General features: G+C 34.2%; 3 protein-coding genes and 1 non-coding gene across 10 annotated transcripts; 2 read left to right on the top strand and 2 right to left on the bottom strand.

Moving 5' to 3' along the window:
- Positions 1-4,309: 4,309 nt before the first annotated feature.
- Positions 4,310-5,998, bottom strand: LOC114163482 (aldehyde oxidase GLOX-like). The gene has a single exon (XM_028047792.1). The coding sequence runs from the start codon at positions 5,996-5,998 to the stop codon at positions 4,310-4,312; it is 1,689 nt and encodes a 562-aa protein (XP_027903593.1).
- An 18,649-nt stretch (positions 5,999-24,647) lies between these two features.
- Positions 24,648-28,027, bottom strand: LOC114162118 (E3 ubiquitin-protein ligase RGLG2-like). 2 transcript variants are annotated; one of them, XM_028045896.1, is made up of 12 exons: positions 27,797-28,027; positions 27,292-27,530; positions 26,845-26,929; positions 26,618-26,758; positions 26,413-26,526; positions 26,226-26,323; positions 25,925-26,004; positions 25,740-25,845; positions 25,495-25,622; positions 25,224-25,395; positions 25,073-25,129; positions 24,648-24,952 (listed from the first exon to the last, which is right to left on the bottom strand). In XM_028045896.1, the coding sequence occupies exons 2-12, from the start codon at positions 27,514-27,516 to the stop codon at positions 24,872-24,874; spliced, it is 1,287 nt and encodes a 428-aa protein (XP_027901697.1). In that variant the 5' UTR covers positions 27,517-27,530; positions 27,797-28,027; the 3' UTR covers positions 24,648-24,871. The 2 variants fall into 2 exon arrangements, with proteins under 2 accessions (XP_027901697.1, XP_027901698.1); XM_028045897.1 differs by having other exon boundaries at positions 27,292-27,525; positions 27,797-28,015.
- Positions 28,028-30,304: 2,277 nt separating this feature from the next.
- Positions 30,305-42,179, top strand: LOC114163000. 6 transcript variants are annotated; one of them, XM_028047040.1, is made up of 13 exons: positions 30,337-30,679; positions 30,802-30,850; positions 36,474-36,588; positions 36,737-36,783; positions 39,423-39,546; positions 39,810-39,891; positions 40,094-40,327; positions 40,404-40,654; positions 40,748-40,960; positions 41,049-41,141; positions 41,218-41,319; positions 41,403-41,753; positions 41,985-42,179. In XM_028047040.1, the coding sequence occupies exons 7-12, from the start codon at positions 40,096-40,098 to the stop codon at positions 41,562-41,564; spliced, it is 1,053 nt and encodes a 350-aa protein (XP_027902841.1). In that variant the 5' UTR covers positions 30,337-30,679; positions 30,802-30,850; positions 36,474-36,588; positions 36,737-36,783; positions 39,423-39,546; positions 39,810-39,891; positions 40,094-40,095; the 3' UTR covers positions 41,565-41,753; positions 41,985-42,179. The 6 variants fall into 6 exon arrangements, with proteins under 6 accessions (XP_027902839.1, XP_027902841.1, XP_027902840.1 ...); XM_028047039.1 differs by having other exon boundaries at positions 36,194-36,588; XM_028047042.1 differs by lacking the exon at positions 36,737-36,783.
- A 14,271-nt stretch (positions 42,180-56,450) lies between these two features.
- Positions 56,451-56,557, top strand: LOC114164913. Its single transcript, XR_003599648.1, has one exon. It is a non-coding gene; the product is annotated as a small nucleolar RNA R71 (small nucleolar RNA).
- Positions 56,558-72,089: the final 15,532 nt, after the last annotated feature.

The raw sequence follows: 72,089 nt of genomic DNA, 5'->3' as shown, positions 1-72,089 counted from the left end.
GGATTAATTTATTAAGTGATATGAATAACTCATATCATGATTTCTGCAAAATATAGTTATTGTCACTAATAGATATTAGCATAATTACATGCATATGTACTTCCTAGTAAATATTCTCACAAGTTGACAAGCAACCCCATCAACATAGATTGAATATGAAACTAAATATAAACAAGTTGTGCAAGTAATTATGAAACTATAAACATAAACATTAATAGCATTATGGTTTCATATAATTTTCAAGCTAGGTGAATTGGATGGTGAAAATATGAAAATAAAATAGAGGAAGATCAATTTAACCTTTTTAGTTCCATCATAGAAACCCTATAATAAACACTTTGCCCAAATAATAACTACTAAAAAGAACGAAACCCAAAAACCAAAAACATGAAGGAAACCTTAAAAACAAAAATGTCATACATCCAAAACTAATGAATCAAGAAAATAGGAAACTAAAATAAATTAAAATAAAAAAAGGCCACAAAAATAATAAATGAATCAACACTTAAATAGGGAAAAGTTGGAGACATAACCATTGTTGTAAATAACTGACCAAACACAAACAAAAGGGTACTTCCTGAGGTATGTAAACTCATTACCCTTAAGGACTTATCCACAGTGTGTTGCGCAAGCCCTCTAGGACACAACAGGAACTTCTCGTATCTTTTGTGGATCCCAAAACTAGCAAGAAAGTAAGAAAGTACTCTGAAAGAGTATTCAACCCAAGATAATAGAAGAAAATAGAAGGGAGAAGAGAGCTTGAGAAAGAAGAGAAAGAATGAGAGATGTTGTGTGTTTTGGTAAGCACTAAAGCCACCTATTTATAGGTGTGAATGAAGAATGAAGAAGGCTAAAAAACCTATGACCCGCATGGAGAGAATCAATGCTCAACAACGGTCAAAATTTTTTCTTTATCATGTAATATACATAAAATTGAAACCATGCCTTAAAGATGAAATATAAACTGAAGCAAATCCTTGCATTAAAAAAAGGTTAACTGTTGCAGCGAGAATCATGGCCTGCAACGTTTAGAATATTTTGCAATAAAAATGATTATTTTATATCAACCACGATAACGATAGCAGAAAATCAAGGAGGTGTAAGAGAACTGGTTTACCTATTTCGTAAGTAGTGGAAGTCACAAGATAAACTAGAAATGCCTCAAACGAAATGACCATTGAGAAGAAGGGAGAAGGGCATAATAAATGAAACTTTGTTTAGTATAGATTCACAGACATAGAGCGGTTGCAACAGTAGTGGAAGAGAAAAATCGAGAAAGCAGAAGGGTGGAAAAAAAGCACTGAGGAGCGGAGATTCAAATGAAACCTAACACTCTTTCAATATCAAATTAGGACCGCCTTTCTCCCTTGCCAATGCCAGCGTGGATTTTATAGAAATAAAATAAAAATGTGAATGCTCTGTCACGTAGGATGCCAAGTCAGGGAGTATGGAACTAGTCAAAAAACAGTAATCATTATATCACTTTCCTTTAAAATAAGGGGTTTTGTAACCTTCCATATGGAACGAATCAAAACATGTCGTATAAAATAATCTAAAAGGAAAACGATTCATTGACACCCAAATCTTACTACCTTTTTTACCACTTTAAATGACAGCACGCATGGCTTTTCATTTCCAATTTTTATTTCTTTTTAAATCATCCACGTTGGTAGAGTGAATCCAAATGAATTGTGCACGTTTTCGAACAAAAACATTTCTCCCCTTCTCTTCTTCACTTTGCAACCCAGAACGCTGGACCAAAAACCCTTCTTCCCTCCTATTCTTTTATATGAACTTTGAAAGTGAAAGAGGAAACACAATTCACTCCCTAACAAAAATGGTGGACCCCACCCGTGCACACCAATATCAGACCCCCATCCCACTTGGGTCCACTAGCTCTAGGTGCATTTGGGAAAAAAACTTGCCTAACACATTTTTAAACATAACTTACAACTAAAGAGCAATTAACTTGTAACCCACGAAAGAGTTTTTGCACAAAATAAAATTGACAGATTTTGAAAGTGCATGAGGAAACACAATTCCCTCCCTAACTAAAATGGTGGACCCCACCTGTGCACACCAATAACACATCCCATCCCACTTCTTCTAAACCAGGTCTAGGTGCACTTGGGGAAAAACTTGTTTGACACATTTTTAAAGTTAACTTGCAACTATATACCAATTAACTTGTAGCCTACGAAGGAGTTTTTGCACGAATTAAAATTGACATATTTGGAAAGTGTAGGAGGAAACACAATTCCCTCCCTAACCAAAATGGTGGACCTCACCTATGTGCACCAATACCACTAAAATGGTGCACCCCATCCCACTTGGGTCCACCAATTCTAGGTGCATATTGAAAAAAACTCGCCTGGACATTTTTATACTTAACTTGCAACTAAAGACCAATTAACTTGTAACCCACGAAGGAGTTTTTGCATAAAATAAAATTGACAAATTTCGAAAGTGTAGGAGGAAACATAATTCCCTCACTAACTAATGTGCTAGGAAAGTTTTTCCTCTACACTTTCAAAATTTGTTAATTTTATTTTGTTTAGAAACTCCTTCGTGGATTACACCTTAAAAATGTGTCAAGCAAGTTTTTCCCCAACTGCACCTAGACTTAGTTTAGAATAAGTGGAATGGGGTGTGGTATTGGTGTGCACAAGTGGGGTCTGCCATTTTAGTTAGGGAGGAAATTTTGTTTCCTCCTCCACTTTCAAAATCTGTCAATTTTATTTTATGCAAAAACTCTTTCGTGGGTTACAAGTTAATTGCTCTTCAGTTGCAAGTTAAGTTTAAAAATGTATCAGAAATTTTTTTTTCTCCAAATGCACCTAGAGTTGGTGGACCTAAGTGGGATGGGATTTGCTATTAGTGTGCACAAGTGGGGTCCACCATTTTAGTTAGTGAGTGAATTGTGTTTCCTCCTTCACTTTCGATATCTGTCAATTTTATTTTGTGCAAAAACTCCATCATGAGTTACAAGTTAATTTGTCTATAGTTACAAGTTAAGGTTAAAAATGTATCAGACAAGTTTTCCCTAAATGCACCTAGACCTGATTTACAAACCCTAAACATTGACAATAGAAAAAACCCCAAACTTTGGAGAGGAAGAACAACGAATGTCAACGGAGAAGATGAAAGTACACGTAATGGCACAAAAGCCCCAATCTCTCGCAAAGAAGAAGATCAATTTCAACTTTCATCTCCATAAAAACCCACAATGGCACGTGCAAAGTATGGAAAAAAAAATGAAGAACAAAAACTTGGGTTATTGCTTCCATAGTTCAGACTAAAGAAAAGGAGAGGGGATGGGTTTTTGGTCCAATGTTCTAGGTTGCAAAGTGAAAAGGAAGAGGGGAGAAATGTTTCTGTTCGAAAATGCGCACAATTCATTTGGATTCACTTTGCCAACGTGGATGATTTAAAAAAAAAATTGCAAACGAAAAGCCACGCGTGCTGCCATTTAAAGTGGTAAAAAAATGGTAAAATTCAAGTGTCAATGAATTGTTTTCCTAATCTAAAATTATGTTGCACTACTTTATTATACAGTGTGATCAGCCATTCAACTTACTATCGGTCACTTAGTCCTCATCGGCAACGGCTTTACCTTCAACCCCTTCACCAACCTTTCCATTCTCTTCCCTACATCCGCTAATAAAGCTGAGTTTAGACCTATACCGGTTGCACATACTCCAACACTACATTCTCTTGGGGTGTCTGCAATGTGGTGCCAATGGTGCTACTCTCACCTTCATACCCCAAGTGAGGTCTACCATGGAAACAATGACATTGCTTCTATGACGTGAGTCTCGTTGATGGTTTCAACGTATTTTGTGTTGTCTAAGACAACCTCCTCCTACATCGATTTACCACGCTCGCGCTCACTATAGACGGGTTTGAAAGTTCTCTAGGATGTGTTCTATCTACTTGAAGATCACTAAGGATATATATGTTTCTATTTGACACTACGAGTTGAAAGGAAATTTGATCTTTTGTTCTTGACTATTTTTATGAAGGTGTGTTTCTTATTAATTACATTAATTTTTTAATTCAAATTAAGTTTTGTTCTTTTACTAATGTTGTGTTTGGATTGGGGTGTGGATTTGAGGGAGTGAATTTGCATTGATTTGAGTTGATTTGTAGGTAAAGATGGAGATGTTTGGATTAAGGGACCTTCTAATTCATGCAGAATTTAAGTATAGTTTTTTCGTTACATAAATTAACATTTCTTTCTGGTTTCTCCCTTAAGAAAGTTTCTTCTTTAATCACTACTCTGGAACTGAATTATTGAACAAAGAAAGGCTTAGGCGTGTCCAAACCGAACCCACTGAGACATGCTCGGAATTCCACCGTTGAGAACCGTGAGCATGTAGTAACCAGAAGGTGCAACAAGGGATGATGGTGGGGCTTCCAACACTGCAACCACCCATCCATGACCACTTCTCTTCAAGCTCCTGCACCTCAGCTTCAGCATCCTCTGATTCATGGCAAAGGAATGAGTGGTAAACGGTGGTGCATAGGCACTGAACCCCATCTCATTGCTAGGCCTCCTCTTCAGGAAGAACCTAACTCTAAACTCGTTCCCATACTCAATTGCATGGCTGGTACCACTATATTCTATGGTCACGTTACTAGGCCTCAAGCTATGGTACCTCCTCTCCATATAGTATGGAACAAATGCTTGAAGTCTTAGCTCAGTTGGGTATGCAACATTGTGAAAAATGTACCTCCCATGAGGGTTACTACCCGCAACCAACACCCTCCCATCAGGAAGAAGAGTTGCTGATGAGTGATACACTCTTGCTATCTTGGTCGACATAAGGACTGTGAACCTTGCTCCAAGTCTTTTGCTGGGGCTGTACAGAAAAGGTTCAAGAGAAGCGTTTCTAGCATTGTCATATCCCGCAGACCCTCGTTCAGCACCATTTATGATTAGGATATCACCTCTAGGGAGAATCACCATGTCATGTAAGAGACGTGGCTTCGGCATGTGCTCCATATCCCACTTGTTCTTGTCTCCTGTGATCACCATTCTTCCACATGATCTTAACCCTTCCAAGAATCTTCGCTTAGCAGCAGCTGAGAAGGCTCCAGTGGATGAACCTCCACACACCATAACCTCCACTTTTTGGAAGTTGTCTCTGTGGTCCAATGGGAGTATCACAGATGAGCCTGAGCTTGGATAGTTTCTCGACCCTTCTCCTGGAATCCGAGGGAAGGTCTTGATCACTTTGTTTCTTCTCAGGTTGAGTAGGATGGAATCACGGTTGGCGAAAATGAACAGGTTTCCGTCTGATGAAAGGTGGAGAAAAGGGTACAGGTTGTTCCCTCCTTCGTTCCTGTCATTGGTTTGGTGCAAGAATGGAAGGTCAAAGGATTTTTCTCCAGGACTGATTTTTGGTACAAATTCATATGTCAAAGCTCTTCTTCCACCAACAACCACCACCCTATCATGTTCTGGTAGTAGCTGACTTGAAGCATACCACCTCCTATCAGATAGTGTTTTCTTTGATAGCATCCAGTCACATCGGTGATTCTCACAGGGCCTAAAGAATCTCACCCTTTTGGCACCTTTTTCATTACCACCTATTTGTAGAAGAGTACCATTGCTCATAAATGAACCAGAGGAACACCAAGGATCAGTTTCAAGCCTCAGAGGCCTCACTTTATTGGTACTAATGTCATACTCTACAGAATGAGCATAGCATGTGGAGTCCATCATATCATGCCTGCTTCTGCTGCACGTGCTTCCATTGAAGCGTCTACGGAGTTTGTAACTGGAAGGGCCAGCTCCAGTTTGATCGAACATTATGACTGTGTTTCTGTAGGTTAAAGCCAGATGCATGCCAACCACGCCGGTGCTGTTAAGGAGCAGTTGCCACTTCCCTCTTCTCCCCTCAGAGGGTGTCACATTGGCACCATCGCTGAATCCAACACAAACCAAGAAAAATAGGATTGTGATCATGATTCTACTGCAAGATATGAAGACCATGTTGAAGGTGATGGTTATTGGACTCCAAGGAAGTGTCCTTTTGTAGTTCTACCTTTTGCCTGGAGCCGACATACTAGGCACTCATGCTCTTGAAATGGTGCAATCATTTTGGCTAAAGTTCAGTGAATCTTGATATAACATTTTAAGGTTGTGTGAGAAACAATTGTGTGGACTCATGCAGGAGTGTATTCACCCTAAAACAATACGAGTTTTCTGTTTCTTTTCGTATGCATCACAATCTTTCCGTGTGATATTTTTTAGAGAGAGTTAATATGGTAATTGTTCTTTAAAATATAACGAAAAGGACATCTTAGTTATATCTTCTATTATTTTAGAATGGGTTTTATGTTACGTCATCTCTACAGCAGATTCTTTTAGAAAAGGAAATATATCAATTATTTTTATTTTCTTAAAAGAAAATAAAAAGAGACTAAGTTAAATCTATTATATATATTATATATTAAAAAAGTAAGATATTACTAAAATTATTATATTATCCTTTTTTTATTAATAAATGTCACAAAAATTAATTGTTTTTGTCATTTTAAAACTTTAGTACAAAAGGACTTGAATTTTATTTTTTTTATTTATTTATAATTTTAACTATAATATTAATTATAAGTAATATTATTATTTTTAATATTTTTATAAGTATTATTATTTATAATTATTAATAATATTATTATTATAAATATGATTAGTAGTAATAGTAATAAAATTATACGCAATATTAGTATTATTATAATAATAATAATAATAATAATAAGTAACATTATTATTTATAATAACTTTATAACTATAAATATTATTTGTAGTAATAGTATAAAATTATAAGCATCATTAGTATTATTACAACAATAATAAGTAATATTATTATTTATAATATTTTTATAAGTATTATTATTTGTAATTATTAATAATATTATTATTATAAATATTATGAGTAGTAATAGTAGCAAAATTATAAAAAATATAAGTATTATTATAATTATAATTATAATAAGTAATATTATTATTTTTAATATTTTTATATTATTATTTATAATTATTAATAATATTATTATTATAAATATTGTTAGTAGTAATAGTAGTAAAATTATAAGCAATGTTATTATAATGATAATAAGTAATATTATTATTTTTAATTATTAATAATATTATTATTAATAATTAAAAATAATAATATTATTATAAAAATTATGAGTAGTAATAGTACCAAAATTATAAACAATATTAGTATTATTACAACAATAATAAGTAATATTATTATTTTTAATATTTTTATATTGTTATTTATAATTATTAATAATATTATTATTATAAATATTATTAGTAGTAATAGTAGTAAAATTATAAGCAATGTTATTATTATTATTATTATAATGATAATAAATAATATTATTATTTGTAATTATTAATAATATTATTATTATAAATGTTATTTGTAGTGATAGTAGTAAAACTATTAATAATTATTATATTAATATTGTTATTTTTATAAGTATTATTTCTAATTATAAATATTATTTATAATGATAATAATAAAATTATAAGCAATATTAGTAATATTATTATTATAAATATTATTTGTAATGATAGTACTAAAATTATTAGTAATTACTATATTATTATTATAATTACTTTCACATCTCGTTAAAAAAATTGGCATTTCAAAAATATTATATTAATAACAACTATAACTATTATTATTAAAATTATTTTTATTATCTATAATTGTTATTACTGTTATTATCATTATAAATATAATTATTATTATTATTATTATTATTATCATTAATATTAAAAAATATGATTATTTTATTTTTATATTTATTATTATTGTTATAAATTATTATTATCAACTCTAACTATAATTATACTTATTTTTATTATTATCTATAATTATTATTATTATTATTATTATTATTATTATTATTATTAACTATAAGTATTATTATCATTAATATGAACTATAATTATTTTTATTATTATATTACTATTATTATTATTAATATTATTATTACTAAATAGAACTATAATTATTATAATAGTTAATATTATTATTGTGTTTTATGATTATTATGGTTAGATACACATTTCACTTCTACTTACTATGCAGGGGACATTCTCAATTACTTGTCCTTTTTATTTTATTGTTGTTCATTTATTTTTACATTTGAACAATTATTTTAATTCAAAAAATAGGTACTAAAATTAGTAATTTAATAAAACTGAAAAATAATTTTCTTATTATAAATAATTGTTGAAATTTAAAATATAATAATTAAGAGGATAAAATTTAAAAAATAAAAAAAAGACACCAAAGATGTTGTTTATCTCTTTATACGTAGTTGTATTTTTTTTATCATTTCGCGATATTATTATAGTGGTATTGTTACTATCATTATTATTATTGATAGTATTATTATCATTAGTATGAACTATAATTATTTTTATTATTATATTACTATTATTATTATTATTAAATAGAACTATAACTATTATAATAGTTAATATTATTATTGTTTTTTATGATTATTATAGTTAGATACACATTTCACTTCTACTTACTATGTATGGGACATTCTCAATTACTTGTCCTTTTTATTTTATTGTTGTTTATTTATTTTTACATTTGAACAATTGTTTTAATTCAAAAAATAGGTACTAAAATTAGTAATTTAATAAAAATGAAAAATAATTTTCTTATTATAAATAATTGTTGAAATTTAAAATATAATAATCAAGAGGATAAAATTTAAAAAATAAAAAAAGACACCAAAGATGTTGTTTATCTCTTTATATATGTAGTTGTATTATTTTTTTATCATTTCGCGATATTATTATAGTGGTATTATTATTATTATTATTATTATTATTATTATTATTATTATTATTATTATTATTATTATTATTATTATTATGAGACACACATTTTACTTTTGTTTATTATGGGATTTCATCTTAATTAATTGCACTGTTTTGTTGTTCATTTTATCTCTATATCTGTGTAATTATTTGAATGAAAAAATAATTACTGAAATTAGTAAAATGATAAAACTTACAAATAATTTTTTATTATGAATAATTATTTAAATTTAAAAAGTAATAATTAAGAGGATAAAATTGTAAAAACAAAAGAGGACACAAAAAATGTGTATCTCTTTATTTATGTAGTTATATTATTATTATTATTATTATTATTATTATTATTATTATTATTATTATTATTATTATTATCACTACGGGATATTATTATAATGGTATTATTATTATTATTATTATTATTATTATTATTATTACAGTTAAACACTCATCTTAATTTTACTTACTGTGGGATCATATTTCAATTACTTGTCTTTTTTATTTGTTTTGTTGTTGATGTATATCTTTATATATAAATATAGATTATTTTCGTTAACATTAGTCTTAGTATTAGCATTGACATTAATATTTATAGCATAAACATTCTTATTATCATTAGTTTGTTATTATTGGTATCATTATTATTTTTATTATTATTATTACTATTCATAACGATGTTATTATTAGAAGTGTTTTTTTAATTATAAAAATTGTTATTATACTTAATACTTTTGCTAAATATATTTTTAATCTTTTAAAAAATTTATACTTATAATTTATATTAATATTATTATTAATAATTTTAATGGTTAAATAAATATAAATAACAATTATATTATTGTTCTAAAAAGATTTAAAATAAAAACAAACAAAAAACAAAAATACCCGTGCACACATGGGTCACATGTAGGGATTCAAAAAAATATGTACCCGCGGGTAAAATCTTTAATGAATAAAAAATGGATATTGAAGATGGATACCACCAGATAACGGGTATGTGTATTTTTTATACTTGCTTATTAACGGGACGGGTACGGGTATCATAGTATCCCTACCCGTGGATACCCGTACCCGTTATCAATTGGTTTTAAAAAATCTTCATTTATTTGTAAATTGTCATTCAACACTATTTAAATGGGTCATTTTCATTAAAATTTATAAATGTTATGTATTGTATTTTTATTTGAATTTATGATTAAAATTTGTTATTAAATACTAAAATTTTCTTTTGTAAATATTTGCGGGTACACATAGATATCCGTGGATATTAAAAAAATATGTGGGTATCCGCATAACAGATACTCTCATGGATATAGGTATGGGTACGAGGCAGATATTTATCTAGCAAGTAAGGTACGGGGAGTTATTCGCCCTATTGACATCTCTAGTCACATGTTATTATAATTATTTCGTAAAATCATATAACTGCACCATATTGTGATATCAATTTCATTTATTATATTTAAAATTGTAATTATTATCATATCACTTAGATTAACTACTTCATTACTTGAACACTACAAGAAAATGTCTTATTAGTCACCAATTTTAGTGACTAAAAGTTATTAGTCACTATAGTGACCAATTTAGATACCATTTTACAAAATTAAAATTTATTGGTTACTAAATAGTCACTAATATAAATAAAAAATTATAATTGGTAGCCAAAAACTTAGGTAGCTAAATTTTAGTGACCAGTTTTCTTTGGTAGCCAAAACTATGGTAGCTAATTTTAAAAACCAATTTAGTGACCAATTATAATTTTTTATTCATAATAGTAACTATTTTAGCAACCAATATTTTTTTTACTTTGTAAACTTGTATCTAAATTAGTAATTATAGTAACTAACAACTTTTGGTCACTAAAATTAGTTACTAATGAAGCATTTTCTTGTAGTGGAATAATAACATTTACAACAATATAACCTATTTTTTATAATATTTATTATTTTATTTTTATATTATTATTATTATTATTATTATTATTATTATTATTATTATTATTATTATCAATTATAACTAGGGATGTCAACGGGGCGGGTAGGGTACGGGTAGTAGCTCTCACGTACCCTACCCGTTGGATAAATATATGTTTCGTACTCGTACACATATCTGTCGGATATCCATTATGCGGGTACCCGCATAATTTTTTAATATTCACGAATATCCACGCGTACTCGTAGGTATTTACAAAAAAAATAAAAAATAAATATTTAACAACATATGTTAATCGTAAATTCAAATAAAATACAATACATAACATTCATAAATGTTAAACAAAGTCCAAATAACCCATTGAAATAGTGTTGAATGATAGTTTGTAAGGCCCTATTTTTTTATAACCCTTAATAAAAAGGGTTGCCCCAAAATCTGATGGGCCAAAGAGCTGGCCCAAAGGATAAAGCTGGTCCGCAGTTGCCCTAACGTTCCCACTCTCACACTCTCACAGATTCAGCCGTCACCTCTCCCTCCCTCTCACAGAAAGCTCTGCTAGGGTTTAGGATTCCGCCATCATCAAGCTAGCTCGAAGCTGATTTCTACTCCATGTAAGTACTGTTGCTAACCCGTACTAGTCTTCTTTGTTTCTCTTCACGTTTTCCAGTTAGGGTTTCCTAGTAACCCATCCCGTGTTCCTGCTTTGTTGTTCTTTCAGCTCCTCCGTTCGTTCCTGGAGCTGTTGTGCTTTCCACGTTTGGCTGCCAAAGCCCTTTTTAAACCCCTTTCCAAGTAAGGGAAGCTAGAACCCACTCGCGTGCTCCATTTGTACTACTGCTTTACTTGTGTGCTGAGAGTTTTTGGCTGAGTTGATGTTCTGAATACTTGCAATGTTTTGGTGTGTTATTTTGGATTGATGGGTGCGACTATTACAGGAGAACAATGGTGAGACCTGTTAATCTCGCCTAAGCGAGCCAATCTCGTCTAGGCGAGATGAACGGGGACTCGCCCAGAACTTTTGCGCGAAAGGTCGCCCAGGCGACCAGCTCGGCTTTTTTAGCGAGCGAGCATCTCGCCCAGGCGAGAGGGGTCTCGCCTAAGCAAGATCCCGTGTGTGTTTCTGCTTCCTTTTTCGAGTCATCGCCTAGGCGAAGGGGGCTTGCTTGGGCGAGATCGTCTCGCCTAAGCGAGACCCTTCAGCCTGAGCGAGGGGCTGAGCGAGAAGGTGCAATGTTGGATTGCTTTGTTGCTCTTGGATGATTGATATTTGTTCAAGTATGATTGCTATGATGAGAAATATATATAATGGAGTGTTATGTATGCGTGGCATGATTCATGGATTGTAGATGATGGGTTTGGTATGAAATTGGCATTCGAACTAAATGAGGTGGTTATTATTAAAGTGGCATGATAACAAGATGAGTTGAATTCTATGTGCATGGATGGATTATGATGAGTTGGAATGAGTTAGATCTGGAAATATGAAAGGTATTGGCTTTAAAGGTTGACATAATGAATATATCCTTGCATGGCGAATACTATTTGACTGTGTGATCATGTGGTGTCGATGTTAGTGCATAATTCCTTGGGGTCTCTAGGTGAGACTTTCAGGGTCGCACTTTAGTGATCGGGACGTAATTCCATGGCCCTTGTTAGTGGGTGTCCATGGTGGTGTCCCATCTATATAATTAGGTAAGGATTCAAGTAAGGTTGCATCCTAACACTCTAAGGAGTCAGTTAGTCTCACCTAGAGCGGACTGACTCCTGTGGTGAGAGTAGTAGGAGGCCTAAAATTCTCTAAGGGCTAACCTTGTGGTGAGGGAAATTGATTTATTGTAACATTGTAACACATAGCTCGAGGGTGAGTAGCTCGGGGGTGAGCAGAGGTATCCACCACAGGTGCAAGCATCCGCTGAATCCGACCAGGTTATACGTATCCGGATGAGTCGAGTCGAGTCTTAGTGTATTGGTTGAAGAGTCTTGACATGCTTGGATGATGTATGTATATTGTATAGTGAAAAGTATATTTGATTGTATGATAAAGAACATTATTGGCTCTAGCTTACCCTTTCTTGTTGGTTGCTTTGTATGTTGTGTTCCTATCTTTGTGATGATCATCAATTTATTGATATGAGCAGATGCGAGGGATAATCGTGGTCATCAGGGAAGAGATGACTTTGCTGCTTAGTTTTCTGGTGATATCTTTAGGGCTACGGCCTATGTATTTGTCAGTCTTTACATTTCCTTGTGGTTCCAGCAGACTGTTTATCTTGTTCATTTATTTTTGGTGGCACCGTGGTGTGCCTTGGTTGTAAGGCATCATGTTTAAACTCTAGGACTACGCTGCTATATTATAATTGTGTGACATTTTCTTTTAATTACGCGTATTAATTAATTGGGACGTTACACAGTTTATAAAGAAATGAATTATTTTTAAAACTAATTGATAAAAAAAAAAACCTTAGTCAAAATCAATATATTAATATTTTAATCATGTTTATTTTTTAATTTAAATTATAGTGCAACGGGTACGGGTATCCACAGGTAGAGCTGTCAAAATGGGTAATCCGGCCCGACCCGGCTCGACCCACCACGGATTGATCACTTAGTGAGCCAACCCAACCCGGCTCACTTATTAGTGAGTCAAAAAAATTCGAACCCAGTCCGGCCCACCACGAGTTGGTGAGTTAAACGGTTTGGCTTACAGACTCACTTAATTAAAAAAATTATTATTTTTTTATTTTTTTTTTCATTCAAAACTAAATATAATTCTAATTAAAATCTAAATAAACTTTAACACAATCCAAATACAAATCAAAATTACAAAAATACAAATTATCTATGTGTTGGCTAAAAAAAACAACCTAACATGACCCAAGTGCAAAGTCCAACTTAACAAAAAAACACTTGTGTAACCCTTTATTTGCGGGTTGGTGAGCCAACCCGGCTCACCATGGTTTCAACCCGAGTGAGCCGGGTTCTAAGTGAGTCGGGTCAAAAATTAACCCGTATTGAAATTTATAAAAAAATTTCAACCTAACCCGGCCCGAACCCGTGGTGAGCTAGGTTAGCTCGTGGGTTCCAACCCATTTTGACAACTTTATCCATAGGTACGGATACTATGATATCCGTACCCACCCCGTTAACTTGCGGGTATAAAAAATACCCGTATTTGTTACTTACGGTATCCATTTACAATATTCATTTCCTACTCGTTGTAAATTTTATTTATGGATACCTGCGGGTACAAATTTTTTGACATCCCTAATTATAACTATAATTATTATTATTATTATTATTATGATTATTATTATCAACTATAACTAGGAATAACAAAAACACCCATGTCTATAGTATCCACGGATAAAATTTGCTGCGGGCAGTTAGTACCCACACGTCATTACAGGCAGATAAAAAGTAGTGTGTATTTTAATACCCTCTTATAAATGGGTTAGATGCAGGTATCATATTGTCCGTACCCACGGTATCCATTATCCGCAAAAATTTCAAATTAAAATTTAATTTATATTTATTAAGTTAAATTTAATTAAAATTAAAATTAAAATTATATTTTATTAGCTTAAATTTAATTTAATTTATATTTTATTTTATTTTTTATAATTTTATTTTAAAAAATTATAATTTTTTTTTAAAATATTCGTGGGTATATGGGTATTCACTAGTACCCACGTGTTTAAAAAAATCCACAAATATATTTTAAGCGAGTACCTAGTGGGAAACAAGCAGGTACTATCCGTACCCGATCTACCCATTGTCATCCCTAACTCAAATTATAATTATAATAATAATTATTATTAATTATTATTATTATCATTATTATTATCAACTATAATTATTATGATTAATATTACTTACAACTATAAGGATTATTATCATTATTATTAATCATAATAATTTTTATTATTATATTACTCTTATTATTATTAATATTATTAATAAGAACTATCACTACTGTAATAGTTATTATTATTATTATTATTATTATTATTATTATTATTATTATTATTATTATTATTATTATTATTATTATTATTATGTTATGAATTAATGATTGTCCATTGATTTGATACATTTACTCATATGATTCATTACCCTTTAAGTAAGTATTTGTATTAACTGAGTTGATTTGTTTCCTTTATAGATTACATATTGTATCTATAAATAGGACTCTTCCTATCAATAATAATACATAGACAAGTTGCTCCCTATTCTCTCATTCTTAATTCTCTATTATTTTTTCTCTTTTCTATTATCTAATTTGCTCATGCAAAATATTGTGAAAAGAGATTTCACAAATATTATGAATTTATTTCATGTCTATGTATGGCTGGCTGGACAAAGCAATAAAGCTTTTAATGAAAAATCATGAGATCCGCTTCTGCTCCATTCCAAGAAGTGAATGCAGCAATAAATATTATGAATTTATTTCATGCCTTTGTATGGCTGAACAAAGCAATGAGCTTTTGATAGAAAATCGTGAAACCTGTCCAAATTGGTTTTGCTCCATTCCTAGAAGTGAATGCACTAGTATAAAGGATATGTGTCTTATTGATAATGCAAAAACTTATACAATTCTCAAGAGTAATAAATTTTTCTCTTGTTTGATAATGCGAGACATCAATTTTAGTATTATTTATAGTACTACATATATATTTGAAGACTCTAGAAGAGCTAATATACTTCTACCAAGAAGTTGAATAAGTTTCAAGGATATTTGTCTAAATGGATATTATATTGAGACAAACAATGAAAAAGATATGAAATATCTTTATATCTCTACGATTGAGTTGAAAAAAAAATGTATATTGGAGAAATTATCAACATTCTCTTATGGTTTGTAATACACGTATATTAGTACAATTGAAATGCATGTCATGGTAACCAGAAGTTTATGAATCAAAATTAATGCCTTGTTTGACATGTTCTGTTGGATGATTTGTAGTACGTATATATTAGTACAATTAAAATGCATGTCATAGTAAACCAAAAGTTTACGAATCAAAATGAATTCCTTGTTTGGTATGATCATTTATGTAACATCCCATTTAAATAATAAGATAATAAAAGGAAATCTTACACTGGGTAATATAAAGAGCCAAGTTGCGGAGTATAAAATCACTCCTTACAGTTATCCAAGGTACTTAAAAGGAAATACTAAAGCTCACTACAAAGCCTACAACCCAAAAGGAGTAAGAGATAGCCTGTATTCGAAATAAAGCCTTAGGGATAATACAACACACGAGCCTTAGCCCTAAAGAAAGCCCAAATAAAATATGAAGTCCAGCCCAGGTAGACTATGCAGCGGAATCATCTCTTCCCTGTTGATCTCGAGTACCTCTCGCATCTGCTCCCATCAATAAATTGATGATCATCGCAAAGGTAGAAGGACAACATACAAGGCAATCAAACAAGCAAGGGTAAGCTAGAGCCAAAATTAGTTTTATCATGCAATCAGATATACTTTCACAGTCCAATATACATATATCATCCAAGCATGTTATGACCTTCCAATCAATACACTAAGACTCGACTCGACTCATCCGGATACATATAATTTGGTCGGATTCAGCGGATGCTTGCACTTGTGGTGGATACCTCTGCTCACCCCTGAGCTGCTCACCCCCGAGCTATGTGTTACAAGTGTTACAATGAATCAATCCCCCACACACAAGGTTAGCCCTTAATGAGTTTCAGGCCTCCTGCTACTCTCACCACAAGAGTCAGTCCGCTCTAAGTGAGACTAACTGACTCCTTAGAGTCTCAGGATGCAATCCTTACCAAATTATATAGATGGGGCACCACCATGGACACCCACTAACAGGGGCCATGGAATTACGTCCCGACCACTGAAGCACGACCCTAAAATCTCACCTAGAGATTCCAAGGAATTACGTACTGACCACATACTATACATATTCAAACAAATAGTAATATTTATCATGCTTATAAATCTCATGCCAACCTTTATAATCCATCCTCATACATGTTCCATGTTGAATCCATTCCAAATCATCCTTCCCAATTCATGAATATAGAAGTGTAATTCATACCGACACCATGCCACTTTGATTACCAACCATCTCATACAAGTCACATGCCAAGGTCATGTTAAACTTATCAATCACAGACCATAAACCATTCTACTCATACCCATTCGCCCAATTCATGTTTTTAAAAGTAATTGAATCAATCCACAAGTTCAAGTTAAAGTAAGGAATTAAAATTCTACAACAATTCTCGCTTAAGCTAGACTGATCTCGTTTAAGCTAGACTGGTCTCGCTTAAGCTAGAAATTCTCGCTTAAGCTAGACTGATCTCGCTTAAGCTAGAAATTCTCGCTTAAGCTAGACTGATCTCGCTTAAGCTAAAATCCCTCGCTTAAGCTAAACTGACAGCTTTTTAATGGTTTCAACATATAAAAACACGAAATCCCAAACAGCAAAAATTTAAGAAAACACAAGCACATTGTATAAAACGTTGGCATCATATTTCATGCTTTAAGAGGGTAAACAAATCAATCATGGGAGCATACAAGCATTTAACAACTGTCAATCTCGCTCAAGCTAAGGAGCTCTCGCTCAAGCAACAGGGTCTCTCGCTCAAGCGAAAAACTTTCGCTTAAGCGAGATTGAAAACAAAGAGTACTTCGAGTTCTCGCTCAAGCTAGCCCATTTCGCTCAAGCGAGAGGCCTTCGCTCAGGCGAGCACTCGAAACTAAAAGGGGCGAGTTACTGCCATTCTCGCTTAGGCGAGAGCTCCTCGCTTAGGCGAGAGCTTCCCGTTTGGGCGAGAAACAGCTCGCTTAGGCGAGCATAGCAGATCTCACCTGCTCTCACGCATGCAAAGCCAAAAACCCATCCAGAAACAATACACCGATTATTTTCACACCATCAAAAGCACATCAAATAGCACCCAACAGAAACAAAAAGACACATTATTTATAAAAGCATGAAAAATCCTAGCTTTCCTCACCTGGACAGATGCTAGTGGAAAGCACAAGCACCTACGGCAACAAACCCAACAACTTCAGGAGCATAGAATGAGGTTGAGCTGACTTGAATCTGAATGAGCTTCGAGCCCTAGCAGAGCACTGTTTGAGAGGAAAAGAGGAGTAAGATGGCTGATTTTGCAAAGTGGGCAGAACATGAGAGGGTTAGGCTGTTTTAGGGGTTTTGGGATGCCCTATGGGCCAGCCTTAGGCCCAACTGACTAAGAGAGGCCCTTAAATTTTAGGACAAAATTAAAGTGGGTCTTACATTCTCCCCAACAACAAAAATTTTCGACCTCGAAAATTCACCGACGAGATGGGAAGAAAACTACGTTTTCCTCATTTCATCCGACAACCACCACTTAGACATGACTAATAAAATGAGTCAATCCCATTTTCAAAATGAATACAAGGCGATATTTGTGGTCCAATACACCCACCATGTGGAACATTTATATATTTCATGGTTTTAAATGATGCATCAACTAGATGGTCACATATTTGTTTATTATCAACTCGCAATCAAGTAATTGCAAAGTTATTAGTACAGTTAAGAGCTAACTTCCCAGATTATCCGATTTAGAAAATTTGTTTTGATAATACTGGTGAAATTACATCACATGCTTTTCATGAGTATCGTATATCAATTGAAATTGAAGTTAAGCATCCAGTAGCACATGTTGATACTCAAAATAAACTTGTGAAATCATTACTAAAACGTCTAAAATTGATTGCAAGACCATTACTTACGAGAGCTAATCTTCCAATGGCTACTTGGAAATATGCAATTTCGCATGTTGCGTTATTGATTCGCATCAAGACAATAAGGTATCAAAAATACTCTATTATGCAGTTGGTTTTTGGTTAGTGACCTAATATTCTCATGTAAGAATTTTTTTAGTGTGGTTCCAAAGATAAAAACTCTTGAATGAGAAAGGGAGCTAAAATGCAAAATGACCTAATCGAAAAGGTTGAAATCCCAAAAGATTCATTTGACATAATTAATGGTTCGATTCCAAAAGAACCTTAGGTACTTGAAATTGTTGAAAATGATTAGATCTCAATAAATTATGTCATGAATCATATAATATGAAACCAAAATGAAGTTAACATTGACGAAACTTTTACTTATAACCTAACGATGAATGCTATGAATGACAATGAGGATCAATAAGCAATGATCATTAAAGATTGTCGGCAAAGAAAAGATTAGCCAAAATGAAAATATGCAAAAAATCATAATTATATTTGCTTGCTAAACGAAAGATTTTTGGACGTATAGTTCGCACTCCTGAAGTTGTGAAACCCGTTGGATACATATGGACTTTTGCGCAAAAATCAAATTAATAATGATGAAATTGTTAGATACAAAGCACAATTGGTTGCTCAAGGTTGTTCACAAAACCTTGTATTGATTTGTGAAAAAACATATTCACTAGTATTGGATGTAACAACATTGCAATATTCGATTATCCTAGTTGCACAACAAGGTTTGCATTGACATCTAATGGATGATGTTACAACCTATTCGTACGGTTCTTTTGAGAATCATATTGATATGAAAATTCCTAAAGGATTTTATTTGCCCAACAAGACAAATTCTAAATAGGGTTATTCAATAAAATTGAACATGCTTTTTTATTGCTTAAAGCAATTAGGACGTGCGTGATATAAACCTTCTTATTGAGTACTTATTAAAAGAAGGATATAGAAATGATCCTATTTGTTCTTGTATTTATATGAAAAGATCCAAAAATGAATTTGCCATAATTATTGTTTATGTAGATAACATAAACATCGTTGGAACTCCTAATAAGCTCAAAAAGGCAATTGATTACTCAAAGAAATAATTTGAGATGAATGATCTTTGAAGGGCAAAGTCTTATTTGAAATTAAAAATTAAGTATTTAAATAAAGATGTTTTTATATGTCAAGAGGCTTATATAATTAAGGTGCTTAAAATGTTCTAAATGGACAAGTCATGTTCATTATGTACTCCAGTAGTTGTGAGGTCGTTAGATGTTGATAAAGACTCTTCTTAGACCTCAAGAAAATGATGAAGATCTTCTTGGTCCAGAATATCTTAGTGTCATAAAAATACTAATGTATCTTGATAATTATACTCGATCTAATATTGCATTTGTTGTAAATTTGTTAAGCAAGATATAGTTTTTCAACTACAAGAAGAAAATGGTTTGGACCAATGGGTTATGTATATGCATGTTATTTTACATATTCTCACAATGTCACAATGGTTGATCACAAACAAGATGTTTGTTCACATGTGGTAGCACAATGGTTTTATGAAGGTATATGAAACAAACCATAGTAGCAACATCGTCTAATCATACAAAATTACGAGGAAAGTTGTGAATATGTTTGGTTAAGGTCTATAATTCAACATGTGCAACAAACTTGTGACTATCCCCGACAAAGATGGAATCAACAATCATATATGAAGACAATAGTGTATTGTTCAATTGAAAGGATGATATAAATATCCAAAAATTCATTCATGTGAAAATATGGCAAGTCTATTTATGAAGTTTTTGCCAAGAAGAACTTTTGAGCAAATGATTCACAAGTTCGGACTCCGTCACCTTAATTATGTAAGTTTACATGAGGGGGAGAAATAGAATATGTGATAAATAATATTGTATTAAAGAATACAGAATGTTGTACTCTTTTTCCTTCATTAGGTTTTGTTTATCCCAAAGGGTTTTTTCTGGTAAGGTTTTAACGAGGCACATTCTTTTATCAATGGACACTCAAAGGGGAGTGTTATGAATTAATGATTGTCCATTGATTTGATACATTTACTCATATGATTGAAACTCATATGATTCATTACTCTTTATGTAAATATTTGTATTAACTAAGTTGATTTGTTTCCTTTATGGATTACATATTGTATCTATAAATAGGACTCTTCCTATCAATAATAATACATAGATGAGTTGCTCCCTATTCTCTCATTCCCTATTCTCTATTGTTTCTTCTCTTTTCTATTATCTATTATTCTCTCTGTTATTCGCTTTATTTCATAACATAATATTATTATTATTATTATTATTATTATTATTATTATTTGTATTATTATGGTCACATTTTACTTTTACTTACAATGTACGATCATGTTCCAATTTTGCCCTTCTTATTTGTTTTGTTATTGATTTATTTTTACATTTGAACAATTATTTCAAAACAGTTACTAAAATTAATAAAATAACAAAACTAAAAATAATTTTTTTATTATAAATAATTATTTAAATTTAAAATATAACAATTAAGTAGATAAAATTGAAAAAATAAAAAAAGACACAAAAAGATGTTTATCTCTTTATATATGTAATTATATTATTATTATTATTATTATTATTATTTTTATCCCTACGCGATATTATTATAGCGATATTACTATTATTATTATTATTATTATTATTATTATTATTATTATTATTATGATTAGTATTATAGTTAGACACACATTTTACTTTTATTTACTACGATTACTTGCACTTTTTATTTATTTATTTTTTGTTCATTTTATCCTTATATCTTATAATTATTTGAATTAAGAAAATAGTTACTAAAATTAGTAAAATCATAAAACTGGCAAATAATTTTTTATTATGAAGAATCATTTAAAATTGTAAAAATAAAAGAGTACACAAAAAATGTTTATCTCTTTATATGTGTAGTTGTTATATTATTATTATTATTATTATTATTATTATTATTATTATCATTATTATTATTATTATTATTATTATTATTATTATTATTATAGTTAGACACACATCTTAATTTTATTTACTACGAAATTATATTTCAATTACTTGTCTTTTTTATTTGTTTTGTTGTATATAATGATAGATGATTATTATTAACATCAGTCTTAGTATTAGTATTGACATTAATATTTATGGCATAAATATTATTATTATTATAATTAGTTTGTTATTATTTGTATTATTATTATTATACTAACTAATTTTGCTAAATAATTAAAAATATGATAATTTATAATTTATATTAATATTAGTATTTTTAAAGGTTAAATAAATATAATAAAAATTATATTATTATTCTCAAAAGATTTGAAATAAAACAAAAAAGCAAAAAAAAATCATGATTGTAACGTCCCATTTAAGTAAATAAATAATTAAATGAAAATATTACACAGAATCATATAAGATGTTGAGTCAAGGAGTATAACGTCACTCCTTACAAATATCCAAGGTACAAAAATGAGATACTGAGGCACACCACGATGCCAATACAAAATAGAGTTCAAGGGTCAACAATATTTAAAGAGGCAGACAAATACATGGGCTACAACCCTAAAGAAAACTCAGATAAGCAGGATCTGATCCAAGATGAACTAGGTAGCGGAATCTCCATTACCCTGTTGACCACGAGGAGTTCTCGAATATGCTCACATCAATAAATTGATGATCATTGCAAAGAGAGAAAACCACACACACAGAACAAAGAACAAGCAGAAAGGGTAAGCTAGAGTAGGAAAAACATATTATCATACGATTTCATACATTTTCATAATCAAAGATACATACCTCAACCAATCATGTGATAACTCACAAACAATACACTAAGACTCAGGACACGACTTATCCGGATACATATAATTAGTCGGATTCACCAAATGATTGCACTTGTGGTGGCCTCTACTGCTCTACCGAGCTAATTGTCAAAGGGTCTCATCCTACCACAGACAAGGTTAGCTTTAAAGTGTCTCAGGCCTCCTACTACTCTCACCACTTGAGTCAGTACGCTCTACGTGAGACTAACTGACTCTTTAGAGTGTCAGGATGCAATCCTTACCTTGAACCCTTACTAAATTATATAATGAGGCACCACCACGAAACTCTCACTAACAAGAGTCATGGAATTACGTCCTGATCATGAGGCACCACCACGCAACCAACGTGGAATTACGTCCTGACCAATGAGACACCACCATGAGATCTCACCTAGAGATTCATGGAATTACGCCCTGACCAATGAGGCACCACCATGAAACTATCGTGGAATTATGTCTTGACCACACCAAAATCATGTTTCTACAACCAACATAAAGCCAATATACATACCAATTCCAACCAACCATCCCATTCTTGTTTCATGCCAATTCATACCAAACTCAATAATCCAGCCCATAACATCAGAGATTTCATGTATATTCGCATACTTCATACTTTAAATAGAGCAAACCAACCAAGCATACAATCAATAATAATCAGGTGAGAAAACAGTGCGGTCTGCGTCAGGTCTCACTCAAGCTAAGAGCCCTCGCTCAGGCGAGAGGATTGGTCTCGCTCAAGCTGCAGACTCTCGCTTAGGCGAGACCCCGAATATAGGCCCTGGGAGGTTTTGCAAATGCTCGCTTAGGCGAGGCCATCTCGCCTGAGCGAGATGGTCTTTCGCTCAAAACTTAGTTTTCTTGCTTGAGCGAGTGCTCGAGCAAAACTCTTGGGCGAGCTTCTACTACTCTCGCCTACGCGAGACGAGCTCGCTTGGGCGAGAATAGTAGTTCTCACTCACTGTGCCACGCCTGCAAAACCAGAGATACATCCAAAACAACAACCAATGCATAGTCATTCCATTGTGAACACTACACAACCACCAAAAATGCAAAATAGAACCCAATACAGGCAAAATGAATCTAAAACAGGAAACCCTAGCCTCCATTATCTCGAAAGAGCTAGTAACAGACCCTGACACCAAATAGCAAAGCATAGTAGCTTTAAGGGTAGATTCAAGAGCTGGAAAAATAGCGGAATAGATTTAAACGAGTTTATCAAGACGAACCCTAGTTGGAACCACGAAGAATAAGCTGGAGGAGTAAGAGCATGAGCTGAAAACTGACTTACGTGGACCAGAAAACAATGTTGAGCTAACTTGACGAGATTCAAGGGCTAAACCCTAGCAGAGGGCTAAACCCTAGCAGAGCGTGACTGCTGTTCTAAGAGAGGGAAGGAAAAGTCTTTTCCTAAAAAGTGGCAGCAAATGAGGGTGCTAGACTGGTTTAGAGACTTTGGACACCCTATGGGCCAGCCTTAGGCCCAACAGACTAGGTTAGGCTCTTAAACATTAGGGATAAAAAAAATGGGTCTTACAATGATTACACCCACAAATTAGATACTATTATAATTATTTTGTAAAATTAATTAACTGCACCATATTGTAATATAAATTTTTTTATTATATTTAAAACTAAAGTTATTATCATATCACTTAAATTTACCGCTTCATTACTTTATAAAAATTGTATGTTATAAAAATTGTATGTAGTCTCCAAACTAAATTATAAAATATTTAATCATATATTTTGTTAAAATCATTTACTTTATTAAAATAAAAATCAATATAAATAATCTTTCCAAGCAAACCAAATGACTAAATACATTGATTTTCATAAAATACATAATTAAATACTTTAAATTTAATTTAGGATCTAAAGACAACTTTTCATAATATTTTAAAAATATAAAACATTTAATTCTAAAATATAATTTAGGGATCTAAAGACAAATGGATTCTATGACTGATAAAATTATTATTTTCTTTTGAATATACAAAGAAATATCCATTAAATTAATCAAATTCCAGAAAACAGGAACTTTGTTTCTGTTATTTACTTAATAAGCCAGCAAGCCTGACTCATTGCGCCATCGTTCACATTCTCAACACGTTACAATTACACGTGCAATCAATGCTGAAAAAGACAAGAACCAAGCCCTTCACATCATAATGGTGTGTGAGAAATTAACTCAATGGAACAAACAAGAGATTCATAACCATGAAAGAAGCCACATGTACAAGTATGAAATATTTATTATATTGATGAATTGCATAAAATGAATATAGTAACAACGCAAATCCAACTCCAGTATAATAAAGCATAGGCTTAAACAAATAAATACCAAAAATATGTACAATGCGAAGACACTAAGAAAATGGTTTGGACTCAGCCCTCTTCCTCTGATAACCTGGTTTCATACCTCAACATGAAAAACCATGGACAAGATTTAAGAGATCATCTAATAAAGTTTTATTCTAGTATCGATGCTGCTCCTGCAAATGGGGCATAACTCAAGATCTTGTCCGCACTCACAGCATGTCTGCAGATTCATAAAAGTGGCTCATAAGAAAAAAAAAAAAAAAACTAACACTAATTGTAATAAGCATTCAATCATCTTTACTATGTGAGATCAAAAGTAAACTTGTCTGGATTCCTTTACCTGATGCCCACAACCAAAGGCCATATCTTTAGGATTGGTGAGGCAAATGGGACAAACCTGCAAGAATCACCCAATAGAATAGTTTTTACTTGAGAGTTTGAGGTGTTCATTAAATCATGTATTATAAACTAAAGAAGGAAAAACCACATACCTGATTATCAGAAGCAGAAGTTGCAGGAGGGTTCCTGCTAACATCATGTCTGCTAGATGGTGCACTGGGACGGAAACTGTTCTGACGTGAAGTTTTCGGGGAATTGAAGGATGCTGCACCGTATAGAGGCGGTGGCAGGGGAACCCTTTCGATATCTTTCCCGCTTCGAGTACTGTTTGAAAAGTTATACAGCTTATTAGATGGCTCCATAAACAGATAATGTATTCAATGCAGCAAAAGCCTGTGAAGAAAAGAATTCAATATTTGTTACCCCAATATATTAAGCTCTATTGTAGCCTTGTACTGGGATGGTATTTCCATCAAAGCAGCCAATGCAAACTCAGTTTCCTTTCTTGACCGATCCATGTTCTTCGACATTATTTCTGTGAAATTCACAAACTAGAGAAGAAGGAAAAATAAAAGAGAAAACAGGTTTTTCATTATTGAGATCATAAACAAACTATACTTTAATGAAGCAGCAGAACTAACTGACAATTTTGAACAGAAGATACATGCCTGGAAATTATCAAACGCTCGGGCTGGGATGTTATCGTCAAATTGTTTCATCATATCCCACGGCCCGTCTCCAACTCCAACTAATATGATTGACAAGGGATATTCACTGGTAATATACACATTTTTTGTGACAGTTAGGAAACTGATAACCATGAAAAGTAAAGCAAAAACTGACAGCTAATTACCTAGCTTTCACAATCGCTTCCACAGTTTTCTTTTCTTGTGCACTTAACTGACCATGCTCGGTGTCAACACTTCTCGTCACCTGCAACAAGTTCACAATGATCAACATCAATTCATTTAACATACCGAGTCTCCTAATGCTAGATAAGAGACAAGAACTGAGCAGGTAAAAACATCAATATAAAAAATTCCTGTGCAAGTGTGCACACTATTTGGTGTAAATTTTGATTATTTTATCTCAAGATACACTTCTTGAGTAATAAAAAAAAATATTTTTCTAATTCAATTCAAATAATCCTCAACCTGCCCATCAGCTATAATCACTAAGACATGGTATTGGCCTCCACTTTGCTCGACTATGGTGATTGCCATCTCAATGACTGGGGCAAATGATGTTGGTCCTGCCATGAGTCGGGCAAAAATAAAGCAAAGAGCTGGTAAGTGATACAATAAGAAAAAATTAATTGAAGTTTGACCAATGTTTCAATACCTGCAAGTTTTAACTGAGGAACCAATTCCCTATATCGTCCCAACACTTCTTCAAATCCTTGGCAAAATCTCTCATCAGGATAGAAACTAAAAACTTCTTGATCATGAGTAGATGCTGCCAATATGAAAATCCAAACAGAATATAACTCACGGGAACATTATACTAGATAGATGAATGTAATTCATAACAATGGTTCTCATATTACCATCTCCAAAACCAAAACAGGGAATTAAGTTATCCTCATCAAAGGAAGATAGTGTTTTCCCAATAATAGATATAGCTTGCTCATACGGATTTTGTTCATGACCAATGTGATGCAGGCATCTCCTTTGAAATGACCTTGCACCTAATACAGAGTAAAGTCATGCATGTTAAACACAATTACAAAGGGAGCAGATGAAGATGAAGGTGGTTAGTCGACAAGGGAAAAACCTGTCCACTCATTGCTCTTTGTAAAATCAATACCAACAATGAGATTGGAAGATTCTAGGCCAGCATTTGCTAGAGCTTCAGTTACCTTAAATATGAAAAATTACTTCAGAATGTCACGTCAATATGAGAATTTAGAAGGATTACTGGTGTAGTACCAGAAGTCAGCATAGTAATCCAACATTTACATCATTCAGAAAGACCAATGGTAATAACAATGACAATGTCAAGATAACAATTACAAAAAGATAGTTACAATACAACAACTTATTCTAAGCGATTCAAGACCTGAACTGAAATAGGCTCTGGTTTTTCAAACCTAAGAGCTTAAATTCAAAATACAAGAACAGTTGCATTGCATGCATTCAGTGCAAACAAACAGACTCTACAAAAACCAAGCACACCCAAGACCTAAACCATTTAAGCAATTTCATACATTGAGAATTTTACCTGGTCTAAGCTCTTATAATTATCACCTATCCTTGAATACTTCCCATCTGATCTCTTTCCTTGTTCTGGAGCAGGACCACCACCACTGCTTGGAGATGAATACCCGTAATGCCTCACAGACCCTTGATCTTGGCTTTGTGGCAAATAAGGCGATTGATACCGAGGAAAAAAATTTGAGGACGAACGTCGCCTAGAACTCCTTCGTTTTGAAATCGATCCGCCCATGAATTCTCTCTATCCTAAACAAACCCAGCAACCCCATTTAAGCATTCAAATCAAGTCCCTCAGAACTGTTCTTCTTCAACACATTCTCGATAAAAACAGTTAACTTTTTTCTTCTAATATGCATTTTAATCCACTCACATTGGTTCCAAATCTCCCACCATACCCATTATCCTTCTTTGTTTTAATTTTCTCTAACTAATGCTAATTTTCGAAAAAGATCCCTTCTTTAATGTGAAACGATTGAAAAATTGAAAGCAAAAGGTGAAACGAAAAATGATACCTTGGAGGGGCTGAGAGAGGGTGAGACAGTTGGAGTTGAAGGGCATTAAGGTGGAAGGTGAAGGTGTCAGTTTCAGTGTGGCAGTGACTGAGAAATGATAAGAATGGATATTGTTTTTGTTGTTGGATTGTTGATGATGATGAACGGTGAAGGTTGTTTCCTCGAAGTTTCTCTCTCCTCTTTCTCTGTCGCTTCACCCACTTTATGCAAAATATAACCTGTTTGGTGTTCAGTTGTCCTACCTCTCCCACGTTGCATAATGGGTTGTTGTTATCATTATTCTAATCTTTTAATTTTGATTTTAATTTACTAAAAGAACAACTACTTTAGCTGGTGTTAGATTTAAATAATCAGATCTCCCAAATCATTTTCTGCAAAACCGTATCTAGTCTTGTTACATTTAAATAATAAGATCACAAGCACTCACTACTCACTACTTGATGCTATATCACTCTTGATTTAGAGAATATTTGCTGAAAGAAAATGATTCTTATTTTTTGTTTTGCTTTTGTTTGACCTAAAATGCGAAAGAATTTTCCTTTTCGTTTTAACTTTTACTTAATCTTGTATAAGTTCCAAGAAAAAAAAATAGAAAAGAAAGTAAAAAATGGAAATGAAAAACATTTTTCCCGAATCACTGTTTTTATTTTCTTAAACATTATTTATTACTATGTTTACCCTAATCACCATTAAGTCTTCAAAATATACTATGAAATTAAAGAAAATTTCATTACTCAGAGACTATTACCTAAAATAAAAATCACTCAGTCTGTCATTTGCTTTACGTTATCTCATGTTAATGATACTATTTGGTTTTTCTTGCGAAAAATGGTTATTTATTTGGTTTCTTTAATTAGTAACAAGAATACCCAGAAAAGAATGAACCTTTTCCTTAAACTACGCTAAACCCTGTAAGTGATGGATTATTGTATTAGTTTCGTGCACGTTTTGGAACTATTTTTCCATAAATTATGGCTAGTTAAAACTTCTTTAAATGAATAAATAATTGAGAGATTAAGCGAGTTTATTACAATCCAAACTTAGCCTATGTCTATAACACGCCATAAGCCTTTATAATGAAAATGTTATTTTATAATATACTTTTAAGTTAAATACGTCTTTTTTTTAATAAAATTTAGAATTAATCTCTTTTATGAAATTTTGGATAAATTTATTCTCTAATTCTTAAAAATAATAAATTTTATTAAATTTATTTAACGTTTTAAATACATTACTAAATTAATATTAAATCAGAGATAAATTAAATTTTATAAAAAACTTTAGTATTATTATTAAACGTGTTTAAAATGTTATATAAATTTAATAAAATTTGGTTAAAATGACTAAATTTATATATTTTTAAAATTGAACTACTAAATTAAACTAATATTTTGAAAATGAAATTTTTACTAAGACTAAGAGACAAAAATATATTTAATGTTATAATTTTTTAAGACTTTTTACAAATTTGGCTTCAACAAGGTTCATGGAATCTATACTTTTAGATATTTTTTATTAGTATTTAAGTTCTAAATTGAGATGTTTGAAAAACCCTGAATAACAGTATTGCATGGAAGATATTTTGACAGTGTGTATTAGCATTACCATGGGCGAAATTGATTGTTTTGTTTTTTTTCTTTGTCGTGTATGGGATCATGGGAAATATGATTGAGCCACAGCACCATGGTCGGTGACACACAGTTCTTCTGATCACAAACAGCTCATCAATTGGCATGTTGTTTGCCATTGGTGTTTAGTAAGAAGTTAAAACTTTGATGTTTTCCTTACTAAGAAATGCTAAAAGTTTTATAGACTTGAACATAATTTAAATTAGTTTAAGAGTGAATTTAAACATAATTTAAAGACATTCTTTTTTATCATGATTTTAATGACAAAAATAATTAATTCAATTTAAATATTACTTTTTAAATTAAAAATTCTTGATAATTAAAATAATTTTTAATTTAAATTGATTCTTAAATTGATTACTAATATTAGTTACCAAAATTTTAGCTAGTAAAAAAATTAGTGACCAATTTAGATACAAATATAACGATCATTTTTTATATCTAATATTAGTGACCAATTTAGAGATCAATTTACAATAATGACCAATTTAGAGAACAATTCAATGTAGAGATTATTCTAGTTACCACTATTGTGAATTGATTTCTAAATTGATTACTGATATTAAACACATAAAAAATTAATCTCTATTTTTATATCTAAATTGGTCACTATTTGTTTTTGTTAAATAAAATTTTGATCACTAATTCTAGTGATCAATTTGATATTAGACACATAAAAAATTGATCTCTATATTTGTATCTAAATTCACTACAAAAAAAAAGATATATAGCATGGATCATTTTATGGAGTTTAAAAAGACCTCCACAAATAAAACTCTTATGTTCATTTTTATGGAGGTCATTTTATGGAAATGGGTCATTTTTAAAAATTGATAATATAGGAGGTTTTTTATTTTTTTTAGGAGGTTTATAACCTTCGCAAATTGAAATACATTTTTCTTCGAACAAACACACGTGTTCCTCCCAAATCAGAAAAATTGGAATGAAATTTTCCCACGACCTAAGTTCAGTGTCGCAGCCTCAACCAATCGAAAACCTGAGTTAAGTGTCATAGCCTCAACCAATCGAAAACCTAAGTCAACCATCGCGTGCAGCGATCTCCGTCGCGCCGTCCGATCTCTGTCGCGCCGTCCGATCTCCGTCGCGCCCTCCCATCTCCGTCGCACCCTCCCATCTTCGTCGCGCCATCACCGTCACGCCGTCGCGCCATCTCCGTCGGCGTTGTCTTCTTCGCTTCATCTCAGTCGTGTTGTCTCTGTTTCCCCTTTCTGTCGTCGCGCCATCTCCTTTTGTGGTAGCCTCTTTCGTTATCTAGAAGTTCCTTATCCATATACCTTTTATGTTCCTGGTTAAGATTTTATGTTCACTGTGTGAGGTAGAAGTGTTGGATGTTATATTTTGTTTTTTCTTTAACAGGCGATTCGGACATTGCTATCGAAGGGTGTTGCCTCTATTTCCTATCCTGGTAGTTATTCACTTCTCTAGTAGATAAACATTAAGGTTAATTTTGCTCTGTTGGCTATTTTATGTGAATAAAAGAAGAAGATAAAGTGAATTGAACTTCTGCAGTATGTTTAATGATGCTCACAATTTCTTTATTTGGTATTGAAAATAGCAAGTGCTATTCTATATTTAATGATGAAATGTGCAAGGGTGAAGATGAAATGATGAAATGTTGTATGATACATTCGTGAAGTTTTGATGTCAATGAAAACTGATAGGTTGTTGCTCCCACTTGGAGCAGGGGAGAAATGGCTCTAGAAAATCCATTTTGGCTCTAAATTGAGAAGGTAATTTAAATGTACTTTTAAAGAGGGTGGAAAAGCTGTCTGTAAAGAGAAAAGGATTCTGTGTTTTCTGTCCTTCGTCTTTTTCTTCATAGTTGATTATGTGTTTTTTAGTAAGAAATATCACCTTTCCCAATTTGATAGGGATTTGAATTGCTAAAATTCAGAGGCTTCTGTTGTAAATACGCGCAAAACAATTAAATCTTAGGATGAAAGTTATTTAAAATGGATAAGCTATATGCTCTTCTGAGTGGTGTTTAGTAGTTAACTAAAAAGATAGCTAGAAACCAGTAAACTAGCATATTTACCTATAAGTGTTTTATTCCATAATTAAAAAGTAATGTAAAAAATTATAATTATATATTTTTTATATAAACTTTTTTAGACGTTTTTTTTTTGCTTATTGATGTTTGAGTTTTATGCAAATCTTGAATTCTCATGATTTTACAATTCTGAGACATTTTTTTGCATCCTTATATTTCATGATAAAAATAGAAAAGGAACGTCAATGAGTTTATATGTATTATTATTTTAAAAGAGAAGCTATTAACCACTAGTGTGGTAAGCCACACATTTCCATTTTGTTAAAATCATGCATGGATTCATCTTTTCTACAAGTTCTCTAAAAATAGAAGTATTATTTCAGAGTGAGTTGGGGTGTATTGTACTTTCACAGTTTTATCGTCTGTGCCCAGTGGAAGTTCCCCATTTATTAGTGCTTATGGCTTAAAGTGAGCACATGCTTATGACTACAACTGTGCATTTTTCTTAGACATGGATCGTACTGCACCACTGGCTCTTAAAGTGGCTAAAAGAACAAAAGGTCTAGCTGCAAGGATGTCTCCCCTAAGTTAAATTATGACAATTATAGTTGAAAGAATAGCCTCCTCTATTATGGTTAATGCTTTCTTGCACTTCGATATTTGTTTAATTATCAGATATCATAATTTTGTTCAGCTATTAAAGGTAAAAGGTACATTCATTGAGTTTTGATATCCATGAAAATGGATACACTGTTGCTCCTTCCTACTTTGCATACTATTTTTCTGGTTACTTATTTATTTGTCAAAGTTGACATGATAATTTAAATATATTCTCTACTATTTTTTAACTGTAATATCTAATAGTCTTTTTATAATACATTATGTGTATCTTTATTAGTATCTTTATTAGTATCTCCTTTCAATTTTAGAGCACATTAATTTACCATATTTCTTATTTAGTTATTGGTGAACCATATTTCTTATATTCTTCTATGTTTTATAAGTGTTTTTGTATTTTATAAAATACTCATTGTCAATTTTGTTTAGGTATCTATTTCAATGGATAAATCTTGGATTGTTAAACCTCGGAATACAATTGAATATTCAATTGGTTTAAAAAAATTCTTAGATTTTGCTTTTGAAAATGGGGCTGTTGGAGATACAATTAAATGTCCATGTCCCAAATGTGGGTTTATGAAATGGCAAACTAGAGGCGTAGTTGAGGAGCACTTGATTTTAAAAGCATTTCCCAAAAATTATGTTATATGGAATCTTCATGGTGAGAAACAAATAGAAGATATTTCTAGTAATGAAGATGATATACAATAGGCATTTCATTATGAAAATCCAATGGAAACAATGATCAATGAAGCATTTGGGCACTATAGGCAAGAAGGTACTAATCTAGGCAGAACACAACCATTGGGTGTAGATGATGTTTTGAATGAAAGGCCAAAGGAGGATCATAATGAGTTTATTGAGTTTCTCAATGATGGAAATCAAACATTGTGTGACGGGAGCAAGTACACAAAATTAGAGTTTGTAATCAAATTATATCAGATCAAGGTTTTGTGTGGATTAAGTGACAAGGCAATGACTATGATCCTAGATTTGTTAAAAGATGCATTTAATGAAGCAAACTTGCCTCTTTCTTTTTATGAGGCTAAGAAAACCATCAACAAACTTGGTCTTAACTATACCAAAATAGATGCATGTCTGAATGATTGTATGTTATATTTAAGAGATGATGAAAAAGATTTGCAAACATGCAAACATTGCGGTACATCTAGATGGAACCCAAAAAAGAAAAAAAAGCAACCTGCAAAAGTTTTGCGTTACTTTCCATTAAAACCAAGATTGCAAAGATTGTTTATGTGTTCTAAGACTGCAGAGCATATGAGATGGCATTCTTTAGAGAACAAGGATGGGTTCATAAGGCATCCAAGGGATGGTGAGGCATGGAAAATATTTAGTTTATTGCATCCCGAGTTTGCTTCTAATCCTCGAAATGTTCGTTTAGGCCTTGCTAGTGATGGTTTTAATCCTTTTGGTACTATGAGTTCTACTTATAGTATTTGGCCAGTGTTTTTAATTCCATACAATCTTCCACCATGGATATGTATGAAGCACACTTCATTGATCCTATCCATGATCATTCCAGGCAAGCAAATGCCAGGAAATAATATTGATGTGTACTTACAACCCCTTGTGGATGAGTTACGTGAGCTATGGAATGATGGTGTGGAGACCTTTGATTCTTCATTGAATGAAACTTTTAGGATGCGAGTAGCTCTTATGTGGACAATTAGTGACTTTCCTGGCCTAGGCATTTTATCTGGTTGGAACACACACACAGGTTTAGCTTGCCCTACTTGTAACTTTGATGCAAAACCTTGTCGTCTTCCTTATAGTAAGAAGTGGTGTTTTATGGGGCATCGTCGCTTTTTGAGTAGAAACCATAGATTCAGATTGAATCGTGTTCGCTTTGATGGAAGCACTGAAACAAGGAATCCACCACTAAAATTATCAGGATCTGACATTTTTAGGCAAGTTGAAAATATTAATGTTACATTTGGGAGAGGAGTAATTTTGGATGGTAGAGGAAAAAGATCTAGAGAAGAAGTTAAACAATGGAAAAAAAGAAGCATTTTCTTTGAACTTCCGTATTGGGAGTCTAATTTGTTACGCCATAATTTAGATTTCATGCATATTGAAAAAAGTGTATTTGACAATTTGGTGTATACTTTGTTAAATGAAAAGCCTAAATCCAAAGACAATGTAAATGCTAGGAAAGATTTAAAGGAAATGGGCATAAGAGAGGATCTTTGGCCAGATGATAATGGAAGATATCACCTTGCTTTATTTTCACTAACTCGTGATACCAAAAAGTTGTTTCTCAAAACATTGAAAAATGTTATAGTACCGGATGGTTACTCAAGTAACATTTCTAGATGTGTTGATGAGGTGCAACAAAAAATATTCGGGCTAAAAAGTCACGATTGCCATATTATTATGGAGCAATTACTACCGCTGGCAATACGTAATTTGTTACCAAACCATGTCACTGCAACCTTGGTGGAGTTTTGCTCATTTTTTAAAGTCCTTTGTAGTAAAAGTTTAAATCCACAAGAACTTGAAATGCTTCAAGATCGCATTGTGCTAACACTTTGCCACTTAGAGATGTTATTCCCACCATCATTCTTCACAGTTATGGTTCATTTAACTGTCCATCTGGTAGAGGAAGAAAAACTTGGAGGTCCAGTTCATTATCGATATATGTATCCTATAGAAAGGTAATGCTTAGTACTTTTAGATTAAGGTATCATTATCATAAATATACAAGTTGTTTACTATAATTATTTCTCATTATTATAGGGAATTAGGTCATTTAAAGACCTTTGTACGAAACAAGGCAAAACCAGAAGGTTCTATAGCTGAGGGATACTTAGCTGAAGAGTCTCTTACCTTTTATTCTAGATACATTGAAGATATAGAGACAAGGTTCAATAGACCAAGACGTGTTTGTGATAAAACAGGTGATAATGAGCCTTTTCTGTCATCTATCTTCCCACAAGGTGGGAAGCCAGTAGGAGGTTCCTCGAATTTTACTTTAACTCAAATGCAAAAACTACAAGCCCATCGATATGTGCTTTTAAATTGTCCAATAGTCACACCATTTGTTGAGTGAGTAATCTACATTAAGTGTGTGATTTGTATTTAAACTAATTAAATTATATTAGTCATGTTGTTTGATTATATATGTAGTGAATTTAGACAACTAATAAAAAGAAGTTCAAGGGGAAGGCGACCTTCAACCACTGAGTTCGAAACTAGAGTGTTTAAAGAGTTTGTTGATTGGTTTCAAAGGCGAGTAGGTTATCAAATAGTACACTTTCTGTTATTTACTATGTTTTCTTTCAATTATGGCTAACATAACTTCTTTATTTAGATTATGAATCCAGAAACAACAAATACAATGTCTAATGACTTAAAGTTTCTAGCACGAGGTCCATTGGAAAATGCTAACAGATTTACTACGTACAACATCAATGGGTTTAAATTTTGAACATTGACTCGAGATGAGGGATTGAGAACACAAAATAGTGGTGTGTTTTTAACATCTAATACAGCTTGTGTATCAAGCAGTGTTGACAGGAACTTAAGACAAGTGGACTTATCCTATTATGGAAAGTTGGAGGATATCATTGAGCTTAATTATTATGGTCAATTCAAAGTTGTTCTTTTCAAGTGTAAGTGGGCAGATACTACACGAGAAAGAGGATATAAAAAGGATCAATGGAATTTTAATTGTGTTAACTTTGATAGACTAATTCATATTGGAGATCGTGAAGAACATGAACCTTATATTTTGGCATCTCAAGCACAAATGGTATATTATGTAGATGATGTGGTCAATAAAGGATGGAGTGTTGTTGTGCATTTAAAGCCAAGAGATTTGTATGAAATGGGAGAAATAGTAGAAGAGGTATATGAAAATGAGTCATACCAAGATCAAGAGCTAGAGAAATTTTATAGTAATGACAATGAATATGTGCAATTGGCTACAAACCATTTAGATGGTGATATCCCTGACTCAAATGTATGAGTTGAAAAAATAATTAGTAATAAATTTTATCTTAAAGGTAATATTTTTTATATTCAAAGTTATTTTCAATGCATGTATACTTGACTCATGTTTGATTTCTTAATGTTATTTTCTTAAGGTGATTATATGTTGCTTCCTCTTGTCAATTTCAGGTTAGGAAGGACATATATATAAAGAACCTATAATAAAAAGTGTACTCTTTATTCTCTGGTTCTCTTTCTTCTGTAGTTCTCTTTCTTCTCTGGTTCTCTTCACAGGTTATAACTTATATACAGTTTCTTGCACTTCATTAGCTTCTAGAAAAGCATAACAAATCCTCATTATATACAGTTAGATAATATGTCATTATAGAATTTTCTTTAGAATTTTCTGCTTCATATTCTTAGTTGACTTTTCTCAATAATTAAGATGTTAACCAATTTGTCCTTGTAGAGTTTATAAACCTCATTTTGTCAGAATCAATTCTACAACAAAGAGCATATATTGAAGGCTCCACAGGTGGTTTCTGTTGTTTTCAGTCCTTCTTCTCTTGCTCTCACCCTGGATGGTTAGAACTATGAATCTCTTATTTTTTTTCTCTGTTACAAATTCTCTTCTATACTTTATGTTTAGATTTTTTTCCTTTTTGTGGGGGGAGAATAAATGCATTCTGGTTGTGAATTTTAACTATCTAAAGCATTTTTTTCATCTGTTAGGTCTGACCTTGTTGTGAACTTACCAATTGTTCTGATCTAAGTGCAGCGTAAGTGAAATGGTTCACTCCTAAAGAAGTATTTATTAATTTCCTATAAATTGCAGTGCTTTTATGTTATCCATCATGATTTTTTCTGTAAATGATGCTGAAACTGAAACTGAAACTAAAAATCATAGGTACTGTATGATTTGATTGCTCATTCATGGGTCCCATACTAGATATTGTCTATTATTTGGATTGTGTAAAATTGATCATGGTTTGACCTCTGAGGAAGACACCACAACATACCACAATTGGGCAGGAAGAAACTTAATAGCTGTAGGTAGTTATTATTTGGATTGTGTAAAATTGATCATGGTTTCACAAGATACGTAGATTCTTTATCTTTACTACTGCAACTGTTTCATGACTATAGTCACTATTGAAACACTGTTTCAAGTAAAAGCTAGATAGGTGCTAGCCAAGCAAGCAAGCCATAACACAACAGTGGTGAATATTTCTTAGCCCTTGGTTCTGATAATAGTGATTGTGCCTCTTCCCTGTGTGTGAATTCTAGTAAGGGCCACCACTGCTTTCCCTGCTAGCCATAACACATCCAAAAAGAAAGAAAAGAAAATTGAAGAGGAAAAGAGTAGTTAGAGAAAAAAAAGCATTACAGAGTCAACAAAAAAATTGTTTCATTATTTTAGTGTTACTGTTAGCATTGTTAGAACAAGACATCAAATAAGATCTTCCATTTTAGTTTCTTCTGAAGTACTGCCTATGATTTTTCTATAGATATTTTGAAGTGCCCTATCTCTGTTTGGTTTGCTTTCATGAATTCAATGTCTTCTATCTGATCTATACCATGTTGGTTAATTTACACGTTTGTTTATGAAGAAACTTGTCTGAGTGCACTTTGAGAATTAGTGAACTATCAACATGTGTTAAAACTCCTTGCCACATCAACATGTACATATACTCTTTGTTTGGTTGTATCCATAATCACTCATAGTAGAAGAAAATAAAAGCAAATTGAATATAACCTTTTTCCATAACTTTGAGGAAGTTAGATAAGGGAACTTGTATAAAAGTTAAAATCTGTAAATTGATTTTAACTGAGAGAAACTTAATGTATGTTACCTTTTTATTTTCTTCTATTAAAAGTATTTATAGGAGAGTTTATACAAACAAGACCATAGTTTTCTATTACTGTACCATTTGTTTGATTATTAGCTCAAACTCTATAATAGCTTCATCTGAATGCTATGAATCTTGGTAATATGCTATAACCAACACAACTTATCAGTCTGGTTTACCAAGTTATGATTAATTGGAGCACAAAAATTTGATTACTTTTCTGTGGTAGACTTATGCATGGATGTTATTGTAATACTGCAGCTACAAACTTCCACTGGTAATTTCTCTTGATTGTGCTTGTTTTTGTCTTTGTTATTGTCAATTTTAGTTAAGTAGAATCCTTGTTCTCAACCTATAGAAAGTAGTTAATTGCTTCATGTTGAACACAAGTGTTGGTCTCACACAGAGATAAACTAGATCAATATAAAAAAGTTGTTCTTTCAGATTGTTGTTCTCACACAAAGTTGTTCTCACACAAAGTTGTTCTTTCAGATCAATATACAAACTAGATCACCCACACCACTGACTCTTCCAAATGTTGATGTTTCTTTTGGTATATCTTTCAGATTGTTTTCTCCTAGAGTGCTCATCTTAATATAAATGGAGCATAAATCTATCTCATCTACATTTTTTTATCATGTGTTACCTATATGATCTAGAATTGGATAGATTAGTCCAATTGGATACATAAGTTTTCTTTGCTGTTGTGGCATGAGAATAGTACTCTAGAGGAATATCTAGAGGAGATCCTGCACTGCCATATGCATATTCTGGCTTGTAAGTTATTTTTGCAACTTCTCCGACCTAGCAAGATTAGTAGATAAATATCAAGATCAAAACCATTATCTAAATACAGTAGATGAGAATCAGTAAAATCAAGCATTTCATGCAAACAAACTTCAAACACATCCAATTTAGAGAATTAAAACTTATGGTTAGATTAGATATACTTCATAGGCCAAAAAAGCTATCATATAAAAGGTCCACTTTTGAATATTGCCATTAGATACTCAACTAATATGTGACAATGAAGCTGCCATTCACATTCCATGAGCAGACTAAATACAATGACCAAATTGCATACATGCTCACTAAATCCCTGAAGAGCTCCCGTATTGACCACATTTGTGACAAGTTAGACTCATATGACATGTATTTGCCAGTTTGAGGAGGAACGCAAAAGATATGATTTGATCTAGTAATTAGGGAATTGTGTACAGTTGATAATTAGAGATATTCTACATTGTTAGCCGTTATTAGGTTTCCCTATATTATACTTTGAATGATTATAAATAAAGGGTTTACAAGTGTGATTATACACTCAATTCACAATAACAGAATAACTCTATATCTAAATGGAAAACTCACCCTGAGCTAGAGACTAATCCAACCCACTGTATAATAGTCCAACATGATATCTCTATAACACTCTCAAATAGATGGGCCTTGACACAGAGATACTCGTGAAGATAATTACATTTTCACATATAAGGGGAAATTTTAACATTCAATTAAAATTTGAAACAGCTCCCCAAGTGAAGTCCTGTGTTCTTTCTTTGCTGTAGCAGTTGTTTCAAACAGTTCAATAGCTGTTCCAAAGAGATATCCCTGGAGTGGACAAATTGCAGCACCATTTCCATTTGGTTCTGCACCTTCTATTGGCTTTCCACTGAGTGTTATTATCTGGAATTTGTAAGTCAATGTAACCTAAACCTCTCTGGCATAATGATATTCTGTTTCTATTCTATCCAAAGCAGCATTCTGTTTATATTATACCTTGTAACATGCAGACTAATTATTCGCACTCAAGAATTATAGTAGGGTGATAACCTTGGATTTTCTTGTTTTTTCTATTTCCATCTCTGTTATTATGTTAATGTATTTTCACTATGAACAACAAGTTGGTTCTATTATATGTGTACTTTTGTAATGACAAATTCATTGCATGTAAATAGGTTTGAGTTGAGGGTACTCACCCTTGGATTTCACTTGGTTTTCCTGTTCTGCTCCCCCATGCTGAAAGTGATCAAGCTGCAGGCAAGTCTCACCCTTGGATTTGATTTTTCTAAATACTATCTAATTTCCTTGATTTTTCTAAATACTATCTAATTTCCTTGATTTAGAACTACATACATATTAAAGAATTATGGTCACTGTTTTGTATGATAATCCCCATGCATTCTTTATATCTAGTTTTCACTGTTGTGATTCACTTTTGGTTTCTCATAAATATATGTAGCCATGCCAAAGGTGAAGCGTTTCCGAAATCCACAAAAATCATCACTTCAGCCTCCAACTAATTCTTTACCATCAACAAATCCTGCACCAACAAATGAAACCTCATCACACACTTCAATGAGTACAACACCACCAATAGATTCCCCATTACCCAATGAGAACTCACAGCAACCTGAAACATCTACAAAACATGCTCGACGTGAATCTTCATCATATTGGATTGTTCATGCAATAGGTATATGTCATATTTATTTTTACATGACCATAATTTTTAAAATTTTACTTATGGTTAAGTTGTTTTATGGTTAAAGACTTAGAAGGAGTTATCAAGAAAATTAAGGTGAAGGTCAGAGAAGTAAATAACTTACCTCGTGGGGAACGCATCATTGTGGACTTTGATGAGTTAGGCATGGCAATTGGTGAAGGACAAGGCGTGCTTGCAGGATATTGTGGTACATTGGCAATTGATTGTAATTTGTTTCCAATTAATTTTGAAAGATGGTCTGGGAAAACAGGCATGCCTGACACTTACTTTTTGGAATGCTTTAAGGAAATATTACAGGTATATCTTTATGCATGTATGACCTTATATCTTTTGTAAATGTTACATTTACTCAAATGTTTACACACTAACTATGTCTTCTTTTTTCAAAAGCCTCGGTTTTGTTTTAAGACTGATGAAGCTAGTGCACAACGGTATTGCAAACTAACTCTTGGTAGGAAGTGGGCTGCACATAGGCAGAATTTATGGAATGAGTTCTATGATCCAACAAAAAGCAAAAATGAAATCATAAGTAATGTGCCAAATGGTATAGACAGAACTCAGTGGGCTCATTTTGTTACTTATCGTCTAAAACCGGAAACATTGGTACAAGTTACATTATTTTGAATGGTGTGAATTGTTTGTGTAGATATTTTTTTATTGTTGTGTGAACTTACAATTTTTTTGTTCATAGGAGATTTGTAAAAAGAATAGAGAAAATCGCAAAAAGCAAGTAATTCCTCATACCGGTGGTTCTAAACCTATGTCAAGAAGAAGACATGAGATGGTAATGATATTAGTTAACATGACACTATACTATTTTTTAATTTTTACTATTTAACTTAACTTCTCTTTTTATTTAGTTTTTGGAAACTAGACAGCTGCCTAGTCGGGGAAAGTTATACATTGATACTCATAAAAGAAAGGATGGATCATTTGTAAATGATGCGGCAAAGGCTATATCGGTTAGTTGTACCATAATATGATATTTTCGTGCATTTTCCTTCAATGTTTAGCGTTTTCACTGCATATTGTTGTATGCCTATGGGAACAAATTGAAGTGGGTTTGACTCAAAGCACTAATGATGAATCAGAGGTTTCCCCTAATGATGTTGTTGGTAAAGTGTTAGGCCCAGAGCATTCTGGGAGGGTGCGATGCATGGGTTTAGGAGCAGCTCCTACTAACTCATTTAGAAATACAAGATTTTGACTTTCGGATTTAAGCATTGCTTCATCTAGTGCTGCCACATCATCAACATCTTCTGATCAGTGGCAACAGAAGTACACTAATTTAGAATCCCAAATTCAAACCACCTTGGGTGCACTAAAAGCCTACATGATAATGAAGGAAGGAAAGATCCCTGATGAATTAACTGCCTTCTTTGATCCTCAACCACAAGTAAGTTATGTCCAGCCTTTGGAAACTAATTATCTTGGTACTTATTTGTGATGTGATTTTTGATACAAGAATTATACTGTATCGGTGTGAGTTAATCATCGATACCAAATAATCATGATTTTTGTGCAGGTTAATGATCTAGTAATAAACTATTTTAGTATATGCATGTTGATTTCATGATTTGAGGTTGACTTCCTTCTTGCAGCTAATATTTATCTTTTATAATTTCAGCAAACAGGTGATGCAAATGAGCCTGAGTCTTCTATGGGTACAAGAGGATCATCTGGTGGTAGCAACATTTAGGATGTTGATGATGTTTTTTAGGATGAAACTATTTTAGTGTATTATGAACTTTGAGTAAGTATGGATTATGTTGTCATTATTTCAATTTAAATTGCTTTTATGTTAATATGTTGATTTTGAGAATCAAAAGTTCTAATGATATATATTTGAGCACTTTGGTTGAAGTATTTGATTGAAGTTTACAAAAAAATATTGTTGATGTAAAAATATAAGTACCTCAAATGATGACATACATTGTCAAGTATAATAAGAAATTCTAATTACAAACAAAATATTGTTTTTTTATGAGATTTGAATAATGCAAGAAAAATACAGTATTAAATCTACAAATTAAATAATACAAACGAAACAGGTTAAAAATTGTACAGTATAATCCTCAAATTGAGGAGGGTATTAACCCCCACAAAAAAAATGAAAAATAGGAATTTTGGAATTATATAGGTTTATGGAAATAAAGGAGGTTTTAAACCTCTACAAAATAATAGTTATGAATAGGAGAGGTTATAACCCTCTATTAAAAAACTTCCACAATATAAACATGATACCAGGGGTTATAGAAAACCTCCACAAATAACTTGTGGGAAACCTAACTGTGGAGGTTTAAAAATCCTTGCAAATTATTTTGTGGAAGGTAAAAACCTCCACTAAACGAAATTAAAACCTTCACAATTTAGCTTTTTTTTTTTTAGTGATTGGTCATTAATTTGTTTTTTTGTTAACTAAAATTTTGATCGCTAATTATCTAGTGATCGATGTAGAGACCAGTTCAATTTATAAATTATTATAGTTACCAATAAATTTAAGTTTATCAATTAATATCTAAATTAATCCTTGATTAATTATTTTTATCCCTCAAATTAGAAGATTTTCTTATATGTTTTGAGATGCATTTGGAAACAAAATTACAATAAAACTTCAAATTATAAGATTAATAATACTTAAATATAATACTAAAACAAAAGATTTGTAATCGGAACAGAAATTTATATATTAATTTATTTGATATCTTTACCTTTAAATTCGAATTTTTGAAGTAATGAATCTTATCAGTGACAATTTTTCATCATTTACAGGAAGAAATATTCAATTTATAAGCATAAAAACAATGAATTCGTTAATGGAAATTATTGCGAAAAGAAGTGTGGCATATTATTATGATTTTAGTACTTCGACTCTTATCTAATATAGAAAAATTATCAAGTTTTACTTAGCGTAATCTATGTTAGTTCTTTAACCGATGCAAAATAATCTATGAAAAAAAAATTTGTTGCAACAATGAAAAGTTAAATCAAATTCATCTATTAAATTTTATCAATGATGTATATGTTAGGTTTTTTAGGGAGGGGTATTACTGGGGAGATACAACACCAATGAGACCTGAGTCCAACCATATAAGGCACTGACACCACTCTCAACCCAAAACCTTAAGGCAATGGGTTTATGGGTCTTTATCCTTATATAGTGCTCTACTTTCTCATTTCTAACCAAGGTTGGACTTAGACTCACACTTGGATTCCTAACAATCAGTGGCGGATGTTTGTGGTGGCAGGGAGGATAATTAATGTTAATAAATAATAAAATATAAAATCAAACATAATAAAGAATAAAGAATAAAAAGATTTATCAAGATGTTTTTATTATTATTTTTTATTATGGTTTGAGCTTCTTATATATCGTTTTCATTTCTTATTCTCACATATTTCCTTTTGTTTTTGAAGAGAAAAATATCTATTTTTTTGCTCTTATTTCACTTCATTCTCTTTCATTCACAAGGAGGAAAATAATGAGGTAATTCTTTCATCTTACTTGATAGTGAAATATTAGTTTAAAAATTTATTTAATAAGTCTCTTTTATATTAATTTTTATTTTATGAACATAGAAGTAAAAGTATCTTACTGTGTGTTTTTTCATAACCAGATTTTAACTGTGGTTCCATTATATGACTTGAGTTTCTCACGAATTGTTCTCATCTCCCATTCTCACCTATTTTCTTTTGTTTCTGAAGAGAAAAAGATCTACTATTTTTGCTCTCATATATAAGTTGTTGTCTTCCATTCTCGAAGAAATAAAGGAGAAGGTAATTCTATCTTGTATCACATGTGTTGGGTATTGGGCTCCCTTCCTATGTGGAGAAAAGGCCCAAAACTTGAGAAGCTCATGTCTCATTTAACCTAGTGGAGAGGGGGCTATAAAATAAATAGAGAGGCAGAACAATAGAGTCAGAACACACTGAAAGCCCTAACACATAGAGGGAGAGGTAGAGGGAAAATTCTATTCACGTTTTTCATAGAGCTGTCGCCGTAAATCCGGCACTGCGGGTTCGTTCACCGTTGGATCGCGCTGAAATTTTTACAGCAGGTTCAGGATTCATTGCTCTTCATTTTGACCGGTTGGATCGTTGATACGAGGTCTGAGTTGGGAGATATTAATTTCGCACTGCAGCAGTAATTTTTAGAGGTTTTCCTCTCTTGTTCTTCTCTATTTTGAAAGCTTTGTTGCTTTGTTATTTGGTTGGGTTTTGGCACTAATTTTTGCTATTGATTAAGACTCTTTTGTACTCTTGTTGATCATAGTGGAGCTATTTCTTTGGTCTGGACGACTCGTGGTTTTTACCCTTAATTTGAGGGATTTTCCACGTTAAAAATCTTGGTGCCTTTATTTGTGCTTTTGGTGATTTATTATTGCTGCTCTTTGATTATTGCTCCTCATAGATTCTTGCAAGTTAGGGAAAATTATATTCGCTGCATTCTCTGGTATATTGTTGGTGTTATTGTTTTCCCCATCAGAGTGGCATCAGAGCTCTTGGTTGGACAATATTTACTTGCTTGAATGATGGAGGCAAATGCAAAGATGATTGCTTTGAATGGTACAAATTATCATTTGTGGAAGGACAAGATGAAAGATTTATTATTTTTCAAGAAATTTCATCTTCCGGTCTTTACTACACAGAAGCCAGATTCTATGTCTGAAGAAGAATGGGACGTTGAGCACCAACATGTATGTGGTTTTATTCGGCAATATGTTGAAGATAATGTTTATAATCATATTGCTAATGAGACACATGCCAGAGCTTTATGGGAGAAGATTGAGTCTTTGTATGTTTCTAAGTCGGGCAATAATAAATTGTATTTGTTAAATTGCTTGATGAATTTGAGGTACATGGAGAATTCTTCTATTTCTGATCACTTAAATGAGTTTCAAGGGCTCCTAGATCAATTGTCAGGAATGGGCATAAAGTTTGATGACGAAGTTATGAGATTATGGTTGCTTAATACTCTACTAGAGTCTTGGGAGGTATTTCGGGTTTCAATTACGAACTCTGCCTCGAATGGTGTTGTTTCTTTTCAGATGGCAAAAAGTGGTGCTCTTAATGAAGAGATGAGAAGGAAGGCACATGGTTCTTCATCTCAGTCTGAGATGCTTGTTACAGAAGCTAGGGGGAGAAGTCAGAAAAAGGAACATAAAGGTGGTAGAGAGAAGAGTAGGAGTAAGTCCAAGTCAAGATACAAGAATTTAGAGTGTCATTTTTGTCATAAAACTTGGCACATTCAGAAATACCGTTTTAAGTGGAAAAAGGAGAACAAAAACAAGAAGGGCAAACAGAGAGAGAATGACCATGATGATGATGATCGTGTCACTATTGCTACAGATGGTGATCTTGTTCTTCGTCGTGACTTTGACTCCGTTAATCTTGTATCTGATGAGAGCATGTGGATTATTGATAGTGGTGCTACACTGCATGTTACACCTAGGAAGGAGTTCTTCACATCTTACACTTCTGGTGATTTTGGAGTGTTGAAGATGGGTAATGATGGTGAGTCTAAAGTGATTGGTGTTGGTGATGTTTGCCTGCAAACCAACATGGGAATGCAGTTGTTGCTTAAAGGAGTCAAACATGCTCCATGATGTTCGTTTTAATTTAATCTCTGTGCAGTTGCTTGATGATTGTGGTTATGACAATCACTTTGGTTCTAGTAAATGGAAGCTTATGGCCAGAGGGGATAAACAATCTAAATTGTACTGGACTAAAGCTTTGGTTGCTAAAGACAGTGTGAATGCTATGTATATGGAGGCATCTTTGTGGCACCGGAGGCTTGGTCATATAAGTGAGAAAGGGCTTAACTACTTAGCTAAAAAGGATGTGCTTATGGGATTGAGAAATGCAGAATTGGAGAAATGTTCTCATTGCATGGATGGTAAACAAACCAGAGTATCTTTTAAGAAGCATCCACCCTCAAGGAAGTCAGAATTGCTTGAATTGGTGCATTATGATGTTTGTGGCCCATTAAAGGTAAATTCATTTAGTGGTGCACATAGTTGTGAGGGGGAGATTTGTTGGGTATTGGGCTCCCTTCCTATGTGGAGAAAAGGCCCAAAACTTGAGAAGCCCATGTCTCATTTAACCTAGTGGAGAGGGGGCTATAAAATAAATAGAGAGGCAGAACAATAGAGTCAGAACACACTGAAAGCCCTAACACATAGAGGGAGAGGTAGAGGGAAAACTCTATTCACGTTTTTCATAGAGTTGTCGTCGTAAATCCGGCACTGCGGGTTCGTTTACCGTTGGATCGCGCTGAAATTTTTACAGCAGGTTTGGGATTCATTGCTCTTCATTCTGACCGGTTGGATCGTTGATAAGAGGTCTGAGTTGGGAGATATTAATTTCGCACTGCAGCAGTGATTTTTAGAGGTTTTCCTCTCTTGTTCTTCTCTATTTTGAAAGCTTTGTTGCTTTGTTATTTGGTTGGGTGTTGGCACTAATTTGTGCTATTGATTAAGACTCTTTTGTACTCTTGTTGATCATAGTGGAGCTATTTCTTTGGTCTGGACGACTCGTGGTTTTTACCCTTGATTTGAGGGATTTTCCACGTTAAAAATCTTGGTGCCTTTATTTGTGCTTTTGGTGATTTATTATTGCTACTCTTTGATTATTGCTCCTCATAGATTCTTGCAAGTTAGGAGAAATTATATCCGCTGCATTCTCTGGTATATTGTTTGTGTTATTGTTTTCCTCATCAACATGATACTGAAATATTAGTTTAATAATTTATTTAATGAGCTTGCATATTAATTTTTTATTTTATGAACATAGAAGAACAAATATTGTACTATGTGTTTTTTATAACTGGATCTTAAGTGTGGTTTGATTATCATCGAATTTTCTTTTGGTATTTACGTCTTTCAATTTTTTATTAGATTATGAAAAATTATTTTTTAGTTTTTTTTTTAAAATAGGTATACAAATTTAACTCTTCCATATATTCATTTGTAGTCTTATTTCTTTTTAGTTATCGTTATACTAAATTATGTATTTATTTTTAATATATTAATGACAATAATTAAATGTATAAATTTTGGACGTATTATTTTGGCTCCCCCAATAATATTGGTCAAGCTTGCCCTTTTCTGTACCGCCGTTCTTTCTTAACGGGCTCTGATACCACTTGTTAGGTTTTTAAAGAGGGGTATCACTGGATAGATACAACACCAATGAGACCTGAGTCCAACCATATAAGGCACTGACACCACTCTCAACCCAAAACCTTAAGGCAATGGGTTTATGGGTCTTTATCTACTTTCTCATTTCTAACCAATGTGGGACTTAGACTCACACTTGAATTTCTAACGGTATATCCCAACAATTATTATTTCTCAATGTGGAGAGATCCTCATATCAATAATTATATATCAAAATTAATCTAACAATATTTTTCATAAATGAATATTTCTTAAATTTGTATATGAAAATATGTTTTTGAATTCTGAAAAATATTATGTTTATGGATCAACCGAATTAGTCTAAAATTAACTAAGTGAAATTCTAGCCACATTCCTAGGTAGGTTAAGTAGTGTGTTAGTTTCTACCATTATAAATAAGTCTATTACACAAATATATTCCGCTTTCTTGGTACTAATAACTGACTCATTATTTTGGGATAATCTCGAAGCAACTAATGGGTACACCACTAATGACACATGATGCATGAGTCTCATGAAGGTACTACGTTCATTGGTAAAGCTAAAAGACATGACTAACCACTCATAGTGTCCAAACTTAGTCTTGAAGGTGGTTTTCCATTCATCTCCCTCTTTGATTCTAATTTGATTATACCCACTTTTCAAGTCTATCTTGGAAAATATGGTGGCACCATGTAACTCATCAAGCAAGTCATTTAATCTAGGAATGAGATGTTTATACTTAATGGTGATGTTGTTGATAGCCCTACAATCTATGTTCATGTCCCTTCCTTTTTTGGGATAAGAATCACGGGCATTGCACAAAGGCTCATGCTATGTTGCACCCACCCTTTTCCTAACAACTCTCCCACTTGCTTTTGGATCTTTTTGGCTTTCTCGGGATTGGTCCTATAGGCTGGCCTATTAGGCAAAGGTGAGCTTTATACAAATTTAATTTTGTGTTCTATACCTTTTTAGGGGGGAATCCCCTTGGAAAGTTCTTGAAAACTATCTTTGTTCTATGACTAATGACAAGTCTTGAGGACATCTAGAAGAAATGTCTTGAAAAGATAAAGAAGACCTACTAGGATAACCTACAAACATTTGTTTTTGGGCAAGCATTACCTTCTTTGCTCCCTTGTGGGAGACCATGATGCCTTTCTTCTTGTCCTCCTTGCCTTGCCCATATGCCACTTGTGCCATCTCATCTTTTTTCTTCTTATTCATTTGAATTTGGTCCTCATTGACTTCTTAGGTGAAAGAGGTTGATAGAGGTCATACCCCACCAAATTAAATCAGAATAAATGCAGTACATGAAAGTGAACCAAGTCGTCTCCCAACGACCAATATCTTGATTCAAAGCTTCAATTTCCAGATGAACACAACAATAACACAAAAGGGGGGCGGGTTGGCAGATTCACACAAAATTGTTAAATTCTAATAAAAACCCCGAAACTGAATTAAACACAGAATTCAAAATGTACTGATTCCTTGATTCCACTGAAAATCCACCAATCACAGGTTACTAAATCAATTCTCTTATCCAATTTACTCTCATGAAATCCGAATTAATCAACTATGCAAAAATTAACACAACTTCATTATGCCATTAAGCATAACACACATCCTTCTTTCAATTTCACACACACACACACACACACAGATTAAGCAACTGTGGCCAAAACCCGAACTCACTAAGCATGACAAGGATTCTGAAATTGTGAAAAACATGAACCCATGATTAAGCATCACAGATTCCATTTCATTCAAAGCTACGAAATTGAATAGGATGAAGAGAAAATAGGAATTGGAGTGCACTGCAAAACATCAACCTCATGGTTTCAATTCAGTTTCTTCAAGGAACCAATAAGAAAAACTTAGCTAGACATGGAAAATGAACAATCAACCACTTCGAATCTGAAACAGAACCTCAAACTCAAAAACCCTAACCTCAGACGCAAATTAAGAGAAAAAAAAGAGATTTCAAGGCTTCAATGAAATGTAAAATGGTGTTGTAATATATAAACACAAAAAACCCCATGAATGGGTATTGTTCCAAGTCAATGAAATCACAAAATGAGCTGCCCAATGTAGAAAACGAATTCAAAACGTAAAACCCTCAATGAGTGCTATCAAATGTGAATAAAAATGGTAAAAATGAGGCAAAAACGTGAAAAACCGCAAGGGGTACCTCCATGGAAGCTTGGAGAGTGAAAATGAAGTTTTGAAGAGAGGTTGAAGATGAAGTAGCAGCTCCTCCTTCCATGCAGACCTAATTTTCGTAGTCCTTTCACCCTTGCCACTCATATTTGCAAAACTGCCATTATGAGCTGCAGAATTACAAAAATGTCACTCTAGGCCTCAAATGTTGGCCCATTCACTCTGCTGACGTGGAAATGACATGAAAATGATGTGGAAATGATGTGGCGACTCTATTCAACTGAATATTGATGTCCAAGCTCCAAAATTGCTTCACCCAAATACCTAAAAATAATTAAAAACAAAAATTAGGCCAAATAATGTGAAATTAGTCCAAATTCGGAACAGTGGCCCAATAAAGCCCAACAGATGAAAAACACTCTAAAGATGAACAATTAAGCACTAATCAACTGTCTAATGGGTACACAAAGGCCAGTGGAATGGAAGAAAATAATGACTCATCAAAATCGACCACACTTACCCTTTTGCACTCTTGGGCAAAATTAAAGAGTAAAGCAAAGTAAGGACATCACAAACATAACAAGAGAGACAAAAAGACACGACAAAAAGACACAAGACAAACAGACTCGACACAGATAAATGGAAACACATCTAACACAGAAGGATTCAAAGCTGCAAGGTATCCATGAACATCATCCAAGCAATTCAAAACATGTCAAGTACTCAGTTCAGCTCAAAGAGAGAATTGAAAGCAACATAACCTCACGAAATATGCACTGTATCACTCAAATATCTAGGCTACTGTTTACTCTCAAAGCACCCCTGAAAAATAAACATCAAATAGACTTGGCAAGCCTCTAGAACCAACAACCAAACCAGAAACACATGCGGGTCAAGATCAGAAGGACTTTTGAAGGTTGTAATGGGATTGAGGACAAGGTGTGGAACATATGGATAAGTAGCTAAGCAACCAAGGAAATAGAGGAGCAATGGGGAATAAGTCTCAATCAAGTATGAAAGTAATCCCAAACACCAACACTTTCAACTTCGGTTCTCACACAATGCTCAAATCCAAACTCCTTTTGTTTCTTTTCTTTGTTTTCTTTTCTTTTCTTTTCTTTTTGTTTCTCTCTTTTTCTTTTTGTTTTTCTATACAAAGAACATGCAGAGAAACAACAATTTTGAAATCCCCTTTTGGTGTACAAATGAGCAATTCCAAGAACCAACAACAAGTGTGCGCACAACCACACTTAATTGAGCACCCATTCCCAAAATAATTCCAAAGCTCCAAAATTTCCTAAGGTAGGAACAATCATGGTTTTTCAGGCTAAGGGCTTGTAATGAGCTGTAGAACAATGAAAGGGTATGCAGACTCAAAAAGGGGTATCAACAGAAACAGTTCAAGGTAGGCTCATTTGGCTGTAGGCTCACAAAACAAAATTACCTAAATCATATCCCAACATGCATGTGAATCAGAAAAGCATAAGAAAGAGTCAAGCCAAGGCCACTGTGCAAGCATTTAAGAGGCAATATCACACAACAAAGATCAAAGAGTGGCTTAAATTCTCACACAGGGTAAAACAATTCCAAAAGCAACTTAACATGCAAAGAGAAAGCAAGGATATCAGTCCATAGAGTAACCAAACACTCATCCTCCAATTGTGAAGTGAGTGTTTCAAACAGAAAACAAAAACATAACACTAACTAACACAAATTAACAAAAAGGAAACAACAACAGACAGACAGACCTGGACAAGTGCAATAAAAGTAAAGAAGGGGAAAGAAAACTCCTTGAATCATGGTGAAACAACAGTGGGGTCAAGGAGGGAAGTCTCCTCCACAACAGTATCCACCAAGGCAGGATTGTTGAGGAATGGCTTCAGACGATGCCCATTCACTTTGAAGCTCTTATAGGTGGACTGACTTTTGATTTCAACTGCACCATAAGGATAAACATTAGTGACAACAAAAGGACCAATCCACTTTGATCGCAACTTACCCCCATGAGTCCAAGTCTGGAGTTATACAGTAAAACTTGCTGACCAACAACAAACTCCTTTCTAGCTATGAAGCTATCATGGAATCTCTTGGTCTTCTCCTTGTAGAACATAGAGTTCTGATATGCCTCCAGACGGATCTCGTCTAACTCGTTCAATTGCAGCTTCCTTTCCTCTCCAGCTTGATCAAGAGAGAAGTTGCATGACTTGACAGCCCAGTAGGCTCGATGCTCTATCTCCACTAGAAGGTGGCATGGCTTACCAAAGACAGCCCGATAAGGAGACATCCCTATAGGTGCCTTGTAAGCAATCTTGTGAGCCCATAGAGCGTCCTCAAGTCTATTACTCCAATCCTTCCTGTTGGGCTGCACAATCTTCTCCAAGATCCTTTTGATTTCTCTGTTTGAGATCTCGGCTTGCCCATTAGTTTGGGGGTGATATGGTGTAGAAAGTTTGTGCACAATCTCATACTTTTGAAGCAAAACCCCCATGGATTTGTTGCAAAAATGGGTGCCCTGGTCACTAACAATAGCTCGAGGAACTCCAAACTTGAAAAATATGTGAGACCTAACAAAGTCCACAACAACTCGAGCATCATTAGTTCTAGTGGCTTCGGCTTCCACCCATTTTGAAACATAATCGACAGCAAGCAAGATGTAAGTAAGATGTAAGTGAAACCAAAAGAGACAGGGAAAGGGCCCATGAAATCTATACCCCAGACATCAAACACCTCACAAAATAGCATGGGTTGTTGAGGCATCTGTTGTCTCCAAGAAATGGCTCCTCCTGCTCGTTGCCATTCCTCACATGTGCTACAAATCCTCCACGCATCCTTAAAAATGGTGGGCCAATAAAATCCGTAATCTAGCACCTTGCGAGCTGTCCTTTGTGTGCCAAGGTGACCACCAGGTGTAGATGAATGACAAAATTTGAGGACCGAGTCAATCTCATGGTCCGGAATGCATCTCCTGGTAACCTGATCACTGCACATTTTCCACAGATAGGGGTCATCCCAAATGTAATACCTAGCATCGCTCTTGAGTTTATCACATTGAGCTCTAGATGCTAGGGGAGGAAAAACAGAAGCAGCAAGATAATTAACAATGTTAGCAAACCAAGGTGAGGAAGAAGTAGAGAGTGTCAACAAACTTTCATCGGGAAAGTAATCTCGGATTGGTGAAGCATCATCAGTAGACCTCTCAATCCTGCTTAGGTGGTCTGTAATCAGGTTTTGTGCTCCACTCCTATCATAGATCTCCAAATTGAATTCTTAGAGCCAGAGCATCCATCTTATCAGCCGAGGTTTTAATTCTGCCTTCTTCTACAGGTACTTAAGAATTGCATAGTCAATAAACACAACAACAGGAGAACCAAGCAGATAAGATCGAAACTTTTCAAGTGCAAAAACTACCGCAAGGAGCTCCTTTTCTGTTGTGGTGTAATTTGATTGGGCAGCATCTAATGTCCTAGAGGCGTAGTAGATTACCCTCGGCTGCTTATCAATCCTTTCAATTAGAACAACCCCCAATGCATAGGTTGATGCATCACACATAAGCTCAAATGGGGCTGTCCAGTCCGACGACTGAATGATTGGAATTGTGGTCAGGGCCTTCTTGAGCCAATCAAAAGCCTCTTTGCATCCTCCATCAAAGATGAAGTCAACATCCTTTTGCAGTAGGTTGGACAGTGGGAGGGCCTTTTTGCTGAAGTCCTGAATAAAGCGCCTGTAAAACCTTGCATGGCCAAGAAAAGAACGAACCTCTCGCACATAAGAGGGGTAAGGCAATTGTGAAATAATTGAAATCTTGGCATGGTCAACTTCAATGCCCTTTCTTGAAATTATGTGCCCCAATACTATGCCTTGTTCTACCATGAAATGACATTTCTCAAAATTGAGAACAAGGTTAGATTGGATGCACCTGTTTAAAACTCTGTCCAAACTATCCAAACATACATCAAATGAGGACCCATACACATTAAAGTTGTCCATAAACACCTCTATGCATTTTTCAAGAAAATCACTAAAAAAGCTAAGCATGCACCGCTAGAATGTGCCAGGGGCATTGCATAGGCCAAACGGCATCGTCCTATAGGCAAAAGTGCCAAAGGGGTAGGTGAATGTGGTTTTCTCTTGGTCCTCAGGTGCAATGTGAATTTGAAAGTAACCAGAAAACCCATCAAGAAAGCAATAGTGGGACTTACCTGCCAAGCGCTCAAGCATTTGATCAATAAAAGGTAGGGGGAAGTGGTCTTTTCTGGTTTCTTGATTTAGCCTTCTGTAGTCAATGCAAACTCTCCAACTGTTTTGCACTCTTGTTGGAATCAACTCTTCTTTTTCGTTCTTGACTACAGTGAGGCCTGTCTTTTTAGGAACAACATGGATGGGGCTGACCCACTGACTGTCAGAAATGGGGTAGATGATCCCAGCTTGTAGAAGCTTGGTCACCTCCTTCGTGACAACATCCGAGATGATAGGGTTGAGTCGCCTCTGTGGCTGTCTCACTGGCTTTGCTCCATCTTCTAACAATATCCTGTGCATGCATGTTGATGGGCTAATACCAGGAATGTCAGCCAATGTCCATCCAATTGCCTTCTTGTGCTTTTTAAGAACGTGCAACAACCTCTGCTCTTGTTCAACAGTGAGGGAGGTGGAAATGATGATAGGCAGTTTGTCCTCCTCCTCTAAGTAGACATACTTGAGGTTGTCTAATAGTGGTTTCAACTCTGGAGTACTGGATGCTGGCTGAATATCAGGAACCAGAGGGGAGGGAGAAATGGGTTCCACAGCTTGTACCTGAGCATAACAATCAGATGCATATGTACTTCCTACAACATGGTTAGTGTAATCTGACTGTATAACATCAAAATCATATGGTACAGCACCCAGTGAGTCAAACTCAGCAGATTCAAATTCAATATCATCCACATCATAATCAGCATCAGGATCAGAATCAAGAACATCAATGCATGCAAATTCAGACAACTCAGACACAGATGAATGTTTTAATGCATGCAAAGAGTGGAAATCAGAAATCAATCCATCAACAACATCATCAATAATATCCATGTGAAAAATAGAGTGATCCTCAGAAGGATGTTTCATGGCATCCAGAATGTTAATTCGCACAACAATATCATCAAACTCCATGGACAAAGTACCTGCATGGACATCAATTTTGGTTCGTGCAGTTTTCAAAAATGGTCTGCCTAAAATGATTGGTGCAGAACCATGTGAGAATCCCTCTTCCATATTAAGAATGTAAAAATCAGCAGGGAAAATCAACTCACCAACACGAACCAAAACATCATCAACCAAACCTACGGGGAGGGAAACACTTCTATTTGCCAACTGAATCACCACACTCGTAGGTTACAGGGGTCCAAGAGAAAGAGATTTAAAAATAGATAGAGGCATTACATTTATTGAAGCACCAAGATCAAGCATTGCATTTTCAAATTTATTGTTACCTATCATGCAAGGTACACAAAATGTACCTGGGTCCTTGCACTTCTCAGGAATCTGAAGAACAGATTTACCTATCAATGCTGACACATTTCTCCCCATGCTGATCTTTTCGTTTCCTTTTAGCCTCCTCTTGTGCATGCATAGCTCCTTCAAGAACTTTGCATATCTGGGAATCTGTTTAATGGCATCCAACAGAGGTATGCTCACCTTCACCTTCCTGAATGTTTCTAAGATCTCCCTATCAACCTCTTCCATCTTTTTGCTTGGAATGGCTCTTGGAGGGAAAGGAAGAGGTATGGAAGGTGCAGCAGTAGAGGTGGATGGCGTAGAAGTCACACCAGATGTGGAAGGACTAGCTGCATGAGCATCACACTTTCTCTGAAGTGTGCCAGGGTTGACTTCCTTTGGAGGTGTAGGCTCGGGAGTGGGAACTTCAATGTTCTTCCCAGATCTCAATGTAATGGCACTCACATTCCTTGAATTTTCCACCATTTGTGATGGAAGCTTGTCAGAATTCTGAGCCTGTGCTTGGTTTAGCTGAGTGGCCATCTGCCCCATTTGATTTGTCAAACTCTGGATTGAGGCCCTAGTCTCCTGCTGAAATTGCATATTTTGAAGGGTCATCATCCTGACTAACTCCTCCAATGAAGTAGAAGAAGAAGGTGCAGGTGCTACAGTAGGAGCTGGTGTGGGTACAGGTGGAACAAGAGCAGCTTGTGGTGCAGGTGCAACTCTTTGCTGTGGAGGTGGCTGCACATTTTGAAATTGCTGGGGCTGTTGGTTACCCTGGTTTCCCCCATCTCAAATTAGGGTGATTCCTCCATCCTGGATTATATCTGTTTGTTGAAAAATCATGGTTCTGTTGTTGATGTTGGGGCCTATTGTTGTTGAAAATATTAGCTGCATAGGCCTGAGGGGTATCCACTTGTGTAGAAGAAGAAGCAACAACAGCCTGTTGTGGCAATGCTGGGCAAGAGTCTGTAAAATGATCAACAGATGTACAAAGGCCACAAACTCTTGCAGTTGGAGCTCTCTGATTGGTAACAAGTTGATTGACCAGTGAGGTAAGAGCATCAATCTTACTTTCCAACTTCTTCGTGTACTCTGCTGCCCCTACATCATGAACACCTTTAACAACTATGGCATCACTCCTTGTGCCAAATTGTTAAGAATTTGAAGCCATGTTCTCTATTAGTTGTATGGTTGCAGTTGGGGTTATGTTACCAAGGGCACCATCACTTGCGGCATCAATCATACTTTGATCCATGTGGTGCAAGCCTTCATAAAAATACTGTAGAAGGAGATGTTCAGAGATCTGATGGTGTGGGCAGCTTGAATAGAGATTCTTGAACCTCTCCCAGTACTCATAAAGGGTCTCCCCAGATTGTTGCTTGATGCCAGAAATCTCCTTCCTTATGGTTGTTGTCCTTAAAGCAGGGAAGAACTTGGCAAGGAACAATCTCTTCAGGTCATCCCAGCTTGTGATGGACCTGGGTGCTAGGTAGTACAGCCAATCTTTCGCATTACCCTCCAAAGAATGAGAGAAAGCCTTCAAGTATACATGGTCCTCTTGGACATCTGCAGGCTTCATGGTGGAATAGACGACATGAAACTGCTTCAAGTGTTTGCACGGTTCCTCACTTGCAAGACCATGAAACTTTGGCAACAAGTGTATTAAACCAATTTTCAGCACATACGGAACCTCCTCCTTAGGGTATTGAATGCATAAACTATCATAAGTGAACTTTGGTGCAGTGAGCTCACTCATGGTTCTCACAACAAGTGTATTAAACTAATTTTCAGCACACTATTCATGCGCGCCGCGACACTATTCACTACACTACACAGAAACACACAGGAATGGAAACAGGCACTCAACTTAACACAACATGAACATCGCAATGAACATATACCAACTCAACCACACTTGAACTACATACACACCAAAACACGGAACACAAACACACTGAAAATTTTACTTTGAACGAAACGATTGGTCCCCGGTAACGGCGCCAAATTTGATAGAGGTCGTACCCCACCAAATTAAATCAGAATAAATGCAGTACATGAAAGTGAACCAAGTCGTCTCCCAACGACCAATATCTTGATTCAAAGCTTCAATTTCCAGATGAACACAACAATAACACAAAGGGGGGTTGGTAGATTCACACAAAATTGCTAAATTCTAATAAAAACCCCGAAACTGAATTAAACACAGAATTCAAAATGTACTGATTCCTTGATTCCACTGAAAATCCACCAATCATAGGTTACTAAATCAATTCTCTTATCCAATTTACTCTCATGAAATCTGAATTAATCAACTATGCGAAAATTAACACAACTTCATTATGCAATTAAGCATAACACACATCTTTCTTTCAATTTCACACACACACACACAGATTAAGCAACTGTGGTCAAAACCCGAACTCACTAAGCATGACAAGGATTCTGAAATTGTGGAAAACATGAACCCATGATTAAGCATCACAGATTCCATTTCATTCAAAGCTACGAAATTGAATAGGATGAAGAGAAAATAGGAATTAGAGTGCACTGCAAAACATCAACCTCATGGTTTCAATTCAGTTTCTTCAAGGAACCAATACGAAAAACATAGCTAGACATGGAAAATGAAACAATCAACCACTTCGAATCTGAAACAGAACCTCAAACTCAAAAACACTAACCTCAAACGCAAATTAAGAGCAAAAAGAGAGATTTCAAGGCTTCAATGAAATGTAAAATGGTGCTGTAATATATAAACACGAAAAACCCCATGAATGGGTATTGTTCGAAGTCAATGAAATCACAAAATGAGCTGCCCAATGTAGAAAACGAATTCAAAACATAAAACCCTCAATGGGTGCTGTCAAATGTGAATAAAAATGGTAAAAATGAGGCAAAAACGTGAAAAACCGCAAGGGGCACCTCCATGGAAGCTTGGAGAGCGAAAATGGAGTTTTGAAGATGAAGTAGCGGCTCCTCCTTCCATGCAGACTTAATTTTCGTAGTCCTTTCACCCTTGCCACTCATATTTACAAAACTACCATTGTGAGCTGCAGAATTACAAAAATGTCACTCTAGGCCTTAAATGTTGGCCCATTCACTCTACTGACGTGGAAATGATGTGGAAATGATGTGGCGACTCTCTTCAACTGAATATTGATGTCCAAGCTCCAAAATTGCTTCACCCAAATACCTAAAAATAATTAAAAACAAAAATTAGGCCAAATAATGTGAAATTAGTCCAAATTCGGAACAGTGGCCCAATAAAGCCCAACAGACGAAAAACACTCTAAAGATGAATAATTAAGCACTAATCAACTGTCTAATGAGTACACAAAGGCCAGTGGAATGGAAGAAAATAATGACTCATCAGAGGTAGAAATGTGATCTTTTTGTCTTAGAAATGGAAAGTAAATTTGGTTGCATGACTATCATGGAAAGCATGTTTATCAAATTGTCATGGCCTTCCAAGTAAAATATGAGTGGCTTCCATAGGCACAACATCACACAAAATGAGTGACTTCCATAGTACCAAAAAGAGTTAAAGGAGACAATGAGGAGACTCTAAGAAAAGACTGATTATAATTAAGCAGATCAATAAACCACAAATAAAATTGCAGCAAAAATGTTTGTTAAACTATTTTTTTATTTTACTCATAGATCCATACTTTTCTTTTTTATTTCCTTTATATATGTATATATATATATATATGTGTGTGTGTGTGTGTGTGTGTGTGTGTGTGTGTGTTTCCTTTTGACTTGGATCCACTATTCTTTCTTTTCTTTTCAATTTTGCAATTTAACTCACAAAACAAATAAAAAAAACAAATTGACCTTCAAACCGCCAAACTCATGTAAATCAATGTAATTGCACTTGCAAATAGTTAATTGGGACTACAATTAACAAGAAAACATAAAAACAAAAAAAAAAATATTCAAGAATCAAATGGAGAAATACACAATTTAAACAAAGAATACAAAAAACATGACAATTTAAAAACTCAACAGAATTGGATAAAACTTTAGGGGTTTTACTCCTTATAAAATTCTATGAATAATGAACCAAACAAAACTTTAAAACAAATCACAGGACACGGACATTCAAAAAAATTTATGTTTTTTTTTCTTTTTTTCGTTTGACAAAAAAATAAGATAGAAGAGGAAATTTAAACTGGAACCTTCCTCTGATACCATATAATACAATCTTATCCAAGAAATAGTACGATCACTTCTGAATTTGAATCCTTGTTAGCACTTCAATTTTGCTTATTTTTCCTTTCTAAAACTTTCTTTTTAGTTTAAATAAATAATTGTTTGTTTTGAATTAACTATTTTTGTTTGTTGCTTAGGAAAATTTAGTTTTCATAAAAAAATGTGATAAAAATGTTAGTTTTAATAGTATTTTGTTTTATTTAGTTTGCCCTCTTTAAAAATCCCTTTTTAATAATTTCTCTTTGCTAGGAAACCCTTTTCCTTTTTATATTTCGCATTCTTGACCCCTTGACTCCAATCTTTCTTATTTGCATATTAGCCCTTCACCTAAAAGCACAATTTCACTTAAGGCAGATACTTTGATGTTGATCAAGAGAGGCAAGAGAGCTCTCCTTTGAGAACCAAACCTGATGTTGTACACGAACCAGAGCTGATGCGTGATCAACGTGACGAGAGCGAGGGTGAAATGAGATTGATGTATGATGAAGGCTCGAGATCTAGAGCTCATGATGAGAGTAAAGGTTGATCAAGGGAGGTGATGGAAGCTGATTCAAGATGGACGAATGAGGCATGATCAAAGCTAATCAAGGGCAGCGAAGAAGGATTCATGAATACGCGATTTTTGGGTTTTCCTTTTATGATTTTTCGCTTTTTGGGGGTTTAAAATAAGGGTAGATTTTAGGTTTTTTAGAGAGAGAGCCCTCGTTACGCAAGAGAGAAAAATGCTTGGAGATTAGGGTTCGAGTTCTTCATGTTCTTTGGGTGTTCTTGGTGTGAGCGAGGGAGAGAGTGAATTATAAGGGGGTTTCCTCTTCTTTGATGAGCACAAAGCGGCCTTCAAAGATTAGGTTTCTTCCAGTGTGTTGGGTAGTCCCACCTAGTCAATCACGAGCACAAAGTGGTCGAGATTATGCTAAGTGAGCTTCCTTCACCATTTTAATTTCTAACACTTTCTTGTCTTGTGTAATCCTTTTATAATTTTGACAATGAAATACAATGTTCCAGTGCAGTTCTGATTTACAATTGTTGAGTTTGTTTGTTTACGATTCAATTGCAGTTTATGTTTTCAGCATTTAAATTTTATATTTCTTTTAAATTCCTTTATTGTTTTCAGTTTTATTTTAACTATGTGTTCTTAATTTAGTGTAGTGACCACAGGTTCATAGTCTGTGCAGTTAAGGTTTCCCTTTGGAAATCAAGTGACCGCAAAGTGGGAACACAATATCGAGATGTCTTCTCGAGTGTAAATGGATCCTTGTTCATTCATTGCAATAACTCTCAATTTTATATTTATTCTGTAATGCTTAATTCTATCTTGGAATATCTCTATTTTTTTTATTCTGCCCTAAATTTAAGTTTCTGTCTTAATGGTATTAGTTTCATACATTTGCCAGTTTCGCAAATTATGGTAGTGGCTTAGTTATAGATCTTTATTTTCATGCATATTTATGTTTTGTACATATGCATTATTTACCATTGGTCCATACAACATATGCATTGCCTCTGGACATGAATTAAACTAATCTAGGTGACTGTTAGAAGTTCAAATATGTCCATGAGTCATTGTCGGATAACACTCTGAAGCCAAGTGGTTTAGTTCATCTTATATTTGCATCTGCATCTCTACATAATCCTGAACCTGCATCACTAATCTTTATTGCATGAATTTGCTGCAAAATTTTGTTGCACTTTGGAATTAGTTGAAATGGTATTTTGCAGTTTGTTGTGAAATCTCTGCTATCACAAGATGCATAGTACAAACTACTGCAGTCCAAGTCACAACAGCCATATATTTCATGCATGCTTTCATCTAAGTTTAGGTAGCATTCATGATTTCCATGCATTCATTTTCATTCTAGATTTGTGTTATTTCACTATTGTCACTGTCCAAATCTCTACTACCAAGTGGTTTCAATTCATCTTATATATGCATTACATTTTAGAGAAATAAGTGTGGGTGTACTGCTGTTGTTGTGGTTTTGATGATGTTGCCATTATTGTAAATTCTGCACTACATTCACGTGAATTCTGCATTTGTTTCATAACCTGTTATGATATGAATCTCATGTATCATGTCCTCACATCAGTAGGTTCATTACATTCACTCATTCACAACCCATTCAAATATGCTTTTTTTCACTCCATTTTAATTTCAATTCACCATGACAATTATGCATTAATTTCTCAATTTTGTAGTTTCACAATTTCTAGCTTTGTGTGACAAATTCTCATTTTAGTGGGTCCATTAATTGTTCATGCATAAATCACTCATCTAGGTTCACCATTATTCCAATTTAGATTCATTTCAATTCCTCATTCCATTCTAGGTTCCTTGCATCTCATGCACTACATTCATGCATATCTTGATTTCACTTTTTAATCATGAATTTAATTTAATTTTAATTAAATAGAAATCTACACATTTTTTCTTAGTTTCTTTGTTTAATTTTAATTTTCCCCCTTTGTTTTCTTTTATTTTAATTTTAGCGTGATTAAATTACGCAAGCTAAACTTGATACACATAATTTCCTTGGATTCTCCCTTGAGTTAATTTCCCTATACTTCATCAGGGGGATTATTTAGGTTTTGTTTAACTCTAAAAATGACTAAGAAAAAGTGAGTTAACAATCCTTAAAAAGCACAACAAAAATAAATCAGAGAAGAATGCAGAATAAGACAGGGATAAGAGACATCATAATCTAGCAGATTGATAAGTCAAGTGAAGATTCACCACAAAGAGGTCACTCTTTGATAAGATTCGATAATAGAGACGCCACAATCAATAAGATTGGTAAGTCAAGGAAGATTATCCACAAAGATGTCAATTTTTGATAAGAACCTAAGGCCTAAGCCAATAATAAATAGAATCCTCTCTTTAATAAACTCAAATTCAATATATGACTAAAAAATATTTACATCAGCTTTGGGTACCTTTATATATAGACACATAAATTTAAGAAAAACTATAAATCCTAAAAGAAAACTCAAAGCCCAAAACACATAAAAATAACAAAAAATGAAAATTACAGATCTAGACTTTCACCTAGCAATGACTACTCACCAAGCGAACACAAATTGGCTTGCACAACGAGATTCATTCACCCAATTAATTTAACATTATGTAAAATTAAAATAAAATTATAATTTATTTAATTCCTTAAATTATTTTTCAATTGTGCTCATGATCATTATGTTCTTTAAGTTCCTTCCTTCTTGAAAAATTATAAGCGTCAAGTAGACATATTTTGACCTTTGACCTTGTCATATATCCTTTGAGTTGTAAATGTTTTTCCTCAAGAGATAGTCCTTTATCAATTTATCATTGATAAGGCACCTTTTATGGAAAACATATTCTCGTTGAAAAGATTCAAGCTCTTTGGGAACTTGCCCTAGCATGCGCCTTACAACTAACAAACCACCTTTACTTGGTTTAATCCTATCCTTACATAAAGATGAAGAAGAAGTGTGAGAGGAAGAACTCTCACGGGAAGGGGGAGAAAAATGTTCACTCTCTATTTCTCCTTTGAGGTTCAAAGTCATGGTTCTCTTTGTAGGACAATTGGAAGCTATGTGTCTATACCCCAAGCATTTAAAAATTTATAGAACTTGTCCTTCAACCTTGAGAAGAATTAGGAGCATTGTGAGAAGTCTTAGACCAATTGGTTCTAGGAGATGGGTCTTGGAAACTCTCAAAAGTTTATTTATCATGTTTTCTTTCTTTTCTTTTCCAACCACTAGAGTAGTAGTCATTGTATGAACCACTCCTCTTGGCCTCAATTTTCTTTCTCAATTGAGTTTCAACTTTAATGACAAGGTGTAAAACCTTTTCAAGAGAGGAGTACTCATACAACTCTACCACATATTGTATGTCCCTCTTAACCCACTCATAAATCTAGCTACCTTTTCTTCTTCACTTTCAAATTAAAGTCCTACTTTGAGAAGTAGAGACTCCATAATTTTAGCATACTCATTCACATACATGGACCCTTGTTGAAGTCTTTGAAGCTGCAAAAGAGTCTCCCTCCTATATTAAGAAGGAACAAACCTAGTGTGCATCAAAGTTTTAATGTTCATCCAAAGAGTCGTGGTGGCTCTTGGTAATAAAGTTCATACAAATTTAATGTCGCCAAGTCATGGTATAATTCTCAAATTCTAAAACTACTAAATCTACTTACCCTTGATCACCAAGTAAAAGTACATTGAAGATTTGGTCTACTTTTTTCTCCCACTCTAAGTAGATGTTAGTATCATTGTCTTCTTTGAACTTAGGAATCTTGATTGGAGGTGGTTGTCTTTTGGGTAGGGAAATGTGCCTTCCACCATCACCATTATTGTACCTCCTTCTTACTACACCATAGGAGTCCTCAGATGAGGTCCTCCTTCTCCTCTTATCCTTGCTAGCTTCAAGCCTTTGGATGTGCTCCTAAGTTCACTTTATGTCATGTCTTCTCTCATTTACTCAAAGGTCTTCTTTCTAGTGAGCTCCATTTCATGAATCAAATTCACCAAGGTCTACTCTTGGTTGCGTTGTTACACCAAGGATTGTCCATTTCTAGTGTAGTTCAAAGGTGACTCTTCTTCCACTTCCTCCACAATGGTGTCATTCAAATTCATGGTTCCTACAACACAAGCTTAAAGCCGAGACAAGGGTAGTTGAAATGGTTAGAAAATTCAAACATACTGAGACCAAAATGGCATAAAAACAACAACCCCAAGTGTTTACATCATTCTTCCAAGCAAAACAAGGTTAGGCACTTAAGCTCTTCCAAAAGAGTGAAAACTTCTCTAGATTTTCATATTTTCATAAACTAGCAAGCCCAAGTAGAGAAACATGTCACAACATTCATTCTCAAGAGTGTCAAGAAAAGAAAACTCCAATGACAAAACTAAGATACTTTATGACAAGCAAGAAAAGCACCAAAAACAAGAAAGTTACACTCTAAAGAAAGAAAAAAAATGTGACAAAACTAGTAAGAAGACTAACACAAGAAAGACATGAAAAAAGACTCTATGGAAAATATTTGAGCATGCAATCTCAAGACCAAAAATCAAGTATAAACAAGGAAGATATGGACCAAATAATGATGGAACTAATTTGCCAAACTCATCAAACACTCAAGCATTCAAGCTAGAAACATAAGGCACCAATGTAGTAAGGGCTTTTTGCCCCGGTTATTTTCCTCATTTTGCCTCGGGTCTGGAACCGAGACATATTGGGGTAAGGCCAAAAGGTACCCCTTTTGGCCTTGGTTGTTACCCGAAGTCATAGGGTTCCTTTCCTGCCTCGGGTCCACGAGAACCGAAGCCTAATGGTAAAAACATTTTTTTAATTAAATTTTTCGCGGCACAGCACGCTCCTTTGTTCATCATCATCAATCGTTTTCTCCTTGGCCCTCTCGAAACTTTTGATTTCACAGAAACGAGCACGAGGCACACCCTTCGCTTTCACCTTGAGAAGCTTCTCCAAAATCGCAACAAGCTCACTCACAGGCACGAGGGAAGTATTCCCCAAATTAAAAATCCTCAATTGCGCAGGCCCTTTCTTCTTTCTGCCACTTCCAGTACTCTTCTTGGCCGTATCGAAAGCCCCCAAACACCCCTTCACAATATCGTCAATGTAGGTGAAATCCCTCGCCACAGTTCCACCATCGGGGGATTCAAATATGGTAATCTGCTTTCCCTTGAGACTCGCCACGTAGAGACTCGCCGGTTGATCTGTCGGGTCCTTAGGTTTGATCAGACAGTGGCTTTTTGCAGTGGCGGAGATCTCGACGGTGGTTCCTCTAGTGGAGCGTGATGGCGATCTCGCGAAAGGTGCTGCCATGGTGGATCGCGTCGCCGCGTTGCAAATCTGGTGCCCTATTTTCGCGTCGTAGTGGTGGCCGGTGTTGTCGTTATGGTTCATCACCAATCAGAATGGGTGCGGCATAGATGGGTGGTGATGTTTGCTTTGTTCATGCGTGAGGTGAAAGGGAGAGGGGATCCAGCGAGACGTAGAGAGATGGAGAAGATGCAGCGGCGCGAGAGGAAGAAGTAGAGGGGTTCGCGTTTTTATGCCCTAATTAAACTATTTGGCCCCGGTTCAGTGCTACCTGAGACCAAAGACATAATGGCTAGTGGCATTTTTGAAATTTCTAGCTACGTTTTTGGCTTCGGGTCTGTTCAACTGAAGCATATAAGCACCTTTTGGCACCGGTGTTTTTTTAACCGAAGCCTATAACCCCTTTTGGCTTCGGGTTTTTCTTGAACCGAGGCATAAAAGTTGCTTGGAATTGCAAAAATGCCACCGCGCCGTTATATGCTTTGGTTCCTTGCCAACCGAGGCCTATAAGACGAGGTAAAAATGTAATTCTGCACTAGTGAGGCAAGAAAATTTTCAAATTTTGAGTTTCACAAAGGAACAAGATAGCTTTCGGCCTTTGCATATATTGGTTGGAAAAATTTTATATTTTATAAATCTAGCTTAGCACAAGTTAAGGAAATGTGTCTAGATTTTGATTTTAGGTCAATCAATCAATTCCAAGGCACACACAAAAACTAGTCAAATTTATCATGCAATTTCAAATACTTTAGTAACAATAAATAGAAAACTTCAAATTAGCATATGAAAATGGACTTAAAACAAAAGCTAAACATATTTAAACACTCATTTAACACGTGGAGAGAAAATTTTGGCAAGATAACACCACAAATAACTCTTGGCCAAGGTAAAAACCAACACAAAAAAATCATGCTCACAAGTTGACAAGGCATCAAACATATGGAGAATAAGATTTCCACTGGACATTAAGATAACAAGTTATCTAGATGTGAAGGTGCACTTTAAGAGCTCTAGAGAAAAAGAGAGTTCATTTAAACAAGGAAATAAAAAAAAAAGATAGTAATGGAAAAAGGAAATTTGAATGGAATTAAGAAGAAAATGAACAAAAGATGGAAAGGCATGAAAGGGGAGGGGATGACAAGTGATGACACACCACTTAGAGGGGGGCACAAGGCAATCTGACCTTTAAGGTGAGTGATGATACCGCCAATTGAGAGGTAGCTCAAGATAAGGCTAGTGAAGCTTCACTCTAATGGAGAACTCCTCACCGTATGATCAAACTATTTGTATTATAACTCAAAAGATTCAATCCTTATACATATCAAGTAGAGCCCCTTAAACAGGTAAGCATGAAGAGTCTCTAAGCAATGAAAATATGACCTAAGGGTGTCTATGCAAATAACAAAATCTCGCTTATAGAAACTAAGTTAAAAACTAGCTTAAAACAAGACACTTTGGTATGGAAATGGTGGCTTCTTCATGATATTCATCCTAGGTGGATGTGGTGTGCAGCCAAGGTACATGTACCATGTGGTACATGGTACATGTTGCTTTTTCTTTTTGCTTTCTTCTCTCCTCCACATGTTCAAGCTTGTTAGTTGCAAGGCCATGCTCTCCTCCACTCCAATCAGTGTTATTTCACTCCTAATTAGCATAAGCTTAACCTACAAAACAAATAAAGAAAGAAAGAAAAAGATAAACATGTCAACTTAGGTAAAGTCAACTATGGTCAATAAGTCAACCAAAGTCAAGTCAACAAAAGTTAACATAGGGAACACTAACATAAGGTAATAGAGAATAAAGAAATGGAAGAAGGATTAGAGGCCTCCTTTCTAGTCATGCTTCTTCTCACTCTTCTAGGAAGGTCCTACATAGCTGCATGGTGAGTCATAGACTCTTCACCTTTCTTCCACTTACCACAAGTTGAACCATACTTGAGCTTGCAGAGCTTGTTATTCAACAATTTTCATACCACTTCTTGACAATAATCTTAGCTCATGAGCCTCTAGTGAACCTTGGAGCTCCTATAGCTTTATCTTTTATATGTCTTTAGACTCCTCAATTGCAACCACAATTAGTCAAATTTAGACAAAAGGTTCTCAAAACCTTCTCCACCAATTTGTGACTGATTCTCCATAAGCCTTAATTGAGTTCACCAACAATTGAATCTGATTGAAGCAATTTCCAATCGATTCTTGATCAAGCATAGATAATGACCCATATTATCTTCTAAGACACTACAACTTAACTTTCTTGGTCTTCTCAAATCCTCTATATGTTTTCTGCAGAATATCCTAAGTCTTTTTGGCTGAGTCAACCTTAGAGATCTTCTTAAAGTTCACAAGATCTACACACTGATGAAGAAGACAACAAGCCTTGTAGTCTTTCTTCTTGGTTGTAGCATCATTTTTTTTTCACGATTTCTAAAATTTCTTGAAAACTAAGAATAACCTCCATTCTATAATCTAGTGGTCATAATTCTTGCCAACAAGAATTGGCAATGTAGGTAGAAAACTTTCACCTCCATTTCATGACGCTGTGATAGTAATCCTTTAGGTCCCAATCTTGTGATTTAGATGCCACTTGTTGGAAGAAACATGGAGATATGAAAACACAAAGAAATATCAAAATAATTCCTCTTCTTATTTCACACTATGTTTGACATACAAATTACAATCAAAGACTCTATTTATAGAGTCAATTGAATGTAAAAGCAAAACAATGGATTTCACAAGAAGATTTGTTTCCACTATCTTGGGTATGCTACGACAATGGTGACTAGAACTACTTTCCCAATCAAGATAGACCACCCATATATTTGTTGTAAGAAGGGAATTTTAGTGAAATTTAGTCTTAATAATTTAAACATCAGTTTGAATCTCATATTAAATAGAAATGAGAAAGTTAAATATATGAAACAAATATATACATAATTTTGAAATTTTTGGATAAAATGTAGTGTTGTAGTATCTTATATAGGTTAACTCATAACTCGTTATTGTTAAATCACTTTCTCAAGTTATTGAATGAACACACAAACAATCAATAACATCATTATTGAAGAAACTATAGGTGGCATTGTGGTATACTACTTTTCCTATCGCAAGTAATCAACTAGGTTATGAACTTGTCATTAATAAGATACCTCCTTCTAAGGTTTAGTAGAACACTACTTAAGAAATAATAAATTTAGTGACCGAATTTTGTTTGGAAATGAGTGTCTCCATTGTCATTTACCATTATAATCATTTTGTTCACCTTAGTCTTGCTTTATCTCAATTTTTTTTTTTGTCTTTATCTTCTCGATTGTTTGTATTAGTATAATATTAATGCATATTGATAAAAAATTATATTAATGCACATTTTGTCATTGAGAATTATATATATATATATATATATATATATATATATATATATAATAGATTTTTCCTTTTGTTTTCTTAGTTTGTACATGAAGGAATTTTTCTTTCTTTCAAAGGGATAAGGTTATATATCTTTGAATGGTTAGTTGAAATAGTTGTAGTATTACTTTAGTATTGTTACATATTTAGTGCACGTGGTTGTTGCTACAATAACTAAAGAATTCAACGAGGATTTTAGGAGGAAAAAACAAGTAATGATCTATATTTTTATTTGATAAAAAATTATCTTTCAAAGGGTGTTTGTTCTCTTATTTTGTGGAATTAAGTAATTGTAAAGGATAGGATATTGGATTAAATATGTTTTTGGTACCATAACTTTTAGTAAGAATTAGAATTAGTCTCTCTTCAAAAATTTGGACCAATTTAGTCCCCCAACTTTATAAATGCGTAAATTTAATCCTTTTAATCAAATTTGGTTAAGTTTATTTGATGTTTCAAACACGTTTCATGATAATATTTGAGTTCTTTACACTGTTTGACACATTTCCGCTTCAATGTTAGCTAAGAACTACCAATAAACGTATTTGAAATGTCAAGTAAACTTAACAAAATTTAGTTAAAAAGACTAAATCCACGTATTTCTAAAGTTGAAGGATTAAATTAGGTCAAAGTATTGAAGAGTGGCTAATTCTAATTTTCACTAAAAATTAATGGACCCAAAACATATTTAACTTATAGGAATTTTAACCAATTGTTTCTACGTCTAGGTGTATTTAGAGGCATCCCCTTGGAACAAAACCAAATGAAAAATATTGTTAAAGAATTATGTGGGGATCTAAATTGGATTGTGATTATGAGGATTATCATTGTATATTTTTCTCCACTACAACTATATTTAAAAGTTTGTATTTGGTACCAAAACAACATAATAACTAAACTAAAATAAAAGATGAAAAGAAGAATAAAATAATTAGACAATAAACAATAATGTAATTTACTAAAGGAAAAAAAATTACAATAACTTTTTCTCTAAATCCAAAGAGAAAACATTAATACACTCCTTTTGAAATAGGAAAAACAACTACAAAGAAAACCTTAAAGGATAAATGTTTTTTCTTTCTTAATTCACCTTTCAAGCACCAAAAAACAAGAGGAAGTTACTTTTGTGTGTCTTACTAAGAAAATATTAGGGGTGCCAAGTGAGTCAACCTGACTAACACAGATTGGCTCACCACAGGTGGGGTTAAAAATGAGTGAGCCCAATTCAGATCATTTTATGGTCAGTCAGAATTTTTGCAACCCGACTTAACCCATCACAGGTTGGTGGGTTAGGTGGGTTGACTCACTAACATGTGTAATAACTTTTTTATTTCATATTCTTTGCACATGTTTTCTAAAAAAAAAAAGAAGCAAAAGCTCTTCTTCTTCCCTATCCATCCAGGTTCGTTCATGAGATGCCATCGCCAACCATGGCTTCAATATCATCAACAAGATTTGTCAACAACATCGTCGTTGACGACTATGTCATCCTATCGACGCATGACCTCCCTTTTCTTCCTTCAGATCGTAAAATTAGATAACTCGCAACCTCATCTTCGCTTTGTGTCGCTCTGTTGCCTCACCTTGTCCAAACCATCGCTGGTGATGACCACCATTTATGCCATCGTTGTCGTTGGTAATAATGATTGTGGCATCACGTTCATTCTCTTTTTCGACCTTAACACTCACGAGATTCCTCTGGTTGGTCAAGGTCCAAAGACGCTAATTTGACACATGATTCTTCTTCTCATTCTCCTTCTCTTATTTTCCATTGGTGTGTGAAGAATGATTAAGGATCGGCAAATGGTGTTGGAAGTGAGAAATAATGAAAGTTGAATATGATTGCAGGCCTCGCTGATAATGGAAGTAAAACAAGTGATATTAGCCATTGAAATTAGAAAAAGAATAGGAATATGCGCGTGGAATAATGTATGAAACCAATAGGGTAACAGACAAAATGGAAATTAGGGTTTCAGATAACCTTTTTAAAATTTAATTGGGTTGATACCCAGTCTCAAACCTGCATAACCCACAACTTAAGTGAGTTGGACTCGATTTGACCCAAAATTGGCAAAAACATTATTTTTTTCATCCCGACCTACACCAGTACAATAAGGGCCTTTGGCCCCGGTTGTTTTTTATATTCTACCCTGGTTTTAGAACCGAAGCATATTGGAGCGAAGCCAAAAGGGATGTCTTTTGGCCTCGGGTGTGGACCGAAGCCGTAAAGCGTTTTTCTGCCTCGAGTCACGCTTAAACCGAGGCCTGTTCTACGCAGTGCTGCAGCGCATTCTTGGAGACCCTGAAACCTTTCTTCTGAAATGGGATTGCAGCAGATTCATGGCATCCAACTTATCCTAGTCCAACAAAACCCTTAACGGTGCAAGAGGTTCAATGCATGGTGGTTTCAGCCGTCGAAAACTCCTACTTCGACGCTTATGTTTTATCAGAATTGAGCCTCTTTGTGTACCCAACAAAGACCATAATCAAAACGTGCAGGACCACACAACTTCTCAAATCCATGACACCATTGATCTTCTAAGCCCACACCCACCTCGGCCTCACGCTCTCCTCCTGCCGCTACACTCGCGGAACCTTCATCTTCCCTCTGTCACAACCCTTCCCTCACACAAGCTTCAACGACGAAGTCACCTACATAGAAGCCACGCTCCCTCCAACCTTGTGCTTCCGAAAACCGTTAACGCAACCACCAGAACAAATCCTGTGTATGCTATGTTTCAGTGGAGGTGCAGCGTGGAAGAGTTAGAGTTACAGGGAGAGAGAAGAGGGAAATGAAGTTTCAGAGAGAAATTGAGAGCGGTGGGGAAGAAGAATGGTTCGCGAAATTTGAACCCTAAATAAACCCTATGGCTTCGGTTGTTAGGGGAACCGAAGCCATAGACCCGCTTTTGGCACCGGGTCTCCTTGGACCGAGGCCAAACAGCTAACGTCCAGCCACTTTTTGGCTTCGGGTCTTACTGGACCAAGGCCTATACCACTATTTGGCACCGGTTTTGGGCGAACCGGGGCCTATACCCCTTTTTGGCTTCGGGTATTTGGAGAACCGAGGCCTAAAACTTGGTTCTAATTACAAAAATGACATCGCGCCATTATATGCTTCGGTTCCTGGCCAACCGAGACATATAAGGCGAGGTAAAATGAGAATTCTACACTAGTGCTAGCTCAAACCTGTGATGAGCTAGGTTGACTCACGATTTGAAATGTCTATAAACTGTTGTGGTTCTTTTATAACAAGAAAAGTAAGCACTAAAGTAAATTTTCCCTAATGTGATACTTCTCTTCTCACTTTCTCACACTTGAAGTTTTTTATGAAATTAATCAAATTTTCACACCATGTTTTATTCTTTGTCACCATGTTGCTTATTTTTCTGATAAACTACACTAAAATCAAATTAATATAAACTTGTCAATGCTAATTGACATTGTCATAACATCTGTTTGGTTTTCATTGGTGTGAATCTTTTGCATATCCATACTTTCTTTCT

This window comes from Vigna unguiculata, chromosome 9, assembly GCF_004118075.2.
Source record: "Vigna unguiculata cultivar IT97K-499-35 chromosome 9, ASM411807v1, whole genome shotgun sequence".
Taxonomy (NCBI): Eukaryota; Viridiplantae; Streptophyta; class Magnoliopsida; order Fabales; family Fabaceae; genus Vigna; species Vigna unguiculata.
This window is presented reverse-complemented; position numbering and strand designations above follow the sequence as displayed.

Excerpts from the sequence above, each read along its gene's own strand:
- LOC114162118 (XM_028045896.1), bottom strand. The coding sequence starts at position 27,516 with ATGGGCGGATCGATTTCAAAACGAAGGAGTTCTAGGCGACGTTCGTCC. Across the intron at positions 25,846-25,924 it reads GAAGCGATTGTGAAAGCTAG|TGAATATCCCTTGTCAATCA; the intron begins GTAATTAGCTGT and ends GTATATTACCAG. Across the intron at positions 25,130-25,223 it reads CTTCTGCTTCTGATAATCAG|GTTTGTCCCATTTGCCTCAC; the intron begins GTATGTGGTTTT and ends TGATTCTTGCAG.
- LOC114163000 (XM_028047038.1), top strand. The coding sequence starts at position 32,786 with ATGGAAACAATGATCAATGAAGCATTTGGGCACTATAGGCAAGAAGGT. Across the intron at positions 34,729-34,810 it reads TATATGTATCCTATAGAAAG|GGAATTAGGTCATTTAAAGA; the intron begins GTAATGCTTAGT and ends TCATTATTATAG. Across the intron at positions 35,120-35,200 it reads ATAGTCACACCATTTGTTGA|TGAATTTAGACAACTAATAA; the intron begins GTGAGTAATCTA and ends TTATATATGTAG.
- LOC114163482 (XM_028047792.1), bottom strand. The coding sequence starts at position 5,998 with ATGGTCTTCATATCTTGCAGTAGAATCATGATCACAATCCTATTTTTC.